This window comes from Carassius auratus, chromosome 3 (assembly GCF_003368295.1).
Source record: "Carassius auratus strain Wakin chromosome 3, ASM336829v1, whole genome shotgun sequence".
NCBI classification, from domain to species: domain Eukaryota; kingdom Metazoa; phylum Chordata; class Actinopteri; order Cypriniformes; family Cyprinidae; genus Carassius; species Carassius auratus.
The window spans coordinates 14,409,496-14,466,145 of NC_039245.1; the positions used below are offsets into that span (position 1 = coordinate 14,409,496).

The 56,650-nt window shown below is 38.6% G+C and overlaps 2 protein-coding genes across 2 annotated transcripts; both read left to right on the forward strand.

Annotated features, from left to right (window-relative positions):
• The first annotated feature begins 2,327 nt into the window (after positions 1–2,327).
• On the forward strand, positions 2,328–22,172 carry LOC113055251 (uncharacterized). The gene is made up of 8 exons (XM_026221404.1): positions 2,328–2,531; positions 13,517–13,837; positions 13,940–14,248; positions 15,413–15,502; positions 15,674–15,702; positions 16,582–16,689; positions 21,670–21,738; positions 21,892–22,172. Exons 1-8 carry the CDS (start codon positions 2,471–2,473, stop codon positions 22,009–22,011), a joined length of 1,107 nt encoding a protein of 368 aa, XP_026077189.1. The 5' UTR covers positions 2,328–2,470; the 3' UTR covers positions 22,012–22,172.
• Positions 22,173–33,319: 11,147 nt separating this feature from the next.
• Positions 33,320–53,945, forward strand: LOC113054754 (GTPase IMAP family member 8). The gene is made up of 7 exons (XM_026220534.1): positions 33,320–33,564; positions 40,942–40,983; positions 47,121–47,156; positions 47,518–48,219; positions 49,499–49,543; positions 49,624–50,265; positions 50,907–53,945. Exons 1-7 carry the CDS (start codon positions 33,549–33,551, stop codon positions 52,835–52,837), a joined length of 3,414 nt encoding a protein of 1,137 aa, XP_026076319.1. The 5' UTR covers positions 33,320–33,548; the 3' UTR covers positions 52,838–53,945.
• Positions 53,946–56,650: the final 2,705 nt, after the last annotated feature.

Here is a 56,650-nt window from a genome sequence, read left to right on the forward strand (position 1 = left end):
TACACATTTCCCTGAACTAAGTACATTTCTGCAGCTGTTATTATGTTTAAATGAAAACGAAAGGAGGCAGTGGTATTTGATATCATATTTCGTTTTATTGTAAATATACAGTAAGGAAAATTGCAGTAGCCAGGACGAGCAGACTGAAGTAATCAAGTACGCTGCTGTTTATAGATTTACCGGACTTGCGTCGTCGCAGACATCACACTCCCGAGAGGAATGCACAAAGTCTGAACCAACTACCGAGGATGCACGTCCAAAATCAGCATACTTTTTTTTCTTTTTTTTTTTTTTAATCAGCGGTACTTTGTATTGAGAAACGCGCGCAGACCTACGTCACCAGTCTATTTGCCTAATCTCCCCTGTACTTTACACCGCGGTGGAAACACAGAAAGCAACAGGTCTGGGGGGAAAAAAGTTCCTGGGAAAAAAAGTTCCTGGTACAAATGTTCCGGGTAATTTCGATGGAAACACGGCATAAGAGTGAGACAAATGGCAATCAGCAGAGAAAACTGTCAAATTTACATTCACATTTAGTTATTTAACAGACACTTTCATCCAAAGCAACTTACAATTTAGGACAACAGACGCAATCAAACCAACAAAAGAGAAAAAAATTAGTCTGTTGTTTTATAATAAATATAAATAATAATAAAAAAAAGATGGAAAATTACAAATTGGCAAATAAATAAGTGTATAAACAATTGTGCTATAAATGATAATGGAATAGGATTGAGATGCAGGAATGTTCTAGGATGGAGGGTTAACAAATAAATATAAGGATATTGCACGTTTATAAGCATAAGTAGGGAACATTTAACTGTTCATGAGGTAGATTGCCTGGGGGAAGAAACTGTTCTTGTGCCTTGCTGTTCTGGTGTTTGCGGCTCTGAGGCGCCGGCCAGATGGCAAAAGTTCAAAGATGGGGTGACTTGGATGTGAGGGATCCAGAGTGATTTTCTGAGCCCTTTTCCTCACTCTGGTTGTATACAGTTCTTGAAGGGTGGGCAGGGGAGCACCAATAATCCTTGTTTCAGCAGCTCCTGTGGCAGGTTAAACTTCCTCAGCTGGCGAAGGAAGTACAACCTTTGTTGGGCCTTTTTCACAATGGAGTCAATGTGATTGTCCCACTTCAGGTCCTGAGAGATGGTGGTTCCCAGGAATCTGAATGACTCCACTGCAGTCACAGTGCTGTTCATGATGGTGAGTGGGGGGAGTGCAGGGGGGTTTCTCCTGAAGTCCACGATAATCTCCACTGTTTTGAGCGTGTTCAGTTCCAGGTTGTTAAGACTGCACCAGACAGCCAGCTGCTCAACCTCTTGTCTGTAAGCAGACTCATCACCGTCCTGGATGAGGCCGATGACTGTAGTGTCGTCTGCAAACTTTAGGAGCTTGAAAAAGGGGTCTTTAGAGGTGCAGTCGTTGGTGTAAAGGGAGAAGAGCAGAGGGGAGAGAACACATCCCTGAGGAGCACCAGTGTTGGTGGAGCAGCTGTTTGATGTGAATTTCCCCAGTCTCACTAACTGTTGCCTATCTGTCAGAAAGCTGGTGATCCACCGACAGATAGAGCTAGGAACAGAGAGCTGGGTCAGTTTGGTCTGGAGGGCTGTTGCAATCCCATGTTGATCCAGGGATCTGTTGAAGATCTGTGAAAAGATGGGGGCCAGCTGGTCAGCACAGATTTTCAGACAGGCTGTGTAACACCATCTGGGCCTGGTGCTTTTCTTCTTTTGTTCTTCTTGAAGACCTGGCACACATCATCTTCACAGATTTGAAGAGCAGTAGGTGTGGAACGGGGGATTGCAGGAGGTGTTAATGGTTGTGCAGGGAGATAGTCAGAATGGGTGTTGGGGGTTTCAAATCTGCAATAAAACTCATTCAGGTCGTTAGCAAGTCGTTGATTAGCCTCAGTGCAAGGGGATGGTGTCTTGTAGTTTGTGATGGCTCTTAGACCTCTCCACACTGAAGTTGAGTCGTTGGAAGTAAACTGGTCTTCCAACTTTTTAGCGTAGGTCTTTTTAGCCGCCCTGACCTCTTTGTTCAGTGTGTTCCTGGCCTGATTGTACAAGACCCTGTCCCCATTTCTGTAGGCATCCAGAAAATGTGTAGAGAGTTCAAGTGTTAGAGGTCAAGTTTAGATGGAGATCTCACATTTACCAGAATTCCCACATCCATAAATACACATTCATGCTACATACATAGTGTCATAATTAAAAACAGCATGCAGGAAACTGCTAAAAGAGAGAAGTGAAACTAACAGAAAGGCACTTGTGTGCAGAAATGAAGTCACTTTTCTAACAAATATGAGACAACACTTCTCCATTATGTACTGGAATATAAAGCAACTTGAGCAGACTTGAAACCCTCAGTGTGTAGATCAGAGGAAATTAACAAACACAGGAAGAGCTGATAGTGTTTAAAGAAAGAGTTGAGATCATATACTGAAGAGAAAGACTGAGAGAAAGAGAAAATGTCTGATAATAATCATCTGTGTCTGCTGGGACTGATCTTTCTCTCTTCACTTCTCACAGGTAAAGAAATCTGTTTTCTCTTCAAGACACTCAGTGGAATCAGACTGAGAACGATGATCAGTTTATTCGTACCCACATTCACGTTGTGCTCTCAGAGTCTCGTCGTGTTACAGAACACACTGGACCTGTGAGACATGAAGGGTATAATGGAGTCAATTTAACACCATATATATATATATATATATATATATATATATATATATATATATATATATATATATATATATATATATACGCAAAAAAATTATGTTTTGCAAAAGAAAATAATGTTTTGCAAACGATAATTAAAGTATTGAGGAAAATAAATGTGTTTTTTACAAACAAAAAGTAAGAATTGCAAAACACGAATGAAACAGCACGAAAGCAATTATTTTACAATACATATTTTCCTTGGTCATATCTATCAATTTATTTGCAACGAGGCTTTTATTTTGTGCGTCAGTCTAGTTTGAGCTTGCAATACCATTTTTCCTTTGCACTTCACTTTTCTGCACGTCTCTTTGTGGCACTCTGGCAAGTTGTTAACATGAACATCTGCTGTTTATTTCTCTCGATGTGCACACTTTTATAGCATTAAAATGTGTATTGTTTCATTTGGTTAACTGCAAGTGTTTGTATAAAATCTCATAAATTGTGGAGGACGCCAGCACACAGAAGCGTTCTTTGCTCACATTAGTTCAGAGGAAAACGCAGCCCTGAAGAGTTTTGTAAATAATAGCCTATACTGTAAAAGTCTGACATGCCAATAAAGCTTTGATTATGCTGTGACAGGAATTTTTACTGGAAGTGAACTTTAGAGGATGAATTTAACAATAACTATATAAATATCCTAACACTATAATAATAAATAGTAGAATTATAAATTAATAATTTGCTAGTTTCAATTTTAAATGAAAACACTCATTTATCACAGAATGTTAATTAGGTAAGCAATACCATATTGAAAGGGGAAAATAAGCATAACAATAAATATAAAAATATAGCCCTAATTAATATACTATCATTATCAATTATGTAAGGGTATGAATGAATGAATGAATGAATTAATGAATGATGCATTTATATAGTGCTTTATTGTGTATTGTTGTCCACCCAAAGCGCTGTACAATCATGTGAAGGGTCTCTCCTCAACCACCAGCAGTGTGCAGATATATATATCGTATTTTCCGGACTATAAGTCACACTTTTTTTCATAGTTTGGCTGGTCCTGTGACTTATAATCAGGTGCGATTTATTTATCAAAATTAATTTAACATGAACCAAGAGAAAACATTGCCGTCTCCAGCCCTCTCACGACTGGAGATGGTAATGTTTTCTCTTGGTTCTTGGGTCTAAATAAATGTGATTTATAGTTCAGTGTGACTTATATATGTTTTTTTTTTCCTCGTCATGGCGCATTTTTGGTCTGATGCGACTTATACTTAGGTGTGACTTATAGTCCGAAAAATAAGGTAGTGATAAAAATAATAATAGCCTTATATGAACATATATTACATAAAAAGACATGATCAACGGACTGTGGGATGGATAAAAAATATTTGATCAATCTGTGATAATCTCAGGTTCCTCTGGCCACCCTGGTTTGTTTATTCATTAAACTAGTGGCCAAAACATTATCACGTTCCCAAGAATTAATATCTTGTTGCAACTAAAAAACTAAACCAAAAAGACTCGAGTTAAAAAAATATCTTACAATGAATATCATTTATTAATTTATGCCAGTAGTTATGTAAATGAAAAACTAATTCGTCATCGCTATGAAACTTGAGTCGCAGACCTCTTTAATGATGTAAGTCATAGTTTATGAAGTGAATTGCATTATTTTACATTAAAACTAGTAACTCTGAACTAATGTGAGCAAAGAACGCTTCTGTGCGCTGACGTCCTCCACAATTTAAGAGATTTTATACAAACACTTGCAATTAACTAAATGAAACAATACATATTTTAATGCTATAAAATTGTGCACATCGAGAGAAATAAACCGCAGATGTTCATGTTAACAACTTCTTTAACTTGAGCAAATGCTGCTAATACACATACATTTGTTAATATTTGTTTGTCTTGACTCCGCCCCCACGTCAAAGCAGTGCCACAAAGAGACGTGCAGAAAAGTGAAGTGCAAAGGAAAAACGGTATTGCAAGCTCAAACTAGACTGACGCACAAAATAAAAGCCTCATTGCAAATTAATTAATAGATATGACCATGGAAAATATGTATTGCAAAATCCATGCTTTCTCGCTGTTTTATTTATGTTTTGCAATTCTTAATTTTTGTTTGCAAAAAGCTAATTTCGTTTGAAAAACGTTATTTTCTTTTGCAAAACATAATTTTTTTTTGCGTATATATATATATATATATATATATATATATATATATATATATATATATATATATATATATATGGTGTTAAATTGACTCCATAGGGTATAGATATTGATAACCCCATGGACGAGGTCAAATTCTACTTCAGACGTGTAAATCCTCGTAAAGCTTGTGGACCTGATGGTATCAGCTGCAGGACATTAAAGGTGTGTGCTGATCAGTTGGCACAGCCTTTCCATAGGTTGTTTCAGCTGTCATTAGATACAGGCGTTATTCCCAATCTTTAATAGTGCCTGTGCCTAAAAACTATAGACCTAAGGAATTTAATGATCTGCGCCCTGTTGCCCTTACCTCTGCAGTTATGAAATGTTTGGAAAAAATAATTTTAAAACAACCTCTCCAGGAGGTTTCACCCTTTTTAGACCCGAATCAATTTGCAGAGAGAGGTGTTGAGGATGCACTGCTATCTTTGATTAACAGCACTCATGAGCACCTTGAACATGCTCAGAGCCTGGTCAAGATTGTGTTCAATGATTTCAGTAGTGCTTTTAATATGATCCAACCCCACTTGTTGGTGAGAAAATTACTGCATTTGGGAGTAAATCCCCAAATGATTTTGTATCAAACGTCTTTTTATTAAAGCAGGTAATTTGACATACAATTCACTTGTACATTCTGAGAGCTCTTTTTTTATAACCAATTAAAAAAAAAATAGATAAAATAAAATACAAAAGGTAATTTAAAACTTAAAATGGTACAACATTAAAAAGGCAAAAACAAAACAAGAACACACACATACAAAGACAAAAAAAAAAAAAAAAAAAAAAAACCCCACCAGACTGACCACAATCCCCCACAATATCCCAACCCCCTATTCAACCATCTAACCCCTTCCCATTTATCTTCACCCTTCCTCGTAGAGACCTTCACTCTAAAACTATTAACATTGTCACATATCGTGTGCTAGGATGCGGACTGTTGCACCGAATTTGTAGTTTTTAGGTATGATATGAGGGGTTTCCATGTTTTATTGAATAAGTTGAGCCTGTCTCTCATTGTATATCTTATCCTTTCTAAATGAAGTGTGTTAGTTAAATCCTCTAACCACATCTTAGAGGTAGGTACAGTTGCGCTCTTCCATAAGATGAGGATTAATCTCTTTGCTATTATTAAGCAATAAGAGAGAAAACGCTGTTGTGCCACGCTCAGTTCTCTGAAGGTCTCCGATATTCCAAGAATGATAAACATGGGCTCAGGCTCAATTGAAGTATTTATGACCTCAGACATAATGTTGAATATATCAACCCAGAACAATTGAACCCTTGGGCATAGAGCAAAACTATGGAGAAGTGTTGCTACGGAAGAGTGGCACTTATCACACATGGGTGACACTTCTGGGTATATGTGATGTAGTTTCTCTTTTGAATAATGAAGCCTATGCATAATTTTAAATTGGACAAGACAATGTCTTGCATTGTCTGAACAATTATGTATGTTTTCAAGACTATCTTTCCATAAATCATCTGAAATAGATTCACCAAGTTCCTCTTCCCACTTTCTTTTATAGTTTTCAGTCAATGGGGAGCTTATTAGTAAAAGGCTGTTATAGACACGTGATATCAGTTTACTTTCGTTAGGAGACAATTTCAGACAGTCGTCTATTTTAGATTGTGGTTCAGTCTCAAATTCTCTTAAGTATTTCCGAACGTAGTCCCTAACTTGCAGGTAACGAAAGAAATTATTTTTCCCCAGTTCATATTTCTTCTGTAATTGCGTGAATGAAGCAAAGATGCCTCCCACGTATAGATCACCAATACATTGGACACCCCTTTCACACCATGTAGAAAAGGCTCCATCCAGACTGGAGGGGGCAAATGTGGGATTTCTAGTGATGGGTAAGAGAAGAGAGATTGGTTTAAGATTAAAGGTGGTCTTGATTTGTTTCCAGGTACAGATCATGCTATGAATGATGGGATTGTTATTATACAGGGACTTATTAACCGCAGCTGGAGCTAGTAGGACTGCGGCCATAGAATACGGGTGACAGTCTTCCCGCTCCAGCATTAGCCAATCAGACATTGGTATTGAAGTGTCCAACCAAAAGGTAAACATCTTAATCGCTGAGGCCCAGTAATATAGCAAAAAATCTGGGAGTGCCAATCCCCCCTCTGGCTTTGGCCTACAGAGATGTTTTTTACCTATTCTGTGAACTTTGTGTCTTTTTTAGAAACATTGGGATGTTTTGAAATAGGTATAACAATTGCGGGAGAAAGATCATCTTTATAGCATTAATTCTCCCAATTAAAGAAATTGGGAGCGTGTCCCAAAATGATATTCTAGTCTGTAATCGCTCTATTAGAGGGGGGAAGTTTGCCTGGAATAGAGAGGAGTACTGCTTTGTCACTTCTATCCCCAAATAGGTAAATTTCTCTGGAGAGATTGTAAATGGAAAGTGATCTAGGTGTGTTAAGTCACTCATTTGGACCGGCATTAAAACACTTTTAGACCAATTAATCCGATAACCCGAAAATGTCCCAAACAGGTTGATTTTGTCAAGAAGATTAGGGATGGTAATTTGAGGCCTCGTTATATATAAAAGGATGTCATCTGCGTATAATGATATCTTATTATTTGTGTCTTTGGTGGAGAATCCATGAATCTGGGGTTCCATTCTAATACATTGGGCTAGAGGTTCGATAGCCAACGCAAAAATTAAAGGGGATAGTGGACACCCCTGCCTTGTCCCTCTATGTAAACTAAACGGGAAGGACATTGTCCGGTTTGTTAGGATTTGAGCCGTAGGATTCTTGTAAATGAGTTTGATAAGTGACAGGAACTTACTTCCGAAATTGAACCTGTTAAGAACTTCAAATAAATAACACCACTCGATCTGGTCAAATGCCTTCTCGGCGTCAAGTGCAAGTATGACAAGATCAGAGGGTGGACCTCTCTTTGTGTATATAATATTGAAAAGACGTCTAAGATTAAAAGTAGCACTCCGATTTGGTATGAAACCCGTCTGGTCCGTATGAACTAGCTTTCCCAATAGAGGATTCAGCCTGTTAGCTAATATCTTGGCAAATAATTTCCCATCGACATTAAGGAGGGAGATAGGACGATAAGCGCCTACTTCCTGTGAGTCCTTCCCTTTTTTATGAATTAATGTGATCACAGCCTCAGTTAAGGTGGGAGGTAAATTACCCTGTATCTGAGCATGTTCATATAATTTCAGCAGGTATGGGGATAGATTCTCATTGAATGTTTTGTATACTTCCCCTGGAAGTCCATCAGGACCGGGTGTCTTATTACTTTTTAGGGAGGCAATAGCGCTCTGAACTTCTGCAATTGTGAGGTCGGAGTTCAAGGAAGCACAATCTTCCTCGCTCAATCTGGGAAGTTCACATTTATCTAAAAATGCATTAATAGTTACAGAGTTTGAAGTAGTCTTTGAGGTGTACAAATCAGTATAAAATTCCAGAAACCTGTCATTGATATCTTTAGGCTTAGTAAGTATTGTGTTATTGTGGGCTTTTATCCTGTGTATCGTTCTATCGTTTTCCATTTTTCTAAGTTGTCTAGCTAGTAGTTTGTGTGGTTTGTCACCAAATTCAAAATATTTCTGCCTAGTATAGAGGAATGCTTTACTTAGTTTTGCAGAGATAATTTTGTTATATTCATACTTAAGTGTTGCTATTTTCCTGTGCAATAAAATAAAGGGGGAATGTGCATTTTCTATGTCAAGTAATTTAATTTGATCTTCTAATTCTTTTAATTTAATCTTATTTACTTTTCGCCTAGAAACTTCAAACGAGATGATACAGCCTCTTATATAAGCCTTGAATGCTTCCCAGAGGATGGAGGGAGAGGTATCAGGGTTGTCGTTTATTTCAAAGTATAAAGAAATCTGGTCTTTTAAGTATTCACAAAATTTATTTTCAGTGAGTAGATGTGAATTCAGTTTCCAAGAGGCGTGTGGCTTGTCTACATGATCTAAACACACCGAAAAGGTGAGTGTGCTGTGATCTGAAATCACTATACTGTGATATTTAGCATTTAACGTGTGCTGTACAAGTTTAGCGTCCACCAGGAAGTAGTCTATCCTACTGTAGGAGTTATGTACAGGTGAATAAAATGAGTAGTCCCTGCCTGTAGGGTTCATCGCTCTCCATATATCCAGTATATTTGTGTTATTAATGAACATATTTAAAAATTCACTAGAGGCATTTCTTGGAAGTCTCTTCGTGGAGGACCTATCAAGATATGTGTCGAGGACAGTATTAAAATCACCCCCTATTATCAAGTGTGTTTGTGAGATGTCTGGTATCAGTGAAAAAACCTTCTGAAAGAATATGGGGTTATCTATGTTAGGAGCATATATATTTACTAAAGTAAGGGAAGTGTTATGGATTTCACCAATCACTATTATATAGCGGCCCTCTTTATCAGTGATTGTTTTTTTATGCAAAAGGGCACACCTTTTCTCAGTAGAATGGCCGCACCTCTTGCTTTGGATAAAAAGTTTGAGTGGTAAACTTCCCCTATCCAATTTGCTTTTAACCTGCCATGCGAGGCATTCTTCAGGTGAGTTTCCTGTAGGAACATAATGTCTGAGGTCAGTGACTTTAGGTGGGTCAGAATTTTACCCCTCTTGACTGGATTATTAATGACACTTTGAATACCTTTCAATAACAGTGAGCCCTTTCCACACTTTAAAGAACTAGCTGAACAATTGTCAGGGCTCTAGATAAGATATCAGAAAAATAGAAAGAAGGAATAGAGAAAGAATAAAAATAAAATAACAGTGCAAACCTCGATCTGTATGAGGCGGGACATAACACTTTCCAATTTTTCTTCTTATGAGAATGGCGGTTTTACAGTTTGTACGTGTGTATAACGTTAAGTGTGTAACTCACGTGTATAAGAAACAGATAGTGCTGTGCTAGTAAGCACCAGTACATAACCACCTCTCTGAATATCTTGTTTCTCCGCATCAGCAGTGATTGCATCAGTTTAAGCGTCTTCCTGTCTCACTTCAGTCGAGCCCGGTGTGAAGAGGCGTTCGGCATATTCCTCCGCTTTTTTGGCATCTATGAACGAGATCTGTGTGCCGTTGTGGGTTATCAGGAGTCTAGCAGGGTAGAGGAGGCCATACCTGACCCCGGGTCTGCCCCGTAACAGCTCTCTCGTGCGGTTGAATAGTGCCCTCTTTTTAGCTACGGCAGGCGGGTAGTCCGGAAAAATTTGGATCCTTTTACCACCATGGAAGAGTTGTTTCTCCGCTGCAGCCTTGCGTAGGATGTCCTCAAGCGTGTGAAAGTAGTGTAGCCTCAGTACAAAGGGTCTAGGTGGTTCATGAGGTTCGGGCCGTCTTCGGAGGGTCCGGTGCGCTCTATCAATGAGAGGCTTCTCATCCAGGGATAGCAACTCCTGTAGCAACCCGGCGATAAAGTCTCTCGGCCTGGGTCCCTCGGTCCCCTCAGGGACTCCGATGACCCGGATATTGTGTCTCCTCGAGCGCCCTTCTAGGTCTTCGCATTTCTCAGCTAGTTTTTCTACTTCAGAGCTCAGACGGGTGACTTGACGCTGAAGTGCAGTGACATCGTCCGAGTGGTGTGAGGCGGACTTCTCTATCTCTCCAATAGTGTTAGCATGCGAGGTCGCGGTTTTCTCCAGGGTCGTAATGGAGGTCTGCAGTTCTTCTTTAGTTGTAGCCAATTCGCCTCTCAGCACAGTATACACCGTTTGTATACGGACATCGATGGTGGCGCATATGTCATCTTTAATCTGGGTAATTTCACTTCGCAGCGCAGCAATAGCGGCCAGAACAGCTCGGTTTGGTGGGTCCGCCTCCTCGCTCAGGTGTTCGGGCTCCACCACCTCAGTTGAGTCCGAGGGTTGATCAAGGCCTGATTCTTGTTGGTCGGTCTTTTTGGATTTTCCCTTCTTTGACATTGTTCTCTCCTTTTAGGTTTAGTTTCCCACTTGCTTGTATCTTCTTATGTCACTCCAAAGCACTTTTAGGCGGATATACAGGTGTTTAGTGTATTAATAAAAGAAAAGTTACCAGAGCTATGTAAAACACGTCTCACTCCTCCATTGCTCAGCAGCGCCCCCCCCCCCCCCCCAAATGATTTTATAGATCAATGACTTCTTGACAGATCGTAGTCAGAAAGTCAGATTTAATTCATGTATATCGTCCTCAAAAATGATAAACACGGGCACCTATACACATTATATGCCAATAATTGTCAAGCTTCCTCTTCAGCTCACACTTATTTTAAATATGCTGACGACACAGCATTGGTTGGTTTTTTAAAGTCGGACATTTCTTCTGTGAGTGGTTTTCAGAGGGAATTGCAGGGTTTCACTCTGTGGTGTTCTGAAAATTTTCTGGAAATCAATGTGAAGAAAACAAAAGAGATGGTCATAAATTTTAGTAAAAACAGAATGATAATTCCCCCCTCTAATATTAATGGTGAATTAGTGGAGAGGGTCTCAATGTATAAATACCTGGGAGTGGTAATTGATTCTAAATGAACTTTTAATGAATGTACACTGAACAAAACTAAGAAAATGCAACAGCGGATGTACTTCCTTAGGAAATTATATAATTTTAGATTAGAAAAACACATTCTTGTAATGTTTTATAAAAGCCTACTTCAGAGTGTTTTGTCCTTTGGCCTCATCTGTGTGTTTGGTAACATGCATGTTAAGGACCAAAGGACACTGCAGCGCATGATTAAGATGGCCAGCAGGATCATTGGAATTGACCAGGTGTTGGCGGCTCAGTTGTACAATGAGCTTATTTCAAAAAAGACTGACCAAATCCTTAATGACCCTATTCACCCTTTATATCATAAATTCATGAGAATAGGTCAACTGGTAGAGTTTTACAACAGAGAATTAGAACAGGAAGGTATAATAAATCATTTGTCCCCACAGCGATCAGACTGTATAATGATCAAGCACATCGTAAGCTATCATAGTTTTAGTTACCTGTTAATATTATATATTTTCAATGTCAAATGTTGGATTGTAATTTTTTTTTTTTTTTTTTTTAATTTTGTATTTGGATTGTGTGGCGAGTGGGGCGGGGCCGAGAGGCGTGGGAACGAGGAGTGAGGCCAGGTGTAGTGATTGGAGATGAGCTACACCTGAGCCCCACCGCTAGTATCGAGTCCCACGTAGGAGATGGAAGGATATAAAACTGGAGCGACGACCGTGAAGGACGAGAGAGGACCAGGCCTGGGACATTACTTTATGTTTTGGTTTTTATTTATGCGCACCAGTCGTCCGTGAGGGGCTGGTGCGCCGTTTTGTATTTACTTTTGAATATTAAAATGAGTTTTGATTGTGCGCCGGTTCCCGCCTCCTTCTTCCCAATGAATATGGAGATTTGTTTGTTACAGTGGTGCCGAAACCCGGGAGAAGGAGGGACGCGCTGCTGAAGATCCCTCGCCGCTGTGGTGAATCCGCGGTGCCCTCGAGCAGGCGAGGTATGTGCCGCCAGGGACGCTCGAGGCGGTGGGCTGGAGCGAGTTGCCGGGGACGGGGGAGCTCGCTGCCGACCGCCCACGACAAGGAGGGACGGCTGCCGTCCGTCACGGAGGCGGCAGGCTCCGGCCCCCTGGCGAACGGCGCCGACTCCTCCGCTCCCTCACGGACGGCAGCCGTCCCTCCTTGTCGTGGGCGGTCGGCAGCGAGCTAGCCCGTCCCCGGCAACTCGCTCCAGCCCACCGCCTCGAGCGTCCCTGGCGGCACATACCTCGCCTGCTCGAGGGCACCGCGGATTCACCACAGCGGCGAGGGATCTTCAGCAGCGCGTCCCTCCTTCTCCCGGGTTTCGGCACCACTGTAACAAACAAATCTCCATATTCATCGGGAAGAAGGAGGCGGGAACCGGCGCACAATCAAAAAGCACTTTAATAATCAAAAGTAAATACAAAACGGCGCACCAGCCCCTCACGGACGACTGGTGCGCATAAATAAAAGCCAAACACATAAACTAATGTCCCAGGCCTGGTCCTCTCTCGTCCTTCACGGTCGTCACTCCAGTTTTATATCCTTCCATCTCCTACGTGGGACTCGATACTAGCGGTGGGGCTCAGGTGTAGCTCATCTCCAATCACTACACCTGGCCTCACTCGTTCCCACGCCTCTCGGCCCCGCCCCACTCGCCACAGATTGTAATTTTCATTTTTGTAGTATTATTTCTTTTTGTCTTTATTGTTCTATTTATAGAGTGTTGTTTGTTTCTGAAGAATATGTTGTTATAACGGCACGTAATGAATGAATAACCTTGTGGTACAATAAAGTTTCCCTTGGATTATTCCTAACATAGTGTTTGAGATTCAAACAGCTCTCTGATAAAGAACAATAGTTTAATCTGGAGTGTGTGCTGTTCAGAAAAAATGATGTTATATCTTCAGTTTTTTTATGCTGGTATGTTTTAACCCTTGTGCATTGTTTAAATTCACTTTCATCCCTGATCAAAACTACCAAATGCTTTTTTTTTTTAATTCCAAGATTTTAACTCTTTAATTGCCAAGTTCATAAATGATGTAACTGATTTGGGAGGGAAAACACACAACATGATTTATTTTCAATAACATTAATTCATTGATATATAACATGATGATCAGATGTTCTTGTGTTTCAGGTGTCAGTGGAGTGGATGATGTTCATGTGTTCATCAGTTCTGGTGAAAATGTCCGTCTGCCCTGTAATAATGCTCTTCTTGACTGTAACTCAACTACATGGCTCTATAACGGATTCAATCATTCAGCAGCAGTTGAACTGATTGGTTTAGGGATAAAGAAGAAAGACACAGAGAGACATGAGAGACTGAGTCTGGGGTCTGACTGCTCTCTGAACATCAGGAACATCTCAACAGAAGATTCTGGATCTTACACCTGCAGACAATATGTGAATCACACAAAACAAGGACCTGATGCTGGTGTTTATCTGCATGTCCTTCATGGTAATTTATGATTATTTTATCAGTTTAAAAAGGGTTAATTCTTGATTTAATCTCTAATGATGATTGGAGAGTGTGTGGTGTGTGTGTTATTCTGTGTTTCAGTCTCATCCTCACACACTGAGATCAGTTCAGGTCTCTCTGTGACTCTCTTCTGTCAGCTGTATTCATATCCTCGAGTCTCTTGTGATGATTGGATCCGTTCTGAGAGAATTGATCTGTTCTGGGTGAATCAGGCTGGTGTTAAACTGATGAGATCAGACTCCAGATATCAGATATCATCCTCATCAGATCACTGTATCATCTCTCTGAATAAAACACTCCTGAATGAAGATGACAACAGAGAGTGGAGATGTGAAGTTACTCACAGAGATCAAGTCAAGACCTCAGTCACATACACTGTCAAGAGTTCAGGTGAGAAAACATCTCATCAATCAGTTTTAGAGTCTCATAATGTCAGTATCATTAAGGACTGTTAGAGTCACTGAAGCAGAACAAACCGAGGAACAGAAGCTTCTTTCAGTCTGACAGAAGAAACTCAAAGCACTGCTGCAAACTAATGAACTGCAGTCGAGTTTAACAGTCCAGAACCTGATGCTGGGAATAATGAAGGAATTGAGACTTGACAGAAAAATGTGTGTACTTCTGGCACAATCGTCAGTGTGGGACATTGACTCCCAATACACACAAGCCCCTGGTTTAGTCCCGCCCCTGACTCTGATTGACAGGTATCCGTGTAAGGCATCGGAAATTCATCAGAGTCATTTGAGTTGTGGCAGGTTACATACACGACATAGAGAGTGAAAAAGCAGACATGGTAATTAATACTGCTATTTAAATACCTTTAAATACCATACAGTTGCAAATGAACTTTGCTTTTCCATTTGAAATTTGGCAGTCACTGTATGCTCGCTAAAGTGAAAACACAAATCGTAATGAAAGATTTCCAACTGTGTTTGGATTATATCACAATTAATGCGTCCACATATGGAAAATTTAATTGAAAATACAATTTGGAATTCCTTTTGGAAATAGTCCACAATGTATTTGCATAAAACATAATACTTTTGTAAAATGCATCATTCCATTCTTTTCTCTTCTTCTTATCACTATAGGAAATCAGTGAAGTCTTATATTGCTTCTCTTGTTGCTCTCCGACTGAAAATTACAACCCAAAGCCACACAATGTGGTATCGTATCAGTGTTTTATTGTCTTCAGTTGTGTTTTCTGAGTTGTGTCGCAGTAAAAGACTCCAGGAGCTCACTTAGTGCAAACATTTGATGTCATCAACCCAGAATGTACTGTGCACATAAAATAATTGAGCCCCCCATAGTATAAAACTATGTCGATTTTTGAAAATAACTTAAATCTTTCACAGGTTTTCTATTACATATTTCAATAAGGCACATTATGTTATATTAAGCTATACATGTCTTCATACCCGGGGATCCCTTTAAGGATAATTATGCTTGTGTTAAATTAATAATTTATCATTTTATTTGTTGTAGTTCTCTGTCTATATCTGGTTAAACACAGTAATGCTGATTGTGTCTCTCTGTATCCTCTCTCTTTCTCAGTGAATGTGACTATGATTGTTGTCGGCACTTCATTCATTCTTCTCCTTCTTGCTCTGATTCTTTGGCTGATGATTCGTAAAAAAAGATCTGGTGAGTTTCTAGAGTTCAGTCCAGAACATCTGACTCAGTATTAAAGAGAGGTAAACTAATGTGTGTATTCTGTAGTACTAGAGTCTTCTGGACTCTTTCAGAAATCACTTGTCATCTGCATTAGAGACTGTATTGAGTGTTCGTAACTGTTCCCATCTCATTATATTTCAGCTGTCAGAAGAGCGACTGATGACTCTGTGGTGAGTTTTATTGAGCCTGTCCTCCAACAAAAAACGACCATATAGGACATTTGTGCAAGCACCTTATTACGACCTATATTTAAGTTTGAAAGTTAAGCGCCCTCTAGCGGGCATAAAAATAATGACAGTATCCTGTTGCGTCTGTCGTCATGAAATGTAAATATGTGAAAATATAACGTCATTACCAATCAAAATGCACGTTTATTTAAATTCAATGTGTGGACTTTTTACACCGATCTCACAGTAATTTGTACATATTTTACTAGGTGGCTTATTCGTTCGAATGAACACACAAAACCCCACCCCTAAAGCTAACCCTCACAGAAATCATGATAAATTATGATTTACTGAGCATGTACATTTTACGTGCACGTCCATTCCCTGGGATCGAACCAATGATAGCATGATTACAAATCAAGGTATTATGCAATAATCTACCAACTGAGCTACACAAAACTCAAATCAGAGTGCAAATTAAAGAGTACAAAATATTAAAATGAAAACGCAATTGTAGTGTACGCTCTGATGGGTCGTATTTCAGGGATTTGGAAAATGACCTATACGAGCGTATTGGTTGGAGGACATGTTGGTTTTCTTGGTTGATCATGAGCTGTTAGTGTTCATGAGCTCTACAGAGGTCTGACTCTGAAATATCATACTATTATTACTCACATTTGATCATGACAAGGATATTTCTACTGTTTCTGCTCTAAAGCTCAGCGATAGAAATAAACAGAATGGAAACAGTGACACAATCAACATTTCCATTCATCCTACTCCTGCTGAACAATATGATTCATCTTCAATGATTAGTGTATATTTTCATATCTGTGTATATTTGACAGTTACTCTGGTAATTTTCCTGTCATGTTACGATAGGATCCATCATCCAGAGCTGGGAACAACTCATTGTTTTGCGAGTCACAAGTACATTTTGATTCTTTGCATTCAAGTCCCGAGTCAAGACGGACAAGTCCAAGTCGAGATGTAAGTCCTCATCTTTATGCTACAAGTCCTAAACAAGTCATTAGTTCTGTTTGCAAATTAGTGTCTCTGTATTAATTACTACAGTAAATTTAATGTCATTAATAGTCTATAATAAGTATAATTAAGTATAATAATAATAAATATATAATAATTTGTTGTGGTTCGTGGAGGAATTAATCATTGTTTGTGTGTATTTCATGTTCACTCTTTCATTTTTAAATAATTTAGCGATTCGATTCGATTACGATTCATAGGTTTTCGATTCAATTCAAGAACGATTTTTGCAAATTTCGAACGATTCAATTCAATTCGATTCACAATTAAATTCGATTCGATTCGATTATAACGATTAGATTCTGCATTCACGGGATTATTTAAATGCTTCTACTAAATTCTTTAAATGCTTAGTCAGGGGGCAAATTACACTAGCATTTATGGTTAGAGAACCATAGGTTAGAAAAAAAAAAAAAAACTTTTGTCCATTGTTCAATGCTAGTTTAATGATGCCACATGGCATATGTAAAAATGTATGTAAGCCAAGTTTTTAAAAAAGAGCTTAAAGAGTATTATGTATAAGCTAACATTTTGTCACACCAGGGGCGTAATTTCAGAAGTGACAGAAATGTCAAATACAATCATTTTATGTATGTAGCCTATATAATAATAATAATAATAATAATTATTATTATTATTATTTATTATTATTTTTTTACAAGGAATTATCTTCTTTTTTAATTACTTTTAATCAGCTGTAATAAATCAAATACACTGCTGGACAATAATGAATCATTTGTAATCAATATTCTTTTCCTAATGGCAATTTTATGATTGTTTTATATACTAGGCTACATTTAATTAGCAATTATTAAAATTTTCTGCTCAGAATAAGTTAGAAAATATACTTTATAGTTTCTGTACTGTAATACATGTCAATTAGCACTGCATCATTCATAAATTGTTTGTGGGTTTTTTTAGTTTCATCAGTTCATTCTGATTTTATTCAGTTTAGCTGCAGATATAGCCTGGCACGTCTATGAGAGCGAGATCACTTCTCTTTCAGTGTGAAAACGTCTTCATCTCTATTTTACTTTTCCTCTCCATCAGCGAATGATTCTGAGAGAAAATGGGCCAGATGTCTGTTTGCTAATGAAACACTACTTTCATGCATCTTATTATCAGATAAACCTCGTGCTCTTATTTCAAGGTCGTTGTTAATGCTGTGGTTAATTTTAACAGTTTCCATCGTATATTCGGTTCATCCGCATTGTTTAAAAACATTTATCATTCAATGGATCTGTGCGTATGATTTAGACACTTACATTTCTGCTCCGTCCATGCAATAAATACAGCTGATGATGGCTCCGGTAACTCTGTCGGTAAGATGCAGAGAGCCATTGACAAACTACAGAAAAGTAAAACTACTTCATGTTAGCATTACTGGCCACAAGTCCTATAGATTACACGTCAGCTGCGTCAGAGACGAACGGAGCGCGAGCACAATCCTGTGACCGGGTCAGGCGGTAAACCGTGGAGCGCGTGAAGGACATAAGAGGCACGATTCACGAACACTCTTCAAGGTCTCCATTAATTTGTGCTATTGAAATCGCGATTCATTCGATTCTTAGCATGTTGAATCGATTACTGTCCAAGATCTGCGATTCACGATTCAAAAATCATGTTTTAAGATTGATGCATATGAATCGACAGGGTTTGTAATCGATGCATCGAGAAAACGAGTGAATCGTTACACCCCTAGATATATTGTATCAGCTACAAATCCTTAATAACAATAAGAAACCATCAGTGAATGGATATTATTTTAAGTTGTTACATAGGCTATTCCTTTAACAAATATTGATCACAAATTATTCAAATTTCATGCAGTAATGGAGAGGAGTGAAAAATAGTGATATAGTTAAAGTCATAAGGACTGCACTGTCTAAATAAAGTCTTGAGTCATGTGACTCAAGTCCACAACTCTGCTGTCAAGTCAAGTCAGGTCACCTTTATTTATATAGCCCTTTAAACAAAATACATTGCGTCAAAGCAACTGAACAACATTCATTAGGAAAACAGTGTCTCAATAATGCAAAATGACAGTTAAAGGCAGTTCATCATTGAATTCAGTGATGTCATCTCTGTTCAGTTAAATATTGTCTGTGCATTTATTAGCAATAAAGTCAACGATATCGCTGTAGATGAAGTGATCCCAACTAAGCAAGCCAGAGGTGACAGCGGCAAGGAACCGAAACTCCATTGGTGACAGAATGGAGAAAAAAACCTTGTGAGAAACCAGGTTCAGTTGGGGGGCCAGTTCTCCTCTGACCAGACAAAACCAGTAGTTCAATGCTGTCATAATAACATCACGTCTGTTAATATTTGAGCGTTACTCTGGTCGCGTTACAGAAGCATCGGTCATCATAACATCGTGTCTGTGAATATTTGAGTAATTCTGGTCGTTTTACAGTAGGATATGTCATCATAACATCGCGTCAATGAATATTTGAGAGTTACTCTGGTCGCGTTACAGAAGTATCGGTCATCATAACATCGTGTCTGTGAATATTTGAGAGTTACTCTGGTCGCGTTACAGTAGGATCGGTCATTGTAACATCGCGTCTGTGAATATTTGAGAGTTACTCTGGTCGTGTTACAGTAGGATCGGTCATCATAACATTGCGTCGGTGAATATTTGAGAGTTACTCTGGTCGCGTTACAGAAGTATCGGTCATCATAACATCGTGTCTGTGAATATTTGAGAGTTACTCTGGTCGCGTTACAGTAGGATCGGTCATTGTAACATCGCGTCTGTGAATATTTGAGAGTTACTCTGGTCGTGTTACAGTAGGATCGGTCATCATAACATCGCGTCGGTGAATATTTGAGAATTACTCTGGTCGTGTTACAGTAGGATTGGTCATCATAACATTGCGTCGGTGAATATTTGAGAGTTACTCTGGTCGCGTTACAGAAGTATCGGTCATCATAACATCACGTCTGTGAATATTTGAGAGTTACTCTGGTCGCGTTACAGTAGGATCGGTAATCGTAACATCGCGTCTGTGAATATTTGAGAGTTACTCTGGTCGTGTTACAGTAGGATTGGTCATCATAACATCGCGTCGGTGAATATTTGAGAGTTACTCTGGTCGCGTTACAGAAGTATCGGTCATCATAACATCACGTCTGTGAATATTTGAGAGTTACTCTGGTCGCGTTACAGTAGGATCGGTCATCGTAACATCGCGTCTGTGAATATTTGAGAGTTACTCTGGTCGCGTTACAGTAGGATCGTCATCATAACATCGCGTCGGTGAATATTTGAGAGTTACTCTGGTCGCGTTACAGAAGTATCGGTCATCATAACATCACGTCTGCGAATATTTGAGAGTTACTCTGGTTGCGTTACAGTAGGATCGTTCATCATAACATTACATCTGTTAATATTTGAGAGTTACTCTGGTCCCGTTACAGTAGGATCAGTCATCGTAACATTACATCTGTTAATATTTGAGAGTTACTCTCGTCGTGTTACAGTAGGATCGGTCATCATAACATCACGTCTGTGAATATTTGAGAGTTACTCTGGTCGCGTTACAGTAGGATCGGTCATCATAACATCACGTCTGTGAATATTTGAGAGTTACTCTCGTCGTGTTACAGTAGGATCGGTCATCATAACATCACGTCTGTGAATATTTGAGAGTTACTCTGGTCGTGTTACAGTAGGATCGGTCATCGTAACATCACGTCTGCGAATATTTGAGAGTTACTCTGGTCGCGTTACAGTAGGATCGGTCATCGTAACATCGCGTCTGTGAATATTTGAGAGTTACTCTGGTCGCGTTACAGTAGGATCGTCATCATAACATCGCGTCGGTGAATATTTGAGAGTTACTCTGGTCGCGCTACAGTAGGATCGGTCATCGTAACATCACGTCTGCGAATATTTGAGAGTTACTCTGGTTGCGTTACAGTAGGATCGTTCATCATAACATTACATCTGTTAATATTTGAGAGTTACTCTGGTCCCGTTACAGTAGGATCGGTCATCGTAACATCACGTCTGCGAATATTTGAGAGTTACTCTGGTCCCGTTACAGTAGGATCGGTCATCATAACATCGCGTCGGTGAATATTTGAGAGTTACTCTGGTCGCATTACAGTAGGATCGGTCATCATAACATCACGTCTGTGAATATTTGAGAGCTATATCTGCGAATGATTGAGAGTTATCCTGGTTGCGTTACAGAAGGATCAGTCATCGTAACCTCACGTCTGTGAATATTTGAGAGTTACTCTGGTCGCGTTACAGCAGGATCGGTCATCGTAACATCACGTCTGTGAATATTTGAGAGTTACTCTGGTCGCGTTACAGCAGGATCAGTCATCGTAACCTCACGTCTGTGAATATTTGAGAATTACTCTGGTCGCGTTACAGCAGGATCGGTCATAATAACATCATGTCTGTGAATATTTGAGAATTACTCTGATCACGTTACAGCAGGATCGGTCATCATAACATCGCATCTGTGAATATTGGAGAGTTACTCTGGTCACGTTACAGTAGTATCGGTCATCGTAACCTCACGTCTGTGAATATTTGAGAGTTACTCTGGTCGCGTTACAGCAGGATCGGTCATCATAACATCGCGTCTGTGAATATTTGAGAGTTACTCTGGTCGCGTTACAGCAGGATCAGTCATAACATCATGTCTGTGAATATTTGAGAGTTACTCTGATCACGTTACAGCAGGATCGGTCATCATAACATCGCATCTGTGTATATTTGAGAGTTATGTCTGTGAATATTTAAGAGTTATTTTTAATAGATGTTCACTAAACCTGTAGGTGAGATGAACATGACTCTGTTTCTCCTAACCGTTTGCAGGAGCTGTGTGAAATAATGAGTCTGCTTCACACAGTGGTGATGGATGGGCCTTTAACAGCTTGATTTACTGTATTTTCACTGATGTTTAGGAGCAGACAGATGATGTGACTTATACTGAAGTTACTGCGGTCAGTAAAAACAGAGCCAAAAAGAACAAGGTGAGCAAACACTTCTTGTCCTCTCATGGATGTCCTCCTTCTCTCAGTGTGACCCTTGTCTCTGTTATTCTGATATAAATGTGTGGTGAACTGAGCTCAAACCTCATGCTGTAATAACTGTGGGTTGAAACAGTCTCTGTGATGTTGATTCAGGTTTGCTGTGATGATAAAGTGACTTACGCTTCCATCGGAGGAGCAAAAGCTGGAGATCAGGAAGACTGCAGTCAACTTTACGCTTCTGTAAACAAGAACCATCACAAATCAGGAAAATAATCAGAATCAGAATGAGCTTTTATTGCCAGGTATGTTTACACATACAAATAATTTGTTTTAGTGACAGAAGCTCCACAGTGCAACATGACAGGATGACAGTAACAAGACAGGACACAGATAATAATAATAATAATATACAAACATACAAAATAGACAATGTACTAAATGGCAAAAACAAAATATATAATATATAATATAGACAATTATGTATGTACAGGTATATGTGCAAATTTAAAATGTAAATAAGTATGTTTGTTAAATAAATAGTGTATACTAGTATTGTGTGTTCCACAGTCATTATCAAGTGTTCATAAGATGGATTGCCTGAGGGAAGAAACTGGTCCTGTGTCTGGTCGTTCTAGTGCTCAGTGCTCTGTAGCGTCGACCAGATGGCAACAGTTCAAAGAGGGAGTGTGCTGGATGTGAGGGGTCCACAGTGATTTTAACAGCCCTTTTACAAGGAGTTGGCGATATGACCAAAATCTTGTATCACAATGTGATTGATTTTATATCGCGATAACAATATATATCACAATGTTGTTATTTTTTCTTTTAATAATGTTTTTATGATATTAGAATCTTTGATACCATAGAATTTCCATTATCCTATTTTCAAACTAATACAAGAAAATAAAAAATAAAAAAATTAAAAAAAAAACTCACTGGAGATAAATAAACAGTCAGTCATGAAATAAGAACAAGAAACTAATTACAAGCAATATGATAAAAAAAACTACAATAAATATGAAATACTTTGTGCAAATTAATTAGGTCTTCACTGTAAGATCTATCTATCTATCTATCTATCTATCTATCTATCTATCTATCTATCTATCTATCTATCTATCTATCTATCTATCTGTCTGTCTATATATATATATATATATATATATATATATGTGTGTGTGTGTGTGTGTGTGTGTGTGTGTGTGTTAATAACAGTAAGTTTCTGTACTACATACAGGGGAAATCTGTCAAATAAATTAAACGTTGTTTTACAGTAAAATGCTTTTAATTTTAGAGTTTTTATGATTAAAAAACATTGTATAATTGTGTTTCTTAATAGTTTTTGTAATCATTAATCTACATTAATTGTTTATGTTATATCTACTGTTGTTTAATGAATGTTTATTGCATTATTTAAGAGTCGTGTGTGTTACCCTGATGGTGTTTTGTGTGAAGTACATCTTCTGGAAATCAGTATGTCCTTCAGCTTGTGGAAAGCTGCTTGTGATGAGCTTTGATTCTTCACGTGGATCTCTGTTTTAACCCCTGCATTAATGTGGTGCTCCTCAGTATATCTTAAAAGTATAAAATACATTTTAGTTCAAATGTTCAAACCTGTGATTCTGTAATAACAGTTGGCAGGGCCTGATCTCTGAGCAAAAGTATTTTGGCAAAGCCAGCATGATACTGTGATTTGTTCTTAAAACAGTCAGCTGTGAAATCACATTTTCAGCATATGGACTGCTCCTGAAGCACACACACACCTCACATCAGGGGCAAGTTCACGCTCAAACCGGTGTGCTACAGAAAACATTTCTGACCAATCAGCAGCAACATGTGAATAAACCAGCGGTATTAAAGAGACAGTTCACAATGTATTTAACATCAAAATAAATTCACAAGAGCCAGTATAATGTTTGCACATATTCATGTACATTAAAGGCAAAATGACTGAAATAATAAGAGCACAAGTATAGATCTGGAACTTCTTTAAGTCTGTCTAAATATCATTTAATAAATGCAATGTCTTCTGGTCCATATCATTTATCATTATCACAGGAAGGTGTGCTAAATACTGATTAATGCAACATAAAAATACTATACATATTTATATAGTTTCCTATTGTATAGTGGAGTGACACTTTCATAAACTTTTCTATGCTCCTCTGATTATATAATGTTATATAATGTAAATATGACAGAGCTGTAACATAGAGTGTATTTTGCAGTATTAAACACGTATTTACGGTATACCGATGTCATCAGGCTCGGACAATTCTTCAAACACAGCACAGAGAATCCTCTCAGCTGCCACAGTTGCAACTCTTGCTTCATCACACTGTTTTTGTTGGGGCTGAACGCAGCCCTGTTCTCTGTCCGGTGTGTTGAGATACTTCCCTCACCAGCGGTCATCTTCAGTTCCTGTTTCTCTTCTGTTTCTCAGTCTTCTGTGTGTGAGGGTTTGCCTAAAGACGAACACTTAAAAAAGGTTCTTCAGCAGTTATTTGGGGAGGTTAAGGTGCTATATAGCACCACTGCTGTACATAAAGAAGCTGTTAACCCAGCCATTATGTTTTTAACTGTTTGCACTTGGATTGGATTAATGCAGAACAAACATTACAAGCACGGGTTAACCACACCTCACTTCATTATACTCCAAATGTTGTAACTGCAGTAAAATAAACTTAATTTACTAGTTGTAGATATATATATAAAAGCATATACATATATCACTTAATCTCTGTATTTTCTGTCCTTGTGTGAATATATGTGTGTGAAAAAAGGAAGTCGTGACCTAATGGTTAGAGGGTCGGACTCCCAAACGAAGGGTTGTGGGTTCTAGTCTCGGGCCGGCAGGAATTGTGGGTGGGGGGAGTGCATGAACAGCTCTCTCTCCACCTTCAATACCACGACTTAGGTGCCCTTGAGCAAGGCATTCAACCCCCAACTGCTCCCTGGGCGCCGCAGCATAAATGATGAACACTGCTCCGGGTGTGTGTTCACAGTGTGTGTGTGTGTGTGTGTTCACTGCTCTGTGTGTGTGTGTGTGTGTGTTCACTGCTCTGTGTGTGTGCACTTCGGATGGGTTAAATGCAGAGCACAAATTCTGAGTATGGGTCACCATACTTGGCTGAATGTCACGTCACTCACTCACTTCACTTTTTTATATATATATACACACAGTACAGACCAAAAGTTTGGACACAGCTTCTCATTCAAAGAGTTTTCTTTATTTTCATTACGAAGATTGTAGAGTCACACTGAAGGCATCAAAACTATGAATTAACACATGTGGAATTATATATGGAATTATATACATAACAAAAAAGTGTGAAACAACTGAGAATATGTCATATTGTAGGTTCTTCTTTTGTTTTGATCACTGCTTTGCACACTCTTGGCATTCTCTTGATGAGCTTCAAGAGGTCGTCACCTGAAATGGTCTTCAACAGTCTTGAAGGAGTTCCCCGAGAGATGCTTAGCACTATATATATATTCACACGAGGACAGAAAATACAGAGATTAAGTGATCTATGTTATTCACACAGTATTAATTTTCTAACATCACATTGTTTTATAACAATATTTATGTGTGCCATGTGGAGCTGATGAGGAGGTTGCTTTTTCACAGGAACACTGAAAGTAAATGTTTCATCTCATCTACAGTATGTATTTATATTGATTTATAGTGATATTAATATGCTGTGCATGTTTAGACAGGCAGAACTCTTTCTCTCAGACAACAGTTCCTTTGACTCGTGGTGCAGACACAGAGGCTTTAACAGAGAGAACACCGGAAGTGTTTAGTCTCATTTACATATGTATTTTATAATATTATATTATTTGATAACTATATTTTGGTGCTATGTAGTCCTAAAGTTTTCTGATAGACATACTTTTCTTTGACTCGTGATACTGAAAAGAGTTACTTTTTGGAAAACATAAGTGATTTTCCTCATTCACAATATGCATTTATAACATCATAGTGTTTTAAAAAGACTTTTATGTGATGTGCATCTTAAACTTTGACATTTGATTTGATTCACAATGTGAGCAGGCAAACTGACCTATCGGTAAGCCCCTCCCCTCGATCTCAGATGAGCCAATGGCAGTTGAGTAGCAGTAGCACAGGGAGCGCTCTGATATCTGCAGGTTCAGCACAGAAACACTGGGAGATCCGAATCTTTCATCGGTGTGATGGTGTTTATGATATGAAAATGGAAAAATGATGTGTCTATGGTGCTTCTAACACTCATTCCAGATATCCTGAGAGGATGGGCAATATCATTTATTTTATTACATTTCCTAAACCCAAACAAAACAGAGCAAAAAAGTCACTAAGCATTCAACCCCAATCCCAATGAAGACAAAAACGTCTTAAGTTGCAGTTTTCATCTGCTCAAGCAGAACATTAATGTCATCTTGTGCTCCAGAGCAAGCTAGAAACAGCTAACGTTAAAGTTACTGAGTCAATGCTGTTACAAACCTAAATAGACTGTTCTCACATCGTGTGAAAGTGAAAGTCTTGACATTTGCCAAGTATAGTTACCCATACTCAGAATTAGTGCTCTGCATTTAACCCATCCAAGTGCACACACAGCAGTGAACACACACACACACACACACACACACACACACACACACACACACACACACACACACACACACACACACACACACACACACACACACACACACACACACACACACACACACACACACACACACACACACACACACACAGCAGCGAACACACACACACACACACACGGGGAAGTCGTGGCCTAATGGTTAGAGGGTTGGACTCCCAATCGAAGGGTTGTGGGTTCTAGTCTCGGGCCGGACGGAATTGTGGGTGGGGGGAGTGCATGTACAGTTCTCTCTCCACCTTCAATACCACGACTTAGGTGCCCTTGAGCAAGGCATCGAACCCCCAACTGCTCCCCGGGCACCGCAGCATAAATGATGAACACTGCTCCGGGTGTGTGTTCACAGTGTGTGTGTGTTCACTGCTCTGTGTGTGTGCATTTCGGATGGGTTAAATGCAGAGCACAAATTCTGAGTATGGGTCACCATACTTGGCTGAATGTCACTTCACTTTCACACACACACACACTGTGAACACACACACAGAAACACAGCAGTGAACACACACACACACACACACAGCAGTGAACACACACACAGCAGTGAACACACACACACACACACACACACACACAGCAGTGAACACACACACAGACACACACACACACACACAGCAGTGAACACACACACACACACAGCAGTGAACACACACACACACACACTGTGAACACACACACAGAAACACAGCAGTGAACACACACACACACACACACACACACATACAGCAGTGAACACACACACACACACACACACACACACACAGCAGTGGACACACACCACACACACACACACACACAGCAGTGGACACAGTAAATAATGGGGCGGGGCTTACCGAAAGGTCAGTTGTCTACAAGAGTCCTAAAGTAAGTGTTAGACATCATTACAATGCTTTTTTGTAACATCATATTGCCAAATCAAACCATTGTAAACTTGCATGTCTCAAGGATCATATCATGAAGCTTGGAAATTAAGTTATGGTGATGTGTCCATTTACTGGATTGGAGTGCTGTTTTTGAATATTCATTTGAAATAACTCTTTACAGCAGACTCAAACTTTCTATATTGAGTGAGTAAAAAAAGTGATTTTGTCACCTCATAAGATATGACACATTACTTACTTAAGATTCTTTTAACACGTTTTTATGTGTGCTTTTTTAAAGAATGTGTTTTGTGTTCATCAAAAGTGAGTTATATGGGTCTGGAATAATGCTTTTGATTAAATTATTCCTCTAATGTTGTTACAGATGCTTCATACTGGAAGAACTGAAATATCTAAAGGAAATTAGTTTGAGTATAAGATCATCAGAAGATAGTCCAGTCGGATGAAAAGAGCTCTTGTTAAAGTTAGGACACATACAACAGACATGGACAAGACAGATTTCCATATTTAAGATTAACGTCATGTAAGACGTTTTGATGATTAATATTTGTTATTTGCCTGAGAATAATTAGAAGTCTGGACTCTTTCTAGCAGGGCTGCCCTCGACTATAAGTGTTATACATATGTTTTACATTTTATTGGCAGAGCCCACTTTTAATAGTTTAGCTCCCCCAACAGGTTGATGCTGGAGAAAATGAACAAAGCATCAGTGAACATCTGTGTGTGATGAATGAAGAAACAGAGAAGCTTAGACCGAACGTAGAGCTCCTCAAAGAACGGATGGAGATGATGAAATGCTATGGGAGAAATGTTGAGTCCAAATATAGCACATAGACTCTCTCTGTGTTCCTGACTGAAGTGCATGACTGAAGACTGAAGATGACAGACTGAAAACGAGAATTCAATCATTACTGCTAAGATTTTCATTGTACCACAGTATGACACCCTACCTCTCTTTCTGAGATCATGTCTTCTTCCATGAAAGTATTTCTCTTGCACACAGTAGTAGATGCATGAAAACAAGAAACAAACAAAAGAATATTGTTTAAACATGGTTCCTGCAGGATTTTTAACCTCAAATGTAAGTCTTTTTAAGACCTTTTTCAAGACCTGCACAAATAAAATGAATACCATATGAGTGGCGTAGGGCAATGTCTATAGTACCATATTAAACTGTACAATTTATGTGTAAGTGTACAATGTAAATGTGCAAGCGCTTCATCACTTGACGTATGCATGCACTCTGTAGGTGTGTTTTGTGTTTGCTTATTTTTGCGATATTCTCATAATATCAAATCATTAAACTTTGATAACATTATTATCGCAAACCATACACATCGCACACCCCTATGTTTAGATTTTTATAATGCATTGTTTTCTCATCAATCCAACAGTTCACATTTAAAGCTCTGCGTGTGTGCAGGGTAAAAACATGTAAAGCTGATAAACATTGATGGACCAGGATTCCTTTAAAAATACAAATAAATAAATAGGGGAGTAGAGGGACAGAAAGTGTCCAAGATCAAAATACGACTGGATTTAAGTTTTAAAACTCCAAACGTGTCAAACACACATGCTGTCAAACCCAGAGACTGTGTAAGTGATGTAAGTGTTTTTGGCCATGGATCCAAGATCTGGTGGAGATCTCCAATCTTTCAGAGCAGCTCATGAGCAATAGAAAAAAAGAGACAAATCTAAAGTATACAGATCATTTATATCTCAGAAATTAAAATTATTCTGAAAGGTTCTTTCAATAATGGCATGCCTAGGTTTAAAAAGATTATTCTAAAATCAAAAAAAAAAAATAGTGAAAAAATTAGGGGGTTATGGATGCAAAGAGAAATTAAACCCCATTGTGATGGACATCGTCCAACTGTTTTAGTCCAATGTTTAGACACTGTTTCAAGGGGAATGACACAATGCATACGTTGAGTAGCTTCTGTAGTTACCTAAATTGTTTTATCCGAGAAAGACTGGGTTGTATTCCACAGCAATAGAAACATTCCCCATTCAGCTCACTGTCTGTGGAGGCAGTGACACAGAGAGATGATGCTCTGGCCAGAGGTGTGTGTGTGTGTGTGTGTGTGTGTGTGTGTGTGTGTGTGTGTGTGTGTGTGTGTGTGTGTGTGTGTGTGTGTTTGTGTGTGTGTGTGTGTGTGTGTGTGTGTGTGTGTGTGTGTGTGTGTGAGTGATGGTGCACCAAGGCAGACAGACTGCTATGAACAGCTGTTCCAAAACTTTCTAACAGGGCACACCAAGTGGATTATGTGGATTAATTTGGCTAATTATCCTGGCCTGGGATGTTTTGTGGCAGAAAAAGAAAAGTGCCACACTTGCGCAGGGTAAAACATGGGAAGATAGAGCAAGACGGCTTGCCCTGTCCACCCCACACTTAACCTTTTACTTTGCCCTTTCAGGATGTCATGACGGACTTCATCAAACTGATTCTGTGTCATATGTATGAAATACATTGTGCATGTTAACATGTTACATGTGGGCTGAGTGTTTCACAGAACTACTGATATCAGTAGGTTATAGTCTGAATAAAAAGCTCCTGTTTAAGAAATGATTTGGTGATAGAGAGATACCTTGAAACAACAAAGAAATAGTAGAGCTGGATTGAAATTTAGGGTATACCACTTCAACGTGGTACACAGGGGCAAGAGGAGAGAAGTCAGATGGAAAATAAATCAATAAATAATGTTTGAAATTGGAATGATATGGGTTCCAGTCTCACTTTACTGCTGTTATTGGGAAAATTAACAAACCCTCAGTACACATGATTTTTTCCTCACAGGTAAATATGATAAGGATCGACTGGCTGCGGTCTCTAACAAAAGCATGTTAAGATCTCCTATCGCAGGTATAGGTAGTTCTTCTGATATCGAGGATGGTTTACTCCACTAATCTGGACTGTTCGAGTGACAGCGAGAGAAGCATGGCTTCAGTGTTCCTCAATGTTGTTGAAAGGAGCAGCACAACCCAGACACTGTCACAGATACAGCACGGAATGAAAAGATTATGATGTGGTTTAGAATTATCAGAAGATTTATTATTTTCTGTTTTTGTATTTGTTTGACATTACTGATAATGTTGTTGTTCTAGTAGACTTGGGTTACTGCATAAGTCTATAGCACTGATATAGAAGTTAAAAGTTAATTTGTTAGATTAACTTGATTTTTACACTAGAATTATTGTAAACTTGCGCTAAAATTAAAATCGCAGCACAAATGAGATGAGTTGAAAGATTGGACCATCTTTAGAAGTCCACCTGACATTAAACAGCTGAGAGCTTTAGTAAGTCCTGAACCCAGCAGACATCCAGGTGACATTAGGAGTTAGATATTACACTGGCCTGAATCTGACTGTCCTGGTTAAGGTCTCATATATTAATCATATCCGGTTGGGGATAAAGAGGTACTTTTAGAAACCAAAGATGTGAACAATGCAATGCAAAGCGTTTAATTTTTTTTTTTTGCAGTCTAATATATAATGTTTTGATAGAGAATTATGTGGAGGAAACTAGAACTTGTAGCAGCAGATACACCATACATATGCTATGAACATGGGAGTGACTTAGACAAACATATTGTTCAGACTGAGGTCAAGCAAAAGCTACAAGGCTTCTGTGAGTTTGCAGTCCCTCCTCTCTTCTTATTCTCTTCCTTCCACAGATGTTTCCTGTTATTGTTTGACTGAGAGTGATTTGATCTTCTCTCTTACTCCTGCCCTCCCTTTATTCCCCTTGTTTTTCTCCCTCCTCCCGTCTGTGTTCTCTCTCTCTATTCTTTAGTGTAATGTCTCTTTATCTCAATGTATACGAGCATGCACAGATGATATATAGAGTTGAATCAGTGAAGAATGGGTTTCTGGGTTTAGTTTGTCCTTTACTGAATGTTGAAGAGTTCAGAGCCAGTATTATTCCGTATATGTCCAGGAATAGCTGACTATATGCTAACCTCAGCTAACTTGCTGTTTTGGCTCATACTCAACACATATGTAATCCATATCTCATTGGATAAACTAAAACTCTTTCAACTATATGATGTGTGAATGTCTGTCAAAATCTGAAAAAGGGCTGTCAAAATCACTCTGGACCCCTCACATCCAGCACACTCCCTCTTTGAACTGTTGCCATCTGGTCGACGCTACAGAGCACTGAGCACTAGAACGACCAGACACAGGACCAGTTTCTTCCCTCAGGCAATCCATCTTATGAACAGCTGATAATAACGGCGAACACACTACACTTTATATTTATATACACACACACTTTATTTATCTAACACACATACTTAGTATACACTTAAATTTTGCACACAATATACATGTACATACATAACTGCATTTTGTAATATACCTGCCTACAATTGTCATTTGTATATTGTCATTCACTATCTACTTATTTGTATTTTTTATTCTTTTATTATGTGTTTTATGTTCTGTCACTGTCATTCTGTTGTACTGCGGAGCTTCTGTCACGAAAACAAATTCCTCGTATGTGTACATATACCTGGCAATAAAGCTCATTCTGATTCTGATGTAATAATAAACTTTGAAGGAGTTTGTGAAAAGACTAAAAGGCTTAATGTTCATACTTCTTCCCATGGGCTCATGCAAAGACTGAGAATGGTCAGACCGCATTGAAAGATAAGGACAATGAAATATGTAATTTAACATTAGCTATATAGACCAAACTCATTCTTTTAACCAAGCTGTAAACATGCTTTTTTATGCTGTAAAGTTGGGCATTTTAACATGAGGAGTCTAAGGGACTTCTGCAGTCAATGAATTACAGTTTTAGTCACTTTCTTGTCAGCTTCACCAGAGAGAGCTGGAGGTTGCCGTCTAGAGCCAATGACGTCACTTCCAGGGAGTCATGTTGTACCCGCCCCCGTCCCTTGACTCCACCCCTTGGCAATTCTTCATTTTTGTTTGCAAAAAGCACATTTATTCATTTTCAATAGTTTCATTTTCTTTGGCAAAACTACATTTTTTGCATATATATGTGGCATTATATTGACTCCATAGCATTCATTTAATTTATGTATTTTATTATTTTCTAAAAAAACAAATATGTCCAAGTAATGAAGTGAATTCTAAGCATGACGTCAACTTAAAATTTACTTAAAATATACTACAACTTCAGATCATTTAAATGTGTACTTTGAAAGTACACATTCAACGTATAGTTACAATGATCATTTTAAGCACACAGTTAAAAATATTCATAAAATATATTTAAGTAAAGGGCAAATAAATATAAAAAAACACACATAGAGTATATAAATGTTTTTAAGTGTGTTAAAAGTTGTATTGTGAAAAAAGGCAAAAGCATGCTTATATACTTTTTTTATATATTTAAAGAGTACATTTTTGTTAGTATATTTGCTAGAGACGTTCCGATACCCTTTTCCCCTTCCCGATACTGATTCCGATACCTGGGCTCAGGGTCATCGGCCGATACCGAGTACTGATCCGATACATGTGTGTGTATCTGTATATACAGCTGTATATACTACTAGCCCTGTGTAAATTGCTAGAATTATTTTATGGTGTGCTTCAGACTTATCCCTTAATAAAACGTGAACAGATGCATGGTGAACTACTGTATTCATTACAGTATTTTTATTATCTGACATGCATTTGACAGTAATATTACTTATTTTTCTTCAAATGCAGCCACGATTTCTTTACAACAAAACAAGTAAAAAACAAGCAACCGTCTAGGCATAATTATTATTATTAATAGAGACATATTATTATTACTACATGGACATAGCTAAAGCTACTGAAGGCTACAACAGTAGCTTAATTTATAGTCAATTTACTCACGTTAAACCGAACATTTATTTTAATGGGGTGCCATGAAGATCTTTGGGTGTCTGTGTTTATGATATGACAGTTTTCTCAAATGAAACGGTAAATTCTCATGAAGTGACGGTTTATGTGTTCGTGTTTATTTAAAAATAAATAAATAAGAAGAAAATATCAGTTAATGTATTCTGTGCTGGCAGATGGATGATGGATGATAACGCGGTGTAACTTTCGCAGATCAGAATATGGGTCAGCACTAGAGGGCAGGTTTATGATACATTACAGTAGATAATCTCACGACAGTCTTCTTAAATCTCTGTTTCTTAGTGTAATCGATCTCGTGAGTGAGGAGTGAAGTCTGTCGATGTGTTTTGGAGACTCCAGAGAGACTCAGATGAGTTTATATGTGCACATTTCATCTTCATTACAATACATCTGACTTTTGATTTCAAGGCGTTGGCGGAAAATGGCACTTGGTGCAGGTAAGATCTAAAGAAAGAGAACCAGATATCAGTGTTTGGGATGTTTAAAGTAGCTACCGCAGTAAAGAGAGTTTGCTGTTTGATATTCAGATTTATTTTGGCTATAAATACGCAGTGCGCTGTCACAGACATGGAAATAGTACTGAATATCTTAATTACTCTTTATGAACTCTTAATTGTATAATGCCTAAAGCTCTGACAGTTGGACACTAGAGGAGTGAAACTGGTGTGATCTTCAGCTTGATCTGTGAGTGTTTTCACATCAAGCTCTTGTCTGTAAACCCTTGGTAAGTCCACAGTAAGGAAAGTGAAAGAAAGCGTTCTTCAGGTTTAATGTCTATTAGCAATAAACACGCAGACTGCTGGAATTAAAGAACATTGTTTTAGGTCGAGCTGGATGTGTGAAAACTTTCACAATAGCATTTTATCGTGTGGCCGTTTTTGTCTAACATTGTCATACTGTTGCTGGTTTATTCCGTTGTTCCGTTACACTTTGTTTGACAATACGGTTTCGGTTGTTGTGCCTTTGCTTGAGTACATGGCTTCAATATTCGGATTTGCCAAAGTGTCACTTAACCCTTTCTTGATCACTTAACTATTCTGATCTTAAAAATTCGGTCAGTTAACCCTTCCCTGATGAACACATTATTGCCACTAACATCACTTTTATCTTTTTTTATATATAGATGTACATTCATTTATAAAAAGCTTTAGCATTTATGCATATATTTTCAGTCATAGATTATGATTAATGTGTGCATCAGTGTATTTGCACATAGCACAAAATGTTGAGCACAATTATTTCAGTTATTGCACTGGCGATTGATCTTCTTCTACATTTTTCTGATTTATTATGGTCATAAAGAGTCACTAACCCTCTGTGAAGTTCTGCCAGCGATTATTGCTCATTATGTTTTCTAAATATTTCTCTTAGCTTCTGTAATATGTTCAGTTTTTAATGCGGGAGAATCAACTGAGAGAAGACGTGTTCATCAGGCGGCTGAAGAAAATCTCATTGAAAGACAAGGCAGCATGTGGGCGATAATAATCCAGAGGAATGTTTATGGTGAGTGCTTTTATTTGGTTTTGTTGTCCTTCTGAATTAGTTGATATTAGTTCATTAGGAAAAATAGAGACACCACTAACTTTGCTTTGTAAGTTATCAACATTACTGAATGTTTACATCTAGCTTTATTTTTAACCCTTTTAACGTTACGTGAAATATTTACAGTAAGTTATGGATTTTGCCGCAAAGTAACATTTTTGAAGTCGTACACATTCTACCTGGCTCTCCGTTAGCTGATAATACAGTACTGAAGGCAATTCTGATTAATTGCACCAACAGAAGTAGATTGATTGATGAAAGTTCTGAGGAGATAATGATTTTTGAAAATATCTGTCAAGCTGTTGTCTTACACTTAAAAATTTAAATGTACAGGTATAAATTAATTGTCTATTTCATTGTTCATTCATTAATTTGCCTTTTATGAACCTTTTTTTTCTTTTTCTTAAACAGATCTACCTTGAGAGCAAACTTCATGCAGTTTAGAAACTGTAAATACAACTGTGCCAGACAGCTCTTGACAAATATGGCAATGCCCTCATCCAAAAGTATCGGGAAAGAGTAAAGACCAAAAAGTTGCAAATCACAATGACACAATATGCCTTCAACATGAATAAATGTTTGGTTTGACACTGACTCACTGTTTTCAGTATTTTATTGTAGTTTCCAGTCGTAACATTATTTCTTTGTACCAATCCCCAATGGTATTTTGTTATTCACTCAGCTTCAGACATTAAGTTCTACAGACCAAAAATGTTGAATTGGCTGAACTTAAAAAGGATTGTTAGAAAACAGTTGCACCTCTCCACAAAACTAACAATCTTAAGTTAACCCAATTAAATATTTGTTGTATGACTGATAACTTAATTTCAGTCAGTATAACTGTTTTTACAAGAGTTGAGTGAACAAGAAAAAGCTTAGGGGAATTAGTACCAAGTTTGTTTTTTGTTGTACTGGCTTAAAGTTTTTACAGTGTGCATATAATATGATTTATACACCTCTCTCTCTCTGTGTGTGTGTGTGTGTGTGTGTGTGTGTGTGTGCGCATATATTGCTGTAAATTTAATGATTATTATTGTTTTTACTATGATTATTTCATATTTTTATTTTGTGGATTTAAGTTGCCCATATAAATTTAATTTAATGTAATTTATTTAAGCTTCTATAATACAGAAAAATCATAATTTAATTTCATGATTCTTACAATGTCTTTATAATGATACGTATAAGACACTTTTTTAAACATCTGTATACAAGTATATGCATATACTGTTGTTTATTTAAATTATATTATTATTTTTATATATTCTTATTGCATTTTATTTTCTTGATTATTACTATTTTATCCTATAATATATCTACAAAAATATGGTTTATAAATCAGTCCCTATATCTTTATTATTTTTGCTTATTTGATATTCTTTTATTTGCTTAACTACATTTTATTTTTCTTCCTTCTTCACCCTCTTCCTTTTTGATATACGTATGTACAGTGGATATCGATCTCCACTCCCTTTAATCCATTCACATTTTGTTGAAGAGGGACAGTTTTTATTTTGTTTATTCACTGCTTATATCATCCAAGTGTAAAAAATAATACCAATATTTCAGAAAAATAAAAATAAATTACAGTCACACAGCTGGAAGAAGGATCCTCCCTTGGGTATTTTTTTCGTCTCTTTAATTACTTCTACTTTAATATTTGTCCACTCTTCTTTGCAGAATTGCTCGAGTTCAGATTAATTTCATGGGGTCCATTGGTGAACTGCAGTCTTAAAGTCATTCAACACATTTTCAGTGGGATTTCAGTTCTCCAAGCACGTTGTGATCAGTTTTGCTGTGTGCTTTGTGTCATTGTTGGAAGGTAAACCTTCTTCCTGTTGACATCCTTCTGGCACAAGGCAGCAGATGTTCCTCGTGAATTTGACAGTATTTGTCCCCATCCACTTTTCTTGTGCTCCAGTCCCTGCTGCAGAGAATGTGTTTCATGTATATTTATCAGTTATTTGTAAAACAATTTAATTTGTAAAAAAGAATTTAAACTTCTTCATTGGGTTAAGTTCCTAATTTGCTTGACAATAATGAACCTTTTTAAATGCAACATAAAAAGCTTATACAAATCAAGTGGTTGATTACGTCTAAATTTACATTAAGAGGCAAAACCCACAGAGTAAGCAGTTATGACCAGCAATACTGTTTTGAGCAGCTAGAGTAGAGCTAAATACATGTATTTATTAAACTTCAGGAAGGCCATCTAGGGGTTAAACAATGGAAATACATTTCAGTGGTATTTATTATCTCTGGCCTCCAAATGCCTCTGATTTGCCTCTTTGCACTGGAATTTAAAAACATTTTCTCTATTTTAACCCTAAATACTACACTTATTGATATATAAATAATAAGCATATCAGAAAATGTTATATTTTAAATGGTCATTCAAGGATCATAATTATTGCTCATATTATTTAGTCCCACAATCTCTTCAGATGAACTAAACAGGACTGAGCTAACATGTAGTGCAGGTATTTATTGGTTAAAAGTTACACTTAAGGTGTTTAATCATATTTGACTGTTCAGGAGGAGTATGAGAAAATAATGCTGTTCCATTCCACAGAATAAGATGCTATTGTAAAGCATAGTCAGCGTAGATATCAATTAACTAAAAAACACCACGCGTGCTTCAGTGTGTGTGTGTAGTAGAGACGTGTATAACAACCCCTTCAGGGCCGCTGCTGGTCAAATGTGTGTCCTGAGCAGGAGTGTATTGTTGTGCCCCCTTCCTCAAATATAATGAAAAAACACCTACTATAGAGTGAAAATAGAACTTTAATCAAATAAAAAACTCAATGAATAAATTGTATTATTTACAAATCACAATTGTAGCTCTCGACATTTACCTGTGGCTATAACTTTATTATGACTCTAATTTATTTCATAGTCTTAAGCATTCAGAAATCATGCAAAAGGAAACTAAGCAGTTTTACTATGATAAAACCATGGTTTATTTTTGTAAGGGTTGTGATATGCACGCTTTTTGTTGTAGAAATTATAAAGCCTGGGTCATCTATAGCAATAAGATGTCCAAAAATGAAAGATGAAGTGAATATTTGAATGAAATGTTTGGTCAGTCTCCTAAACAAGGATTTGATCGTCCTGTAAGTGTAACAGCAGCAATCACATGGCATTTGTAATAACATCTACATAAACTGTTTATTTTGTATTTGCCTACATTATGTATTGTAACAGTGTTATTATTAACCAATCATTATTGCCTCATTATTTTTTTCTTATATAATACATTTTAAGTCATTTTAAAGGCTATTGATGGCTTAGGTCTGTTTTTATAGCAAAAAAAAAAAAAAATATTACAGTATATTTAATACTTTGTAAATTATTATTTGAAGTAAGAAAACCATGGTTAATTTGCAGTTACCATGGCTATAAGAACAATGATTTGTGGTGTTATAGTTAAAACCATGGGTAATTTTCGTAAGGGAACCTGAAAAAAAAAAAAAAATATATATATATATACTTTCACAGGAATGTGCCTGAAAGTGATAAATGGGCCTCATTTTTACCTAAATGATTTATACATTATTTCAATATATATTAAAAATGTATAAGGTGTGCATTGTAGCTGACACCCAAATGAACACATTACAATTGTTTTATGACTACAAGTCTTTCTCCTCAAATGCTATTGAGCTTCAAGTTTGCGTTTGATCCCATGTGAAAGAGTAGCATGATTTACATATGAGTCAGTTCGGGAGTTCGTAGCGGGAAGGCGATTCATTTGAGTCAGTTTGGGAGTTAAAAGCGGGTTCACGAATCATTTGAGTCAGTTCGGGAGTTCAGAGCGGGTTCGCGAATCATTTGAGTCAGTTATGGGGGTCGCGAATCATTTGAGTCAGTTTGGGAGTTCGGAGTGGGATCGCGAATCATTTGAGTCAGTTCGGGAGTTCGGAGCGGGTTCGCGAATCATTTTAATCAGTTTGGGGATCGCAGATCATTTGAATCAATTCAAGAGTTCGGAGCGGGTTCGCGAATCTTTTTAATCAGTTTGGGGATCGCAGATCATTTGAATCAATTCAAGAGTTCGGAGCGGGTTCGCGAATCATTTGAGTCAGTTCGGGAGTTCGTATTGGGTTCGCAAATCATTTGAGTCAGTTCAGGAGTTCAAAGCGGGTTCGCAAATCATTTGAGTCAGTTATGGGGGTCGCGAATCATTTGAGTCAGTTTGGGAGTTCGGAGTGGGATCGCGAATCATTTGAGTCAGTTCGGGAGTTCGGAGCGGGTTCGCGAATCATTTTAATCAGTTTGGGGATCGCAGATCATTTGAATCAATTCAAGAGTTCGGAGCGGGTTCGCGAATCATTTTAATCAGTTTGGGGATCGCAGATCATTTGAATCAATTCAAGAGTTCGGAGCGGGTTCGCGAATCATTTGAGTCAGTTCGGGAGTTCGTATTGGGTTCGCAAATCATTTGAGTCAGTTCAGGAGTTCAAAGCGGTTCGCGAATCATTTGAGTCAGTTTGGGGATCCCAAATCATTTGAATCAGTTCGGGAGTTTTCAAATTGGTCATAACATTTAATTCGTTGCTGCCAACTGGGGTGGCAGCAGGGGTGGCAAGGCTTTCTTTTGCCACCCCGGTAGATCCACCCCTGGCCCAGTCTGCTCTGTTCTCGTGCTCCACTTAGGCGCGCTGCATAAAGGAGATTTTTCACATTTGGCTCCCAAACTCTGGAATAGCCTTCCTGATAATGTTCGGGGTTCAGACACACTCTCTCTGTTTAAATCTAGATTAAAAACACATCTCTTTCAACAAGCATTCAAATAATGCATCTCTTAAATTGTGACTGCAGTTGCATCTGATCAAATGTGCATTATTATTCTTTAGTTTGGGTTAAACTAATTCATTTTACTTTGTTGGATCAGCAGCTATGCTAATGATGTCTCTATGTGTTTCTCTGTTTCTGCTGGATCTTCATCCCGTGGTAACTAGGATTTACACAAGCTCCAGTCTGGATCCAGAACACCTGAGAAGAGATGATGCTGACCCTCAGAGGACCTCAGATGATGCTAACCCTGAATCAACAAACAGAACTAACAAATATTGCTACAAGTGTGACTGCATCATATAGAAATTATTAATTAATCATGTTAATAATGTTCATCATCTGGCTGACTATACGTCTTGTATTAGTTTTTCTGAAAAATCTTGTCATACGTGCACAAACTGACAGTGACCACTTATACGCTACAACTAAATATTGTAGAAACATAATTTTCTGTAAAGTTGCTTTGTAATGATTTGTATTGTAAAAAGTGCTATACAAATAAACTTGAATTGAACTCTCACATCTGCATATACAAGTGCACAAGTGAGTTTTTAAAAAAAGTGAAAGTTGTGACATTTTCCAAGTATTGGTACCCATACTCTGAACTGGTGCTCTGCATTTAACCCATTCAAGTGCACACACAGCAGTGAGAAGTGAACACACACACACTGTTCATTCACTCCCCCCTCACCTACGACAACTGCCAGCACTGAGACTTGAACCTGTGACCTTCTGGTAACTCGTCCACCTCTCTAACCATTAGGCACACAGCATGTTTTTATCATTGTGTGTGTGTGCAAATTGAAAGATTCAGCTGTTCACATCAGAGCTGTGAGTGTAAATTTCACTTTCAAATTTCAACTTATAAATACGAATGTTATCATGACAAGTTCTCACATTCAGATCAACAAGCTCTTGAATTAAGCTACTGATTTACCTCCATAATAACAGGATATTACCACCAACATTTTCACAGATCAGAATAGTGATGTTAGTGACCCAGGGAAATGTATTGTGAAAATTGTGATTAACCTAATGAATTGGAAACCGTTATTCAATGGTATAGCAACCGTATGACAATATTAGACAAAAAAACGGGGAACACAGCCATGCAATTAAATGCTATTGTGAAAGTTTTCGTGTTTATTGTTAATAGACGTTAAACCTGAAGAACGCCTTTCTTTCACTTTCCTTACTGTGGACTTACCAAGGGTTTACAGACAAGAGCTTGATGTGAAAACACTCACAGATCAAGCTGAAGATCACACCAGTTTCACTCCTCTAAGTGTCCAACTGTCAGAGCTTTAGGCATTATACAATTAAGAGTCACTACAGGAAAAAAAAAAAACACAAAAACCAAAAACGGTTTAAGCATTAAACTATATTTCTGTGGAGTTAAAGTATTTGTAGCTTGTCAATATCTGTTTGTTTTGTGTGTGCCTGTTTCATGTCATGTTTGTTTTGTTTATTTCCAGACTATACACGAATGCTATCGACTGCGAGAGTAAAAGAGAAACGTGAGTGCTAGAATTTCAACTCAATTTATATCAAAAAACATAAAAAATAGTCCTAAATAATGACCAAGAGAGGAGTAAAGGGGCCAGAGTCATATATTAGGATTCACTCAATCTATTGTTTTCACACTAGAATGTACTAATTATTCACACTTGTAGAAATACACATTCGTGTAAATAAAACAAACTGCAGGCCTGTGCAGTATTCAGAGACAGGATTCAAAGATACAGAGATACTTAGATCATGCCGTGAGGTAGTTCTCAGTTCTGATAAGTCCCAATAGTTTCAGGGAAATGTCTATTTGAAAGGAGGGATAGGTGCAACCCACATATCAAGCGCACCTGACCCACATGTGGCCTAGAATCATCTTAGAATCCTTACATGAAAAGAAAGAGAGAGAGAGAGTATTCAACCGTTATCATGTAAATTATTGAGAAGGGTCTGGCTGCAGACTTGCACTTGCACTTTCAGACTTGCACTCTCAGACACTTGTGCTTCCGCTAGCGACGTCACTTGCAGTCTTTATTATTATACATTTTTTTCTATTTATTGATAACTTTTTGTTTGAATCTTTCAACATTTTACAACAGTAGCCAGGTGGTGAAGACAAGAAAAAAGAAACTAAATTACAATGTCACTTGCCATCGCTACTTGCACTCTCCGCTACCTGTGACGTCACTTGCAATCAACACAAATCGTGCATGTTGACAATGGAGACAAGACGCTGTGGTGGTGATTAAACGATTAAAACTAAATTAGGAGGCCTACTACTATACACAAAGTCTTTCGTTAAGTGTTTTCCTCCTGTAGAAAAAAACAAACACTTAATATGGCATAATGTATTAGGATACGTTAAGTTCAATTAAAAGACCAAATTCGATATATAGTTATTATTTAATGTACAACAAGGAAAGCAGATGGCTATGAACACAATGCGAACACTTAATGTGGCCTAATAACAGACTAAGATGATAAAGACAATTCAGCAGGCATAGCCTATATGTCTTGTTGTTGACTCAACGTATATACAGACCAGCAAATATGAACGTGCATTATGAAATGCATTAAGTGATTTTAAAAGGATCAGCTCCGTACAGACAAACAGACGAGTACAGAATGCAGTGCGCTAAATTGTTTTCCTCCTATAGAAAATCATTATAAATAAAACACATAATGTAGGTTAATGTACAAAGACAGTGATATAAACAAGTTGTAGACAGTTTATTCTACATGGAAAAATGCTTAACGTGAAACTTTGCGCGTTGTGTTTATTCACCAGCGTCTTGTCTCCATTGGCAACATAGCGCAGAGTGCAAGTAGCGATTGCAAGTGACATTGTAATTTAGTTTAATGCAAGTCTGAGAGTGCAAGTGCAAGTCTGCAGCCAGACCCTCTTGAAATGATTTGGTTTACTATGGGACACACACTGATCTATAATAGAGAGTAGGGGTACATCATTTTTATTAGTATTCTGTCATGCACAAGCATTAAATAAAATGATCATGAAAGTATTTTATTTAGATTCTGTATCCATGTGATGCTTGGTGTGAGGAACCGATCCATTCAAACCGCATTCATCAGCGATATGTATCTCCTTCCTCTGTAGCTATAGGAACTATTTAAAAATGTGCCATTGAGACATTTTACAACAAGTTTTACGCAGCGATATCAAACGCTCATTGGCTCTCTACGCTATTTCACGAGTTCACACTTACATACAATTGGGAGGGTAAGATTTAATGCGTATTTGGCGTGCTGTCCGGAGGGAGGGCTCCGAGCTCGGAGTTCGGCCCGAACCCAGAGTACTCCCCCCTACCCTATGTAAGTGGTTTAGGATTAGAAGTGTGGAGAAGGGGTGGTGGGGGGATGCTGCGAGACTGTCAAATGAATTGAGGTGAGACTGCTGTATATATACACCTCTTACCATTGATTGCTGAGTGCTCTCCACCTGTGTTAATTATCTGCTCGTGCTTCTCCCGAACTTTGTTAATAAAACATCATTTAGTTTGGAAACTACTGGCGACATCAGCAACAAATGATGGCCTGATCGGCTGAGAAAAAAAAACAGTAGTTGATGACAGACAATCATAAAAGCTGTGAAAATTAACCCTAAAATACATGTCTGTAAACTCACCAACAACCTCCAGGGAGCTACAGAAGCTACAGCAAGATGCAAACCTCTGATCAGCACCAAACATAGGAAGGCAAGATTCTTCACAAAAGAGAGCCAACAGAGTTTTGGATGAACCTTTATTTTAATGATTGGAAAGCGGGAACTGAAAAAAAGAGGGAACTGCAAATTATCCTAAGCATACAAGCTCATCTGTGAAGCTTGGTGGAGGTGGTGTCATGGCATGGGCATGCATGGCTGTCTCTAGAACAGGACCTATTCATTTTAATGATGACTTATTGTATGATGAGAGCAGCAGAATTAATTAATTAATTAAAATCATCTTAGCTACCAATATTCAAGAAAATGCCACCAAACGCATTAGAAAGCACTTCATATTGGATCAGGGCAATGACCCAAAACACCCTGCCAGTGCAGTCAAGGACTTTATCAAGGCAAAGAAATTAAAAGTCTTAGATTGCCCAAATCAACCTCCAGATTTAAATCTGATTGAACATTAATTTCACCAGCTGAAGAGGAGACTAAAGATGGAAACTCCCCAGAACAAGCAACAGTTGGAAATGGCTGCATTAAAGGCTGAAGAAAGCACCCCACTCCTGATACTGGGCCCGTCCATAAGATTAGAAAGACTTACTGATGTGGCTGTCCATGCATATCAGTGAGCGTTACGGCTGGCTCGTAGACCACGACCTAAAAGAGGCAGACAACAAATTCTTTAACAATAAAGAAATGTATTATCAAAGCAAATAATTCAAAAGAAACCGACGTCTAAAAGGGGAAAATAGGACACACGCGTGTGGTTATTAAATAAACAAATATAGCAATGGGATGAATGGGAAGCGAGCCACCTCTCATTCCAAGTCACCGGTCTTTATACTCTGGTGAGTTAGTTAAGAATTGAGTACATCTGTTGTCCAAATTTACATCTGCACTGTGTAACAGAGTCAGTAGGGGGCAAACAGGCAGGCGTAACAGTGAGTGCGATGAGATGAGATCATCATGACTGAAATCGGGGATTGTAGGAGTGGGACCTAGAGGGTGCATTGGGCAATAACTCTCAGAATGACCCAATGAATGGTCTGAATGGTCTGAATGGTCTATCATCTCGACTGTACTCTCGCCACCAATCATCTGAAGTATGATCCAAGCGATCAGTCAAAGCAGCCTCTTGTAAATAACGCACTTTGTCGCTTGAGCAGCTATAGTAAGGATCTGTTGTTGGTCGATAAGAAACTTGATGAGACGGCATACTGGGCCACAACAAGGAATCCTCATCATCTGTATGATAATGAGAGAGATCAGACAGGTCTTGTGCCCATAAAGGAACATAAGTATCGTAGCCACAAACAGGCGGAGGCGAGTCCTTCTTGCTATCATGGGGTTCCTCAATGAGATCTTGTTCACAGCCATGAACTGCAAGGAGGTATTCATCTCTAGGTGGCACCAAAGGAGTATGGTGTAACCTAATATATTTATAATGTTAAATAACATTTTTAAAACATTTAAAATTTGAATGTATAACATTTATAATGCATGTTAGACAAATTCACTGCCTTTACTGGAACACAGAAACAGGCACAGATGAACAAGCAGACACATGACTCATGACAAAGATTACTCCAAGCAGACACAGAATTGTGGCGCCAATTGATTCTGGGATTGTGCAGAGTGAGCCAGGAGTGACCAAGTACTACAGGTGCCAGTGGTGAGTACATGAGGAGGAATGTTATGCTCTCGGAGTGGTTGCCAGAAGTAATGAGGGTGATGGATCCGGTAACGTGAGAAATGTTGGGGAGTTGCTGTCCATTAAGAAATCTTGTGTGTGAGGGGAAAGATGGGAAGATGAAGTTGGCGTGCCAGTTTAAAAAATGTTTCTTTCCGCCCAAGAGTCCAGTAATGCCTTAGTCTTGTGCGTAAGGGTTGCCCACCTAAGTCTTACTGGAAGGCATGTAGATCCCACCCGATAGCAGCTTCATAGTTACTGGGCCTGATCCCTTTAATGGCAGGAATGGATGAAGTGACCCGCCTTGCTGCAGTAGAGGCAAAGTCCTTGGGAACTCCACCTCTCTCTCTCCTCCCGGGGAAGCTGAGCTCTACCCACCTGCATGGGCTCGAGATCGGAGACGGGGCTGACTGTGTCCTCTCTGCCGGTGCTTGAGTCCTCTGTGCTGCAAAACTTGTGACTCTGCTGAAACCATCCCATTCTACTCAAGCAAACGTCGAAGTGTGTATTGGTAGTTTAAATTTGTCCGTTAAGCTGGGGAGGAAAGTCCAGCATGTAAATCTCTCTTTGGACATGGTCAGCCAACCCATGCAGGAACCGGTCCCACTGCGCCTCCTCATTCCGATGACACTTTGCGGCCAGGGTACGGAACTGGATGGATTACTCCGACACCGAGTGCCCCCCTGGCGGAGATCGACGAGTAGTCTGGCCGCCTCCCTACCTGCTGCTGCACGACCGCAAACCCTCTTCATCTCTTCTGAGAGTGCCTGGAATGAGGCGCAGCATGGGTCTTGATTTCCCCACACCGCCGTTCCCCAATGAGCCGCCTTGCCTGACAGAAGAGTAAGGACAAATTCCACCTTGGTTGAAACGTCTGTGGCTGCTATGAGAAATACATTGAGCAATGGGTAAGGAATGCTCTGCAATACTCGGGCTCACCTGAGTATCCCTCTGGTGTGAGTAAACAGGGCTCATGCTGAGGAGCTGGCTCAGGTGGAACTGGTAGAACTGGCGGTGGGGTTGTGCAGCGGGGCTTTTCAGATGTTGGAGTTGTTGGGTGAGCTCGGACACCTGCGCCACAAGAACTTGGATCACCCGACTTGTGTTGGCGATACTCTCTTCTTGTTGGTCCATCCTCGCCATGCTGCAAGAATGAAATCATCCCAGCTGGTTGTGCCTGCTGCATCCATGATGTGGTCAGATCGTTCTTTGACGACACAGAGGCAGGATGCAAAAGCAAAGCGATTTATTTACCAGGTAAAGAATGTAGTCAGACAAACAAACAACAAGGAAGTCCAGAACACTGATGGAGAGTGGCGATGATCACAAGCTCTGATGGTGGGTGACGCAGGGACCTCGGTGGGCAACCAGTGATGATCCTCGGTGATCCGGTGCTGATCCAACACAGCCAAGGGAACAGAAGGGAACACAACGGAGAACAACAATGATCTGACAACATGAGACATCAGTTACTGTACTTAAATAGACAGTACTGGCACTTCAATATATTAGTCTTTAGTGTACTGGCACTTTTTCGTGCATACTGGTACTTCTGACATGTTGGCGGTACTGAGTCAAAGGGTCAGTGTCTGGGTGTTTTATTACATATATGTATTATGTGCTGGTTTAGTTATTCTGAATGGATCCATTTAGGAACACGTACAGTCAGGTTAAGGCAGCAGGTTTAGTGATCTTTTGGTGTCTCCCTGTTGTCCGTGTTTGGTCTCACAGCTCAACTGGTTTAATAAAAAATGTTGTAAACAAATTTCTCCTCCACGTTCAGACTGAAGAAATATTTCTTCTTAGATTTCAGTCTTACTAAAACGCGATATCAAAATCACTACACATATTTGTAATGTTATTCAAGAATAACATCAAATGCATCAATGCAATTATAATTTTCCACATTCCTTACTATTAAATCAGTTATGTAAATGGGGGAGACGGACTCAGTAGTATACTGCACCAGGTGCACAATACATTTTCCTGCGTGGCATGGCATCACTGCTGGTGGGAGGGGTCCTGTCGCCTTTTTTGAGGGGGGGCCTCAGAGATGTGCATTACACCACTGTGTACAAGTATGTTATGTACAAATGCAAGGAAATGTGAATAAGCAGTATGTGTGTTAAATCAATAAATGCATTAATAGTATTGTGTATTGCATGTCTACTGTAAAGCTAACTGTTGGTGAGATGGAAAGCCTGAGGGAAGTAACTGTTCACATAATGCACATAATGTTCACCCGATTCACGAACTGTCTGTGTTTGTGCTCTTGTGTTTTACAGTGGGCTTAAGTATTCCAGATTTCAGTCTCCCCAGCAGTAAGTCAATTTTTGACTTGATAAACAATTTTTACAGCAAATTGTTTTTGAATGAAAATCAGTATGAAAATCACATACAACAAAAGTTGCACTGAAGAGTTTTTTTTTTTTTTTCTAACAATAGTATTTTACATCTCAAGAGTATCTTGATTTCAGACTTTGTACCGATGTTTGTACTGGGAAACAAAGAAAACACTGTGTGAGAGCCTTGCTAGAGAAATAAATGCTTAACAAGAGAACTCACAAATTAATCACTGTTTGATTAGCTCTTCTGTATGGATGATTATGTTGGATGTTCAAACACTGTCATAGAGAATGTGTGTGCCTTTTAAATACCAAACGTCTGATTTGCTCATTGCAGTGAGGATTGTTCTCCTGGGGAAGAACGTGTCAGATAACAGTCGAGTGGGAAACTTCATCTTAGGAACAGATGCGTTTAAGAGTGAAGCTCCTGATGAGAAGATGCTCCATCAGAGCAGTCAGAGAGTTGGAGGAAAACTAAAGAAAAGTCACGTGACTGTCATCATCAATTCTCAGGTGTTCCAGCCAAACATCTCAGATCATCAGATCACACAGACGGTGAGAGAGTGTGTGAATCTGTTTGATCCAGGACCTCATGCCTTTATACTCATACTGAAGCATAAAGACTTCACCGAGGAGGACCTGAGAAGAGTGAGGTGTGTGCTAAAAGAGTTCAGTGAAGAAGCCATTAAACACACTATAGTGCTCACGACTGATGAAGAGACACATGGTGGTCAACAGGCTTCTGTGAAAGTTAATGAATTCATTCAACAGTTAACTGAAGAGTGTGGAGGAGGACACCTTCAGTTTAAGGATAAAAAAACAATCCGCTCACAGATTTTCAAAAGAGTTAAGAATGCACTGAAGATAAAATATCATCCTGAGACAATGAAAGAAACACCAAAGATCGCCTCATCAGTGGACGCAGAAGACAGCGGATCCATGGATTCTGATCTCTCAGAGGATGAAAATATTGATGAGAGCCATAAAGAGAAAAAGGAAGAAAGAAGAACGCGCGGTTTACCTAAGTTCCCAAACCCTTGTAAGTCCTCATAGTTTGTTGCCTTAAAAATGGAGAGACCCCCAAATATATTTGGTACACTTGAGTGTACATTTACAATTATGAGTAGAATTGCAGTAAATAACAAAATATTTATATTATCTAAAATTTTCAAAGCTTTTTTATAGAAGCATTCAACCTGATTAATTATGGACTGATTTGTCTGAAATCAAATAGCTAATCCATATACCACATGTGATATAATCAAACTTAAAAACAAAACTGAAAAGCATGATCATATGTTAAACATATGTTTCTTAGTATTCTAAAGCTAGTAAGATTTGTTTCAAGCAACTTTTTAACATGACTTTTAAAATCTAATAATCTAAAATCATACCAAAATATTCTTATTCTGATACTTGTTCTATAATCTGATCTTTAATTTTAATGCTTAATTCTGATACTGGTAGTTTTCTTATTGCAAAGCATATGGACTTTGTCTTTTTAGACAAGGCCTAGTGGTTAGAGTGTTTGCCTCCTAACTCTAGGGTTGTGGGTTTGAGTCTCGGGCTGGCAATACCACGACTGAGGTGTCCTTGAGCAAAGCACCGAACCCCAAACTGCTCTCCGGGCACTGCTCCTGGTGTGTGTGTGTGTGTGTGTGTGTGTGTGTGTGTGTGTGTGTGTGTGTGTGTGTGTGTGTGTGTGTGTGTGTGTGTGTGTGTGTTTGTTCACTGCTGTGTGTGTCCACTTTCGATGGGTTAAATGCAGAGTATGAATTCTGAGTATGTGCCACCATACTTGGCTTTATGTCATGTCACTTTCAATCATTTCCCAAAATATTTGTGGAATTTTTTCATGAATCTGTTAAGAGGATGAAATACTGTAGCAGAAAAATCAAGCTCTCTGTTAGTGATGCTCTAAATACAGAAAGACAGATATGTAAAAGTTGTATGAATATGAATTTATCTCTCTGAGGGGAACTGACCATCTTCAGAAAACTTTCTCCTCTTCTACTTTTACCTCCATATAAAGCAGTGTTTCAGTGCAGCGCTGCTTTGTTTACAGCGGAAATATTCTGTTTTTGCTTAAGATCTTGAAATTATACAATTAAAAAAAAAAAAATCAATTAAATCCAAAACAACTGCTCATGCTACATCTATGTAGCACTGCTGTCTTTTCAGTATAAATGAAGCATTACATATCCTGTTACAGCAAACTCATACTGAACCATGACCCCAAAGCCAAGGTACACACCAAAACCTGTTATAACATCATCAAACCAATCATTTTCTCTCTGTGTCTTTAATTTTGATTGTAGTTAGCAGGAGAGAGCATAGTCCAACAACGGATAATCGTCCTAATAGTAAGTCAAACAGCCTACAAATTCAAAGACTCTGAATTTTTTTAATTTGGGACTGATACATTCTTTGCTACATTTTTCAGTGTCTAAGCTGAATCTGGTTGTGTGTGGGAGGGACGAGACATTAAAATCCTCCTTATCAGACCTGATCCTACAGCAGACAGTCAGAAGATCAGAGTGTGTGAAGAAAGAGGTGAAGATTCATGGCCGTCTGATCAGTCTGCTGGAGCTTCCAGCTCTGTCTCGGCTCTCAGAGGAGGAAGTGATGCGTCAGACTCTCAGCTGTCTGTCTCTCTGTCATCCTGGAGTTCATGCTTTCCTCCTCATTGTTCCTGTTGGTCCACTTATTAATGAAGAAAAGGCAGAAATAGAGAAGATCCAGAAGATATTTGGCTCCAAAGAGCATTTTGTTCTGCTCTTTGCCACTAGTCTCTCTGTTGAAGGACTTGCAGAAGCTTTTGTCAAGTTCAACACAGAATCTCAGAGGTTAATCAGTCTCTATGGAGGTCAGTACAAAGTGATGGGGTTAAAGGAACCTGAAAACTCCAGACAGATCCCAGAACTACTGGATTATATAGAGAACATGAAGAATGAACCCTATTCACCTCAGATGTATGTGAAAACACAAGAGAACAAAGTCAGACATGAACTGGAAGAACAACACAAGAAAGAACTGGAGGAAATGGAAAATGAGATCAAAGAATTAAAGCAGAAGATTCAGACAGGTGAGTGAATTTTGCTCTCAATGTAGAACCCATTATGATTATGTCCTTGATGTAGTCGATACTAATCTGGAAAACATTTATTGCTTAATTATCATTTTCCATCAACAGTTGGATATTACATTGTTTTAGTAACAGTCTTGCCATAAATTGCCACGGTAACTTTTACAAATTCTGTAAAAAAGCAATTCACACCCATTGAAAGGGACCACATCATGGTCGCCAAGCATTGGTCAGGCCAGTTTTTGTGGTTTCTTCACTTGTCAGCTTTGGTGAGCGTGATTTGACCAAGTACAACATGTTCATGGATCATCATCCTTGTTAATCCTGGAACAACATTCCAATCAACCAATCAGAATTGAGATATAACTTTTCAGGAAATATCTGTTTTAGGCTTACACTCAGGGTTGGGGATTGTGGTAAGTCTATATTTTTGGACAGTAATGTTGATCCAGGAACATGTCTTACTTGGCAAAATCACGGCAAACATCATCTTTAGTTCAGCCAATTGAGACCATTGGGAAATCATTTTGAACTCAGACGCTGATGACGTGAGTCAACGCCATCATCAGCTTTCATGGCCTGTGGTTGTTTGATGTCGGTTTGGTGTACAGGCCATAACATGTATTTAAAATGTGTTTTAGGAGCTGGAGATAAACAAGATGAGGATTGTCGGAGGATCGTGCTGATCGGGAGGACAGGAAGTGGAAAGAGTGCAACAGGAAACACTATTCTGGGAAGAGAGGAGTTTGAAAGTGACTTAATTTCAGATTCAGTGACCACTGTTTGTCAGAAGGGAGTTGGAGAAGTCAATGGTCGATCAGTAGCTGTTATCGATACTCCTGGTATCTTTGACACAACACTGCCAGATGAGCAAGTAGCAGAAGAAATAGTGAAATGTGTTTCACTCTCGTCTCCTGGACCTCATGTGTTTGTCATTGTGTTGAGTTTGGGAAGATTCACCAAAGAGGAGAATGATACTATGCAACTGATAAAGAAGATCTTCGGTCCAAAAGCTGCTCAGTTCAGCATTGTTCTGTTCACTGGAGGAGACAATCTTAAGAGTAAATCTATAGAGGATTATGTGAAGAGAAGTAACAATGCAGGACTCAAGAAACTGATCAGTGATTGTGGAGACAGATTCCTGGCTTTCAATAATAATGAAGAACGAGACAAAAGTCAAGTGATTCAGCTGTTCAGCATGATAGAAGAGCTGAAGAACAGTAATGAGGGTCGATACTTCACTAACAGCATGTTTGAGGAGGCTGAGATGTCCATTAAGAAGAGGATGGAGGAAATAATGAAAGAGAGAGAGAGAGAAATTCAGGATCAACATGAGAAACTGAGAGCCAAATATGAGACAGAAATGGAAGAGCTCAAGAAGGGACTTGAGGAAGAGAGAAGAAAAGCAGATGAGGAAAAAATACAAAGAGAGAAGGAGTTCAGACAAAAGGAGGAGAAACTGATAAAAGCGTTTGAGGAAAAAGAGAAAACAGAGCGACAAAAACGTGTGATTGAAAACCAGAAACGATCAGAAGAAGAAATACAGGAAAGAGCTGAATATTATAGAAAAATGGAAGAGATGAAGAGAGAGATTGAAAACCAGAGATCACAGTATGAGAAACAGCAAAGAGAAAGAGAAGAAGAAGATAGAAAGAGAGAAGAGAAATACAGACGAGATCAAGAAAAGATGAGAAATGAGAATGAATGTGCCATGGCCGAATTAAAACAGAAACAAAAAGAAGAAACTAAAAAGAGAGATTTCGTGGAGAAAAGGAGGAATGAAGAAGAAGAGAAAGAGAAACAAGAATGGGTGAGAAAAATAAAAGAGGCTGAAAATGACAGAAAAGAGATTCAAGAGGAAATTAAACGACAACAGAGAGAATGGGAGGATAAAAATAAACGACAGATGAGAGAACGAGAGGAAGATGAAAGAACGAGAAAAGAGAGATATGAGGAACAACTGAGAGAAAAACAAGAAGAACTGGAGAAAATGAGAAAGAGATTTGAAAGAGAGAGAGAAGAAGAACGACAGAAGATTGAGGAGGAGAGACGGAAACAGAGAAGAGAGAAAGAAGATAAAGAGAGAGAATATGAACGAATGAAAACTGAAACGGAAAGACATTATGAAAGACTAGAGCGAGAGAGAAAAGAGGAGTGGGAGAGAAGAAAAAGAGAGGATGATGAGAAACAAGAAAACGAGAGAAAGAGATGGAAGAAAGTGATTGAAGATCTGAAACATGAACAAGAAGAAGAGATTGTGCGGAGAGAAAGAGAGGAGAAGGAGAGAAAGGAAAGAGAAGAGAAAGCGCGAGATGCAATGAAAGAGAAACATGAGCTAGAAATAAGATCCTTGATGAAGAAACATGAAGATGAAGCCAGAAGACAAGCAGAAGAACTGAATGATCTGAGAGACGGAAAAGAGGAGCTCAGACAGATGCTGAATAAGGATCAAAAACAGTATGAATTACTGGAAAAACTCTTTCAACATTTCAAAGAAGAGAAAAGTGAGGAAGTGGAAAAACTAAAAAAGGAGATTGAGGATTTAAAAAATAGATGGTGTTCTGTTATGTGAAGCTTTTTTTCCTCTTTATAAAGGAGCCAGAATTAAAGCTCTGGTGTAAGTGAGCTACCAAGCATAATAAAACCAGCACAACGATGAAACATCAAGTCCGGCAGGCTTTAGAGGTTAATATGAGGGAGACTGTCACACGTCGGTCAGGCTTATCACCCACAGCGCACTCTCTCACTCGAGCATTAATCACCAGCACCTGTTCACAATCCAATCGTTTAATCACCAGCACCTGATCTCATTCATCTCACCACCACAAAAGCCCACACCTCAGTCAGTCTGATCTCGTAGCTGCACAGCGGAAACCTCCCGCTTACAAGCTACTAGCATTGACTCTCTACCTACCTTGTCAGCACGTTCCTCCTAGACCTCAAGCGTTCCTCCTGTGTGTCTCCAGTGATCCCTCCTTCAAGATCTCCTGTCCCCAAGTTGTGTGCAACTATTCCTCCATCCTGGTCACCCCTACCAGCAGTACTGAGCAAGCCCATATCAAATCCAGTCATCATAACCCTGCTCAACACTGCCTCAGGATTCACTCACTTGCACACAGTAAAATTAGTAAAAACAGAAATGCAAACTCAGAATATGATGCAAACCTGCTATAGTTAAATAACACATATCCTTTTATTTTTTTCACTGAATTTAATTTTTATAAAGTACCAACTGCGCTGTCAAGTTAGCAATGCTGGAACTGATGTGTGTGTGTGCCGCCGGCGTGATCACTTCAGCTGTTTCCTTGGTGTACTCTTATTTGTGTACACTCACAATGAAAACAAAGCATTGTGCTTTTTTAAAATAAAGAATACAAAAAGGGGATTTCACTTTCTGTCATTTGAGTTTCCTTTCTGTGAACAGATTAAGCATGTTACAAAAATGAAATGAAACTCATATATAGGTCTCATATAAGTCCTATAATTATATATAGCATATATAGGCTACGTTACATGTCACAGTTTTTTTTCTCCCTTGTTTATCTGTAAACTAAATCAAATATATTTCAAGAATTTATTCCTTGTATGTATGTACTGCATATTTAACAAAATGTAATACTACTGAGTATCTAGGTGGGAAAAAAATTATTTGTACTACTGTCTGTTAAAAAATAAATGAAAATAACTGAGCATAGTAGATTTGTTTGTTTTTAGATATGATACATCTTCATTCACTGCTACAAACTGATGGTGGTCATATAAGTATGATTTAAACCATGCTAATGCACTTCCATTAATGCCAACAAAGTTTTCAAGTCTATGCAAAAGAATGCTGTGGTCAACAGAACCCCATCACCCTCAACAAATTTATGTATTTCTCATTGTTACGGGATTGTTGTAAAGGTTGAGTTATTTACTTCATTTATTAATAATTTAAATTTAAAAAAATAGTAATGGTTTCAATATATATAAATAAATACAAATAATACAATATATATATATATATATATATATATATATATATATATATATATATATATATATATATATATATATATATATATATATATATATACACTTATCAAAATCGTGGCAACTAAAATTTTGTTAATAATAGAATATTTTAAATTCTATGTCCACTTATGCTTTAACAATGTTCCTGCATTACACCCACATTAGCATCAGAAAGCCTGTGCTGTTACAGTATTCAACCTCGTGACACTTTGACACACTAATATTTTTGGAAAAATGTTTCTTGCTGGTTCCCATCTGACATGTCAAGGACTAAAAAAATTAAATTGTAATGTTAGTTAAACTTCTAAATTATTAGTGGTGCTTGCCGGTGGGGACCCTAGCAACCGCCCTAGCAACCACCCCGGGTACCCTAGCAACCACATAGCAACACCCTAGCAACCACGCCGATTACCCTAGCAACCATCCTGTGTACCTTAGCAAAGGCCCTAGCAACCATCATGGGGACCATAGCAACCACCCAGATTACCCTAGCAACCACCCTGGGTACCCTAGCAATGGCCCTAACAACCATCATGGGGACCCTAGCAACCACCCTGGGTACCCTAGCAACCACCCTGAGTACCCTAACAACCTCATTGCAACACCCTAGCAACAGAGGGGCGAGTTTTGCCACTGCAAGCACCACTCACATTTTCTTCAGGAAATGTACATTCTAGTTGTTGTTATTATTACAAGAGACCATAGACACATAATTTGAGTATTTTTTGTTTCAGCCCTAAAAAACTGTGAACATTATAATAAATGTAACATTTGTTTTCATTAAATTGTCATGAGAGACACATCAGCAGTAGGTAGATTTGATATGTGTGTCAATGTATTAATAACCCGCACCCGACAACGTTTTCAACTAACCGCAAAAAAAAAAAAAAAAAAAATGTACCCTACCCGCTTCCTGACCCGCATTTTAAAAAAGCTGTAAATGCTCATCGTAGCGTCATTGGGCCATAGATGTAGGAACTAGGCAAAAAAAAAAAAAAAATTAATATATTCTAATTTTGTCAAGAATTATAAAAAACCGTCAATCAGCTCATAATTTGTTCTAAAATAGTCTAGTCTGGCTATGTCTGTTTTGATGTTTCTGCAAGTTCAGCAGACAGTAGGTGTGTTTACATGGACACTTTTTGCTTCCATCAGATTGAATTCATACTGATTGATGAATCCGAACGTAGTGTTTACATGAACACTGAATAAAGTGATAAGGTTGATGTGCGCGTTTACATGTCACAAGCTTCTGATCAGATTTACTCTTGACATGTTGTGGTGAAGTAGACACCTCGCTGGGCACGCACGCACACATACACACCCCTGCATACATACCCCATTCACTTTTCATTCCCCTCTCCTTACCTGCTATTTCTGCTGACGGCAAAGCGGGTGCACACGCCAGGCCGATGGCACACAGACATTTCTCTACCTAGCGTTTCCCTTTAAACCCGTCTCTTACCGATCATTTCTCACACACACACACACGCACTCACACACACACACTCATACACTGTCCTTGTCTTTGTCTTGTTGTATCTATAGTCGATTAAATGTTTGTTAGAGGAGAGTTGACTGTCTTCCAGCGGGTAAATGTTGCGTCGGCCAAACAGAGCGCACGGCGGGCGCCCTTTTATGACGTACTGATTAGTCGCGTCGGCGCAGCACCGCTGAAAGCAGGCGAAACCAATGTCTTGTGTGTGTGGGAATTATATTTAACAAATGTGTCAAAATTTTTTACTTCTATGTAATGTGGGTAATGAATAGGTGCTCTTTTGAATAATTGCTGGAAAGTACTTAATGTTGTTTTTAAGGTGTCTAGAAATGTGTGAAAGATCAAAAGGGTGGGAACCTGTTTTAATTACTTACCCTTGAATTAATTATGCCGAAAAGGGGCGGAGTCTGGAATATAAAAGGGGATGCAAGACTCCATTCAGGACTTGTTAACCAAGTCAGCGAGAGAGTTACAGTGGAACCTCGAGCCAAACACCAGTGTATTGTATATTGTGGATACAGTTTTCATTTTGTTTTCTTGTTTTGTTGTTCCTTTGATACTTTAGTTTTTTTTTAGGGTTTCATGCACTTGTAAATGTTCTTCACTGTGGACTGTCTTGTTTATTGGCACTGTAAATAAAATACACCCTGCACGGAAGTGCTGTGCGAGTAAGCCATATTTTTTTCTCCCTCATGGACTCCCACAACTAAAAAGTTGAACCCTTCCCCCCAAAGCGAGTAGTGGTGCTCGCTTTATCACATTTGGTGGCAGCGGTGGGATGGCTACTCGCAAAACAGCGCCAAAAGGCAGAAAACCCAGAGCTGGGTTGCGGTCACAGGTGAAGGCAGCGGCAATGGAGGATGTGGCATGGGA

What these genes read in the sequence shown, in the direction of transcription:
- LOC113054754 (XM_026220534.1), top strand. An exon ending in AGATTTCAGTCTCCCCAGCA is followed by an intron (nt 47,157 to 47,517) that starts GTAAGTCAATTT and finishes TGCTCATTGCAG; the next exon opens with TGAGGATTGTTCTCCTGGGG. An exon ending in AAAGCAGAAGATTCAGACAG is followed by an intron (nt 50,266 to 50,906) that starts GTGAGTGAATTT and finishes AATGTGTTTTAG; the next exon opens with GAGCTGGAGATAAACAAGAT.
- LOC113055251 (XM_026221404.1), top strand. Translation starts at nt 2,471, where the DNA reads ATGTCTGATAATAATCATCTGTGTCTGCTGGGACTGATCTTTCTCTCT. An exon ending in TTATCTGCATGTCCTTCATG is followed by an intron (nt 13,838 to 13,939) that starts GTAATTTATGAT and finishes TCTGTGTTTCAG; the next exon opens with TCTCATCCTCACACACTGAG. An exon ending in GATTCGTAAAAAAAGATCTG is followed by an intron (nt 15,503 to 15,673) that starts GTGAGTTTCTAG and finishes ATTATATTTCAG; the next exon opens with CTGTCAGAAGAGCGACTGAT.